This window comes from Euleptes europaea, chromosome 2 (genome assembly GCF_029931775.1).
Source record: "Euleptes europaea isolate rEulEur1 chromosome 2, rEulEur1.hap1, whole genome shotgun sequence".
In the NCBI taxonomy this organism is placed as follows: domain Eukaryota; kingdom Metazoa; phylum Chordata; class Lepidosauria; order Squamata; family Sphaerodactylidae; genus Euleptes; species Euleptes europaea.
In genome coordinates, this window is record NC_079313.1 from 119,913,659 (window position 1) to 119,985,747 (window position 72,089).

The following is a 72,089-nucleotide window of genomic DNA, read 5'->3' on the forward strand; positions in this document are numbered from 1 at the left end:
AATGTGAAGTTCATTAAAGTCTGGTCTTGTTCTATTTTTTTTTTGTGACCTGTCACAAACCTTTTAAAAGTGGGCTGCAGATCTATATAATGTTTTTTTAAAAAAACCTACTCACGTTAACATAAGGTGTCCATTCCAAATAACTGTTGAAATCAAGTCAGAGCAAACCTAGCTGTGTACAAGAAATGGCATCACGCTTTGTAAACGACAGCATATGCTGGCATATCCTTTTAAAACCATAATACATCAGCAATTCATTCCAGTGGTAAGTACGTTGTTTTAAGGTTGTGCAGATACATGCTCCATCCCACCACAAGTCGAAATTGCTTTCAAACTAATCAATTTCACCTAGCAACAATTGCAGGTCCTCACAAAAAAAAAGCATTCAACAACCAGTAAAGGAAACAGAAGATGTGTGTTTCACAGTCACACCATGCCAACAACTAACAATTCCTGTTTTCCCCCCTTACTTGTCCACAGGTGAACAGGTGAGGTGTCAGAAGTCTGGAGGGGGGCAAATGTCCCCATATTCAAGAAGGGGAAAAAGGAGGATCCGGGTAACTACTGACCCATCAGTTTGATGTCTATACAGGGAAAAGTTTTTGAACAAATCATCAGTCAGTCCTTGAGCATTTAGAAAGGATGGATCTGATTACTAAGAGCCAGCACGGGTTTCTCAAGAACAAGTCATGTCAGACTAACCTTTATCTCCATTTTTGAGAAAGTCACTACCTTGCTGGACCAGGGGGATGCAGTAGACATAGTTTATCTAGATTTCAGTAAGGCTTTTAATAAGCTTCCCCATAATATTCTTGTTGACAAATTGGGAAAATGTGATTTAGATCCTGTTACTGTTAGGTGGGTCTGTAACTGGTTGACAAATCACACCCAAAGAATGCTTATTAATGGTTCTTCATCCACTTGGAGAGGAGTGTCTAGTGGAGTGCCTCATGGATCTGTGCTGGGCCCTGTGTTGTTCAATATCTTTATAAATGATTTGGATGAAAGAATAGAGGGAATGCTTATTAAATTTGCAGATGATACTAAATTGGGAGGGGTAGCAAATATGTTAGAAGACAGAGCCGGATACAGGATGTCCTCGACAGGGTGGAGAATTGGGCTAAAACCAATAAAATGCATTTCAACAGAGATAGTTCTGCATTTAGGTAGGAAAAATCAAATGCATAATTTCAGGATGGAGGAGAATTGACTTAGTGGTAGTGTGTGTGAAATGGATCTTGGGGTCTTAGTAGACCAAACACTGAACATGAGTCAGCAGTGTGCTGCCGTAGCTAAAAAAGCAAATGCAATCTTGGGCTGCATCAACAGAGGTACAGTGTCCAGATCACACGAAGTGATGGTCTCACTTTACTCTACTCTGGTTAGACCTCACCTAGAGTATTGTGTGCAGTTTTGGGCACCACAAATTAAGAGGAATCTGGGTATGTTTAGGCTGAAGAGAAGACTGAGAGGGGATATAACTATCTTCAAGCGCTTATAGGCCTGTCATACAGAGGAGGGTGCAGAGTTGTTTTCTGTTGCCCCAGAAGGTCGGACCAGAACCAGCGGGTTGAAATTAAATCAAAAGAGTTTCCGTCTAGACATTAGGAAGAATTTTCTAACAGTTAGAGCGGTTCCTCAGTGGAACAGGCTTCCTTGGGAGGTGGTAAGCTCCCCTTCCCTGGAGGTTTTTAAGCAGAGGCTAGATGGCCATCTATCAGCAATGCTGATTTTGACCTTAGGCAGATCATGAGAGGGAGGGCATCTTTGCCATCTTCTGAGCATGGAGCAGGGGTCACTGGGGGTGTGGGGGAGGTAGTGAATTTCGTGCATTGTGCAGGGGGTTGGATTAGATGACCCCAGTGGTCCTTTCCATCTTTATGATTTTATGATTCTAAGTTTTCAGAAACACTAAGTACCCACAAAGTCAGTATATGAACCTCTTAGAATTGTGTAAAAATGAAATTATATTACTTTCAGCTTTGAAATTGCTCACACCATTTTGCTTTCATTCTTGGAAGGACAAAAGAATAAGCTTTGCTTCTATTTAGAGTGATCAACCATTAGTTAGCAAGTTGTCAGAGAAAGTGACAAAATAGTAGCACTACTCCTACACAAGTTTTCAGTGACAAGAAGAGTCCTCAAAGGGCTTAAATACTGGTAGAGCTCTGTGAGATAGGATGCTTTAAAAAAGAGAATTCCATCTACTGCCAAAAGGCTGCAACTTTCAAAGTACGGATTAATGTTGCGCATTCGGCCTTGTGTATGCACCTCTTAAAATTACTATTTACTTAATGTGCCAGGGGTTGTTTGTTAGAAAAGCTTTCTAAGAAGCCTGGGAAATAAAACTTGACAAGAGATTTTATTTTTAAAGCTCATTTGAAGATATCAGCCAGAGGTATCTTTGCTCGCAACTTGGAGCTTCTTCACTACCCAACCTCATGAAGCCATCCCTATCAATCTTACCGCAAAAGGGCAGAATCAAAGCTCCCTCTTAACACGGCCTGGCTGAGCGACAATTTTTTCAAAGCACAAACATCCTCTTCGCTTGGGGCCTGACACGTATCTACAGCACCGAGGATAATTTCACTTTTCTTTTGCATGTTCAATAGAGCAACATTAGATACACACTCATTGGTGCGTTACTTGACTGCCATGTTAAATAGGAAGAACTTCCATGAGGGCTGCTAGGAAGCCATGAGCTAAGACTACCTTCCTTTTTTGGTCTGAACACTGTTCTGCTGCCTAGCAAACACAGCCCTCGCGACTCACATACATTCCTCCCCCTCCGTGAGGTCTGGAATTTTCCACTGGCAGCTAACACGCCATCTAGTGGGCATGCACCTTACTGCATAACTGAAAAGGAACTGCAGCATCTATTTCCTCATGAAGCAGGGAACGGCAGAATAAGCTGCGTACATTGCATTCCTTTACCTGTAGCAATCGCTTAGTAAACTTTTGATTGGTATGGAAATCACAGCCTTATGTTCCCTTTCATAATGAAGTCTCACAGTTATTCTGACATGCACGTGGAGGAAAATAGAAAATAGAAAGCCTCTTCACAATGTTGACAACTATGGCATGACTCACACCAACCATTTTTCATCCATGTGAACAGTTCCAACCTTCCTCAAATATACATGTACTTGGGAAAATGTAATGAGCGAGCCAAAGAAAAATGCCACCATAAGGACTGAGAGATGTCTACCCATAATTGCATGGATCACACATCCTTACTACATAAGTGCATTCCAGAGACAGTTGAGGCTGCTTATCCACATTCAGGAAAAAAACAACACATGTAGCGTGTGAAGCAGACTTATCAGCTTTGAAATAACAACACAAGGGGAAAGCATTCTACAACACAGACCTTTCGCTACAGGTAAAGGAACAGCGATTCCACACTCAGAAAGCAGATGGTCAAATATGCTGATCTTTGAATGTGTACTGGTGAGATTCCGTTTTTAAGATTATACTTGCATGCAACTGCAGTAAGGTTAGGAACTATATACTACAGTGGACACTATTCTCACTTGTCCACATGCTTTTTGCGGACATAAACAAAGCCTACCTCATTTACTGCGATTTCAGCTATGACTTTACCAGGTAGCTTTAGCCAAACTATTTTCAGCTTTTGTCCCTCCATCAACCACATTACATATACACTGGCCTGTTTCAACAGGCTACTGGGAATGGCATGATTTATATGGAGCGCTTTGAGCACTCCTGAGACAGGCTATATAAATACTAACGACAAATCCAGACAAAGTTAAGCACCTTTAAGTCTCATTGGTTACAACAGGAGAGATTTAAGTACACGCTTAGCTCTTCTGTTCAAATCAACAGGACTTATAAGTACTTACCTGTTTGGATCATGCCCCAAGTATTTTTCTATTGGACCTCCATGCTTTGATAATTGGCTCTCTTAGTGCTTTATTGAAGTCACGTTCTAATAATATGCTAAAAATAGTTTGGCCTGTATAGAAAAAAATTTCAGCAGGCGATTTATAAGGCTTTTTTACTCTAAAAAAATCTTAACTTTAAAAAAATAGTTTGAGGAGAAAGAGGCACCTGGCTCACACTAATGCAGTCTACAGTTATGCGTTAGAATGAGGTTTAAGTATACAACATTTTATACAATTTTTCATTAAACAATAGGTAAATGGCACTACAACCTTTGGTCTATGGTGAAATAAAACCTGCCTTCATCCATACCTATCAAAACTTGGCACGATACACCTCAAACTCCAACATCTGGTGAAATTTAATGGCCGTTGATAGACCTATCCTGAGTTTTTCTTTTTGTTAAATTTGTTTTCAGGTCACCTAACCTTACAATGTACTGACAATTAAGATTAGCCTTCTGCATATCTCAATAGGACAGTCATTCCTAGTGATTTATGGTAGCACCAAAATATAGGATATAGGAACCTGCACAGGAAAAAAAATTGATTTCTCTCTTCCATATGAAAAAAGCTGTACAAAGGTAAAGGCTCCAGATTAGAACAGAAATGTCAGGCAGAAGATACCAACCTCATGATTCGAGATACAAAGACTGTGTGCTAGTTTCTATACTACAGCCTTTGGGAGCCAAGATAAACACACCATCCAGAAGGCACCTAAGGAAATTAATGCAGAACATTTAAGAGGAGTGTTCTACCAGTACTGTAGTGATCCATTCCAGAGGGATAGATGTAATAATCCGCTGCAGTCAAAATGACAAAGAGTTTTGTGGCACCTTAAAGATTAACACATTTATTGTAGCATGAACATCTGTGAGCCAGAACCCACTCTGTCATGATCAGCTGTGGCTCACAAAGCCTTATGCACAATGAATTTTCCTATCTTTAAGATGCCACAAGACTCTATGTCATTTCAGCGGTGATTCATGTTACTAAGATGGGGAAAAAATAAAACTTGAAAAAAGGCAGATAACTCATCAGCAGCCATATTCAAACCTTTAAAGTTGGGGCAGAGGAACATATGCATGAATGTGACTGTGCAGGGATGAGGTATATGTCTGTTGCTACCCCCCCCCCCAATCTCCATTTGCTTAAGGTAAGGTCTGAAAAGAGTCCTACATGCAGATCATGACTGTAGGCACTGTACAGGCCTCGTACATGTTATCAGGGATCCCATGTGCACCCAGTAGGTACAATCAGTGACCCCCACATCTGAAATTCTGAACTGGACTACTGTGAGTAAGCACACAGTAACATGCATGCTTCTGAGTACCCTGAATGTGATACCCTATGCCCTTTACTCAGGGCACCTGGAAGGGCAGAATGAAAGTATACTAGGTAGACATTCACACTTTCAGGGCCTGAAACACAGCAGCCCACTGTGAGTACTCAAGTAAGTAAACTCTCGGCACAAAGTCTCAGCCTTATTTTTTTTAACACTGATCATTTTGAAATTAATGTTACACTTGACAGCTTGACCTGGTTCATGAGAGATATCCAGATTTGGAACCTAAAAGCCAGTCATGTGAACACTCAGACAGATAGATGAAGATGTATATCTGAGCATACAAAATGATACACTGAAAAATGAATCACTGGAGGAAAGTGTGGACTTTAATCTAGTTATTTAAGTGTAATGTATAGTTTGAAATCAAGATCAAATGGAATCCTCTTATTTGGGGTTTAATTACTTTTATTAAACTGCAAGGATGCTGTTATTCTTTTCAGAGGACACAGATTTAGGTAAGCACACTCTAAACAGGTTGCCTTATTCTTGGTTCTGAACATCCTATGGCACATCAAGTTCATTTCAGTGGCCAGAAATGCCAACAGTGGGAAAAATCCAAGGGGGGGAAATTAAACCATTAGTGCCATGGGCCCCAAACTCACATAGTCAGATCCAGCCAATTTAGCACACTTTAATAAAGATGCCTGCATGCAATTATCAACATAGCACGGGAAAGATGTATAGGCCCTTCCAGCTCTTGTCTTGGCATACCACAAATCCCTGCCGTGCCACCTTTCAACAAGTTTGCCATCCATGATTTATACAAATAGCTGACCCAATTATTTGCTACTATTTCTATTTTGGCGCTCCAAGTATGCTGAGAGCGTTTTCATAACCTGAGCCCGATTTTCTCACCTCTAGTGTTAATGTTCTTCCCCAAGTAACATCTATCCAATCAATGATCAACATAGACACATAAAGTAAGGTCCATCCAGCTGAGCAACAACCACTCACCCTTGGCGGCAGCTCTCAAAGGTCTCAAGACAGCAGTCTTTCCCATTTCTGCTTTCTTTGGTTCCTTTACTGTGGATGCCAAGGATCGAATCTAAGATCTTAAAAAAGCATGCTCTCAATTACTTAACTAGGCTTCCTTCCTATGGTGACAAAGCTAATTCACCATGGCAGGCTGCAAGACCAGCCTCACTAAGAAGACAGCAAGTTTTTTAAATACCCCAAATTTTTTATTTCAACATTTTACTCTGTACTAACATACCCTAACACTATGTGTGCATTAACTTACACTGTGTTAGAACTTACAATATGCATTAAATATACTGAATATTATCATTATCTTCGTCAAGCTTGTAGAATTCTGAGGGAATTCAAATTGGCTGTGTCCTACCAGTCATTTCACCTAAGTCAGTATATTTCATTGGCATAGACACAGTCCACTGATGCAAGAAACCTCTCCGTTGGTGGGATGCACCTCGCACTGACTGAACAAAATGCCTTTAGCTGAGAAGCAGGGTAAGACCTATTGTGCTTCTGCCTACCTAGGGCACGTCATTCAACATTCTCCAGCATTACACTGTAGTACACTGCTGGCAAAGATGATCCCTATTCTTCTCTTCTCCCCCCCCCCCATTACAATCACAGCTGCACTTTCCCCACACCATTCCATGTGATTGATACTGCTGACTGCTAACAGAATACTTGCTTACTTTTTGCAGAAGTCTTTCTTGGATATACATTCCATGTCCCCCCTTCCCCTTAATTATGGAGCTTTATGCCCAAGACAGTTCATCTTTTGTTTTGTCTTTCTTACACTCTTGGAAGGCTCTAAATATTTGCTTTCAACTCAGGGAGGCCTGCTGTTGCAAATACTGACAATTTCTTCTAGACTACTGTACATACTTGTTATATGTATGACACATACGTGTACGTACACATACAGTTACCCCTTGAAGATATCCCGCAAGTAGCTGTAACCTTCTTTCCCCTACATTCACTCACATAGGTAACTCAGTCCAAAACTCTGTGCAGATGCTAACTTCCCATTCATTACAGCACATTTCCTACTGTTTGCTTTTGAAGCCTTTGGCTTCAAAATAGCTACAGCTAAACAGTCATCGGCATTTACAGTAGTGTTCAAGATACCACATGCCCAAACTGAAGTGAAACCGTTTTGATATTTGTTTTATTAGAAATCATAGTATCAGCATCCAATAAAAGAATCAGGCCATGTACTATTAATTATTCCTACTGGCAATGATCTGATTTACACATTTAAGTGTCTTGGCAAACAGGGTTAAGTCATATCAACTGGAAATGGTTTTCATAATCTACTTGCATGAGAATGAATTCTGGCCAATTTTCTGAGACACTGGAATAGAACACTACATTTTCAAAGGGATTCCAGCAAGAATAGGAGCAGAATCTTGTAGTTACTGGATATGCGATGGCTGAAACCTGTTAAATATTAAAAAGCCAAATAGAACAGAAATGTGAACACTTCTCAGCAAAATAAAAAGTAGCAAAAGTTGCCAATTCATAATACTCTGAATTCCCACAAAATCCTACAAGCTTGACGAATGGATGCTTGAATATGAAGTGCAAAGTATTTTTCTTTGTTGATGTTTATAGCGCTGTATAGTGAAACACTTGTGTCTCTGACCCAACCACATTACCAGGAGACAGCTTTAACTACCCATGCGTGGAATCTGTTTCTTCTTTCATTTCTCTAAGGCAATAAAGGTGTTTGATAGGAAGTGGAAGCAACTGGATGGCAACCAATCAAAACACTCTAGAATTCAAGTAAACCTTTTGTTTTGGTCTTGCTTTTTAAGAACTGGGATGAAGCAAGTCTCCGCCTCCTTCATTTGTCACTTCAGCAACTATGACTTGAGTGTCTGATAAATGTCACTCTTGTCCAGGTAAGGTGGTTGAGACTTGAGACGTTGAATTTAGCGCTATTACAACACAGAACTCTTGACATCAGGAAGCTGGATATTTCCATAAGTGCAGGCCACATCAAAGCACATATGGCATAGTTATTTATCTAACACATTGCCGTTACTAAAAATCAAAGTTAAGTGCTGCTGTGCGAGAAATTTCTAACAATCACTGCTGACATTATCTCAATAGGAGAGCAGCAGCCATGAAAACAAGTCAGATTCATTTATGACTTGGGATGCCACGTGTTGATGGGCTGCTCCTTTACTCATTGTGAAGTTTTTATCTTCAAACCTAGAATGAAGTTAATGTTCAAGGTCGGAGAAGGGATAAAGCATCCTCCCCTGCACTACAGTTATTTCACCTCCCTCCACTTAAATCCACCGCCTTCACGCTCAGAAGCAAGGACCGCATCAACTTCTAAACTAGCAGCAGGCACTTTCCAGTGGCTCAGGGGAGATCGATTCCCCCAAGGAATTTCAGCAAAAGCTTCAGGCAGGTGAAGAAGCGCATCAAGGGATGGCACCGCTTTTAGGTACCACGGCATGACGACACTTCTGGCCCCGTTTCCAGGGAAAAGGATGCAGTGGTCAGATTCCTTAAATCAATGCTCTGGCTCACTAAACCTTTGCCTGTGCTGCTTCAGCTCCTAAGAGCAACCGAGCCTGCAGTGATAGGCCCATTCTCCCAGGCCTATAGAAGGCGCTGTGTGGCAACTTCCATTCCATGCATCTGGGGCCCTTCCCCCCACTCTGCAGCAGCCTTACCCAGTGTAGAGAATGCGCCCCCTACTGACTTCCACGCTCATTTCTCCATTCCACCGACTTGGCTGCGGTGCATTTTGGGTGGGGGCTGGGGTTTTTTTTTTCCTCCTCCCTTCGATGGCCATAAAACCCCAAGCAACGGTAGTTTTAAACGTCAAGCCACAGGCTCGTTACCTGGACGCCTAAGCAAAACAGGCTGCAAAAATAAATTTGGAAAAAAAAAATACAAAAAAAAAAAGAGAGAGAGAAAAGAATGCCATATCCCAAAGCAGCAGCAGAGAGGCGTGCTGGAGGAAGGTGCAGTTTCCCGGAGAAAGAAGCAGAAGGCGGCCTCCTCTCCCTCCCCGTCTTTTGTCTAGAAATAGGTTAGAGCAACTACTGCCCGGGATGGATGCAGCAAAGAAGAGTTGCGTGGGCGGGTGGGCGCTTGTGACCCTCCCCTGGAGCTGCTGCTCTGGTTCTGCCACGAATCCCGCCTTTTCCAGCACCCACCCCGCGACTCCCTCTAGTTAAGGGAAGGGAGGAGGGGGGGGGTCGCAGGAGGCGGCGGCTTCCCATTCATTGTACCGCAGCCCGCTCGAAAGATTCCAGCGCCAAATCCGCAGCCATCGGGGGGCTCCCCTAACGCTGCTTCTCCCTAAACCGGCACATGCCAGAGGGGGGAAAGAAGCAACCTCCCTCTCTCTCCCCCACCCCGCCAAAGGATGCCGGAGAGGACGGATGCCATCGCCATCCCCTCTCCTCCTCCCACGATGCAGACCGTGCAATCACAGCCACACTGGTGGGGGGGGCGCAACATCCATGTGCCGCCTCCCTGCAAAAAAAAAATAATAATAATAGAAGGAAGGAGGGAGGTGGGAAGAAAAGATTGCAGGGAGACGCGGCTGCATCCCCCGGAGGAGGGGAAAGAACCGGCGTGTGCACGGATGGGGGAGAAGCGAGGCAAATAAAAAAAGAGGCTCCTGCGCGACCCGCGTGAAGGAGCAGCACGGGCCGCCGCCGGGCCCGGCTGCGCTAGAGGAGGAGGAGGAGGAGGAGAAAGGAGGCGACCGGCGGGGAGGGAGGGGAGAGAGGGAGAGGGCTGCGCCGGGCTCCCGCGCGCGCTCAGGCACTTACCTGGCTGGCTCCTCCGCCTCCTCCTCCTCCTCCGCGGCGGCGCTGCTGGCGGCTCCTAGCCTGGGCGGGGGCGAGGAGCGGTGCCGGGGAGACAAAGGGGGCTGGATGGCGGGCGGGTGGGGGGGGCAGAGGCGAGGGGGGAGGGGCGGGGGCTCGGCCTGTGAGGGGGGGGAGGTGTGAGGCGGCCTCCGCGGGGCTCGGTCCGAGCGGGGCCGTGAGGGGTGCCGCGTCCCGGGCCGCGGGGGCAGGGGAGGAGGAGGGGGGGGGCTCCCTGGGCGCCCTGCAGACAATACAGCCGGGTCCCTCCTGCCCAGAACCTGCCCTGGCCAAGATGGCGGCCGAGAAAGAGCGGAAGTGACGCGGGGCGCTCATTAGCATATGGGACTCATTGTCCGGCCGGGGAGGCGGGGGGGGAGGCGCCCCCTCGGGGAGGGGGGGCAGTGGGGGAGGCCGGCCCGGTCCCCTTGTTGCGGGAGCCGCCTTCCCGCGCCTACCCCCCCTCCCCTCCGGCCCTGACAGGAAGCGGGCCCTTTAACGGGAGGTGGAGGGGAGCGGGTTACATAACCCCGTCGGAGTGGGGGGATTCTCGCGAGAGGGAGGAAGCGGCGGCGGGATCTGCCCCGGCTCCGCTAGGAGGCGCCGCGCCCTGCGGCCGGAGCGAGGGACGCGGAGCCGCCCGCTTATCCCTCCGCCACCCCCAGCCGGGACTACATCCTTCCCCACAGGGGAGGGGGGAGGAGGATGAGGGGTCACCACCACGCCAGGGGAAGAGGAGCGCGCGGAAGGAGCCCGCCGCCGCCACGTGACCTGGTAGTGAGAGCACCACGTGACACACGCTCCCCCCCCCTCACCTGCGTGAGCATCATCACACCTCGTGCCGTTAGGCTGGAGATCACACCCGTTTTGCACTAGGGAGTGAAGGGGCCTGAGTGCAGGAAGGCATGCAGAAGCCTGGGTGACTTTGCACCAAGGAGGATCATTGTTGACACATCAGGGAGAGAAGTCTTTTGCACTGCTTTGACCAGGGTGCTGCACAGCTACAGCGCTTCCAAAGCCGCATCTGTCTGCAAAACAATGATCGCACCTCATTTATGCCAAGGGTAGTTTAGCAGTGAGCATGTTAAGTCACTAGCAACCAAAGGCCAACATGGCGCACACAGTACAATACGTAGCTTGCCAATGGTGAATGTTGTATGCTCAGCATGTAGGTTAGGTTACAAAAACAACCGTTGCTTGGTATGGCCGTGTTTTAGAGGTGTCAGTGATGCAATACACAATCTTCGAGATGCACCCCAACACCCTCTATAACATTACAAAGGATCCTATGGCGCACTTGTTGATTGTTAAATGCAGTCAGAGGAATTCATGCCAGAAACAATTCAGTGCCCCACCACAGAAGTAGTAAAGATAATCCATAAGTAACAAAACAGATGACCGTCACATAAGTAACTACTTGCAGTGAAACAAACAATTTTTGCAGGGCCTTAACAGTCCGCAGATTCGTTACAGCATAAGTAGCGTCCACTCAATAAAGTACATATAATGCAATGAATATGCAATCATATTACTGTTAGCATAATGATGACACATGGCCATAGCCGTCAATGGTAGCTTATTGGGTATGTGAAACAGCAGACACTCCCGTACTATGGGAGAGTAGGTACATGCAAATACACACCTATGGCAATCAAGCAATAGACTGTGAAATACTAACGAATCAGAATAGCAGCAGTGCCATGAGCACAGCAAGAATCCAAGGGACTATCTGCTGCTGTAGCATTTTCACCTAGCATATCAGAGACACTGCGGTACTTGATGAGTATCTTTGGTATTATTTATACCTCTTTTACCCTGACCTGGATGGCCCAGGCTAGTCTGATCTCTTCAGATCTCAGCCCTGGTTAGTATTTGGTTGGGAGACCACCAAGGAAGTCAATGGCAAACCACCTCTGTTAGTCTCTTGCCTTGAAAACCCCATAAGGAGTCGGCTGTGACTTGATGGCACTTTACACACACCTATACCTCTTTTAGAAGAAGAGCCCTGCTGGATCACTCCAGTGGTCCATCCAGTCCAGCATCCTGTCTCACACAATGACCGAGTCACTGGAGAACCAACAATAGGGCATAAAGGCCAAGACCTTCCCCTGCTGCTGCCTCCTGGCACTGGGATTTAGAGGTTTACTGCCTCTGAACATAGAGGTTCCCATTAGTCACCATGGCTAGTAGCCACTGATAGACCTATCCATGAATCTGTCGAATCCCCTTTTAAAGCTGTCTATGCCTGTGGCCATCACTACATCCTATGGCAGGGAATAAAATTATCAAAGCCAATTCCTAATATTCTGTTACAGTCAAATATAACCAAGAAGGTGAGCCTGTGCAGATATGGACTAGCTGTAATTTGGGAAACCTGTCACTTGGTCCAGACAATAGGGTCACTAGAGGGCAGGTTTCACACTTACCACCACAGAGTCCCTGAGGGCCAAAAGTCTGAGAAGACCCTGGGATAACTATGAATAAATCTTCTGAACTTTTTCAAAATTGTAAACAGCAAGTAGGGGGAGAGTGCTACTCAAATTTGGAAACTAACCCTTTCCCTTGTACACACCATTTTCTTGCCCTCAAAATCCCCTTCTCTCCACCAACTGCTGTTTGCCACAGTAAGGAAAACCACAACCTGCTTATTTTCTCCAGCAAGGCAAATAGCAGCTCCCACAGCCTATGTGAGGTTGTACAAATGATAGGCAAGGAAATCCCCTCTCCGAACTGCCCATATCTTATTCAGGAGCCTGGACTCACTATTTGCAACTTTAAAAACTTGTGAGATTCATTCACAAATCTCCGAGTCTCTTGATTAGTCCTCTAAAAATCATAGAATAGAATCATAGAGTTGGAAGGGACCACCAGGGCCATCTAGTCCAACCCCCAGCACAATGCAGGAAATTCAAAACTACCTCCCCCCACACCCACAGTGACCCCTACTCTGTCCAGAAGATGGCCAAGATGCCTTCCCTCTCATGATCTGCCTAAGATCATACAATCAGCATTGCTGACAGATGGCCATCTAGCCTCTGCATAAGGGATGGAGAGCTTACCACCTCCCGAGGAAACCTGTTCCACTGAGGAATTGCTCTGTTAGAAAGTTCTTCCTAATGTTTAGGTGAAAACTCTTGATCTAATTTCAACCCGTTGGTTCTGGTCCGACCTTCTGGGGGAACCAAAAATAACTCGGAACCCTCCTCTATATGACAGCCCTTCAAGTACTTGAAGATGGTTATCATATCACCTCTCAGTCTTCTCCTCTCCAGGCTAAACATACCCAGCTCCTTCAACCTTTCCACATAGGACTTGGTCTCCAGACCCCTCCCCATCTTCATTGCTCTCATCTGGAAAAGAATAGCTCCCATCCTCTTCGAGGGAAAATTAAAGCCCTGCCCTTGAAGTCTCTGTTGCAGTGGGGTATAAAACCTGTCCATTGCCTTTGACCCTGAGTATTCCTGGCTTCTACTAGGTGAGGACCTCACAAGACAATATGCACCACACAGCCCAGAATGCATGCAGTACCCTCACTGCTTTTCAGAACACATGGGTCTTTCCTCCAAAAACACCTGGCTCATCATAATGGTATTTTACTAGCAGCAGGAGGAATGAATAAGAGGAGCATTTATCTAGTGCATTTCCAGAATTCAAAGTGTTTCTGAACAATAATCCCTACAAAAACCCTATAAATTAGGTCAGTACTATTTTATCCAAGTATTGCAGATGCTGGGGTGGAGGGGGAAATGGATGCAGAGGGAATAATCATTCAACTAAGACGCTCTGTTGACTTCCAGATAAAGGGACCATGTTGAACACTTTCCTTTTTAAAATTCCTACCCCACTTTTTCAAGGCACAAAGCTGCTTACAAAATAATAATAAAACTGCTATATGTCATTCATGCATCAGATCATACTCACCCTAGAAGAAACAATACAGAAAAGTAACCTGCCCCTCATCAGTCTGAACACCTTAATTTATAAACCCCATCCAATTTCACCAGACCATGTAAGCTAAGCAGGGTCAGCCATGGAGACCCTGGATGGGAGACCACCAAGGAAGACCAGGGTTGCTGTGCAGAGGCAAACCACTTCTAGTCATCTCTTGCCTTGAAAACCCCATGATCCTGGGGTTGCTGTGGGTTGGCTGCGACTTGATGGCACACAACTATTACTATTATCAGAAAACCGCAGGTTAGATCCCAACAGCTCATTGATATAAAGCAGCATTTACATCATTTTCTACACACCTTCCCAGCAACCAGTCCAGAGGTTAAGGGCTACCATAGAGACTGCTGTACTCCTTCCAATAGAAGGATCTCTAAGAGAAGTACTGAGCCAAAGCACAGCTGGCAAACTTAGATGTTGACCCTTGCAAGAGAGCCTGGCATTAGTCAGGCCATGCTCATGTTCACTTAGAATGAACCATTTTACCTTCCCATGGGGGTTGCATATGTAGCTACTGCAATTTGCAGAAAGAATGCAAGCTCCAGACGCCCCAAAGATACAATTTTTAAGCGTGTGAGCGACCCATAGCCAGATGTCATGCTTAATTATTTTTGGAAGAAGAAGAGTTGGTTTTTATATGCAGACTTTCTCTACCACTTAAGAATCAAACCGGCTTACAATCACCTTCCCTTCCCCACAACAGACACCCTGTGAGGTAGGTGGGGGCTGAGAGAGCTCTGAAGAGCTGTGACTAGCTCTAAGTCACCCAGCTGGCTTCCTGTGTAGGAGTGGGGAAACCAACCAGGTTCACCAGATTAGCGACCTCAGCTCATGTGGAGGAGTGGGGAATCAAACCTGGATCTCCAAACCACCGCTCTTAACCACTATACCACACTGGAAGATAAGAAGTGTAATCTCTGAATTGGGGCAGCTGACTTGGAGACTTCAGGGGTTCAAATGAACCCTAGTTCAAGCTCAGCAACCACGATTTGCCCTCTATTTAGAGCATCACTCAGATAACCACCCAACCTCTTTTTAATAACTCCAAAGGAAGAAGGCTCCATGGGTCAGTTTGTTTCAGGACAGGTCTGCTGATTCTTGCAGCTGAGAAGCATTTCTTGACATCTAACTTATCTATACTTTTTTGTGACATTACTCCTGTGCTTCTTGCGGCCAAGATTAAAAAAAAAAATCTTGATGGCAGTCGTTTAAAATACTAATTATTTTATTAAAGGTCCGTGGATGCATGTGTGCATGTTTGGGGAAGGAGGATTCCAGCTCTTCTCGCATCCTTTCTCCTGCCCCTCCATCCTAGGCTACACAGCCAGTGCAGTATAGTGGTTAGAGGGTTGGTCTGGGATCTGGGAGACCCAGGCTTGAATCCGAACTCTACCATGGCCACTTGCTGGGTAACCTTATGCCAGTCATACACTGTTGTTGTAACCTACTTCACGGGGTGATTGTGAGGATAAAAGGAGGTGAGGGGAATTATGGAAGGCAGGTGTAAATGAAGTAAATAGATAATAAATAATAACTACCCCTTCTCCCTTCATGGCACCAATTTTTATCTCTAGAGATGTCGAGGGCTGGGGTAAGTAGAACAGAAAGATTTGGGGGAAGGGAGAAAGTTGTTTTCCAAGGACTATTCTTCAGTTCCATTGGAAATTTTAGGGAGTACTGAAACAAAAAAAAATCCTGTGAAATATTTTCTAATTTGGAATGAATGGAATGTACTTTTAAGATAAGATTGTGTGTGTATATAGTGCCGTCAAGTCACAGCCGACTTATGGCGACTCTGTAGGGCAAGAGACGCTCAGAGGGGTTTTTGCCATTGCCTTCCTCTGCACAGCAACCCTGGTATTTCTTGGAGGCCTCCCATCCAAATACTTGCCAGGGTCAAGGTTGAGAATGCGTGACTAGCCCAAGGTCACACAGCACGTTTCCATGGCAGAGCGGGGATTCGAACCTGGGTTTACCAGATCCTAGTTTGACACCTTAACTGCTACACCACGGTGGCTCTCAAGATAAGATTTACTCACTCAAAATGTAAAACTATCTACAGCATTAGATAGTAATTCATGCACATACATAGATATATACACTATATTAAATGTGACTAATTCTGTCCTCAATTTTCTGTAATGTGTATGATGATAACACACAATGGAAGAGGTCAGAATTTTCAGTGTGATAAAGTCTGGATATCCAAATATGCTGCTAGTCCTGTTGTGACTGTATGAGACTGTATGATCCAAATAACACCTTTCCTTTGCTTAATATGAAATTAGATTTTTTAACATTTTTCAACTATTTTTTCCCTATGTCTCAGATGGCAAACACTAAGATACGTGCTAAAACAGAGCTACTAACGGGCACACCCTAGGGCTGTCTCAGCTTTTGGGTATACAGGCATGTGTGTGTGTGTTAAGTGCCGTCAAATCGCTTCCGACTCATGGCGACCCTATGAATCAATGTCCTCCAAAATGTGCTATATTTGACAGCCTTGCTCAGATCTTGCAAATTGAGGGCTGTGGCTTCCTTTATTGAGTCAATCCATCTTTTGCTGGGTCTTCCTCTTTTCCTGCTGCCCTCAACGTTTCCTAGCATGACTGTCTTTTCTAGTGACTCTTGTCTTCTCATAATGTGACCAAAATACGATAGCCTCAGTTTAGTAATTTTAGCTTCTAGGGTCAGTTCAGGCTTGATTTGATCTATAACCCACTGATTTGTTGTTGTTTTTTGGCAGTCCATGGTATCCGTAACACTCTTCTCCAACACCACATTTCAAAGGAATCTACTTTCTTCCTATCAGCTTTCTTCAATGTCTAGCTTTCACACCCATACATAGTAACAGGGAATATGATGGCATGAATTAACTTGATCTTGGTGGCCAGTGACACATCCTTACACTTCAGAATCTTCTCTAGCTCCTTCACGGCTGCCCTTCCCAGTCTCAATCTCCTTCTGATTCCTTGGCTGCAGTCTCCCTTGTGGTTGATGATGGAGCCTAGGAATACAGGCATATCTCGGAGGTATTGCGGGTTCGGTTCCAGGCCGCCGCGATAAAGCGAATATCACGATAAAACAGGTCACTCAATATTTTTTGTTTTGTTTCCCAGTGCATATAAAAGTTATGTTTACACTATACTGTAGTCTATTAAGTGTGAAATAGCATTATGTCTAAAAAAAAGTATATACCTTAATTAAAAATACTTTATTGCTAAAAATGTGACACAGACATGAAGTGGGCACATGCTACTGGAAAAATGGGATTGATAGACTTGCTCTATGCAGGGTTGTCACAAACCTTCAATTTGTAAAAAAAAAAAAAAGAGCAATATCTGCAGAGCACAATAAAGCGAAGAGCAATAAAACGAGGTATGACTGTACTGATTCTGCTTGAAGAAAACTAAGGCATTTATAGTTTTGAATTTTATAAATATACCAAACAGTGCAATTTTATAGACTGACTATGTTATAAATTATATATTTTGCAAGTGGAGGGATGCTTTCCCCCTCGTAGCTTTAATCCCTGCTAGCATCGCTGCCAGCGGCCTGTCACGGCTCCTGTCCACCCAAGGTTGCAGCCATCACCAATGAGTCTGGCATGGCTCCCGGCCTCTGTTGCTGGGACTGCCACAGCTCCTGCCCCTCCACCGCCATCGATGCTGGCAACCCCAGCATGGCTATTGGCCTCCTCCGCTGGAGCCACTGCAGCTCCCAACCACTCCTATAGTCACTGCCAGCTAGACGTAACGGGGGGGGGGGGGCGAGGAGGAAGAAGATGACTTGGTTTTTATATGCCGACTTTCTCTACCACTTAAGGGAGACTCAAACCGGCTTACAATCACCTTCTTCCCCACAACAGACACCCTGTGAGGTATGTGGGGCTGAGAGAGCTCGAACAGAGCTGTAACTTGCCCAAGGACACCCAGCTGGCTTCGTGTGTAGGAGTGGGGGAACCAATCCAGTTCAGCAGATTAGCCTCCGCCGCTCATGTGGAGGAGTGGGGGAATCAAACCCAGTTCTCCAGATCAGAGTCCACTGCTCCAAACCACCGCTCTTAACCACTACACCACGCTGTGGCATGCAAAGAGGGCAGTAGAACTGCCTCTCCTATCCAGCTCACTACTCCTGTAGGACTTCTGTTGCCAGGCCCATTACCGGCCCCATCCCCACACCACCACCGCAGTTGGTTCTGGTGAGTCGAGTGCAGCTCCCAGCCTTCAGTTGGGCCAGCTGTGGCTCCCACCCCACCCAATGCCATTGATGCCAGCAAGCCCAGCGTGAATTTTGGCCTCTACCATCAGGCCCACCGTGGCTCCCTCTCTCTTAAGGCCTTCCCCCGGCAGCCTCTTCCTAGGAAAAACTATGAATGGGCCAGGTCCATTCGCATGGTAGGGAACCCTCAAGGACTTGTGTGGGGCACATCACTTTGCTGCAGCAAACTAAGCCCCCTACAATTTTGTCAGGGGAGAGGGGGGTCAGTAGACCATCAGGAACAGAACGGGAGTCTGTGGGGGGGGGGACATTCAGTGGAAATCATCATCCCCTAACATCTTCAGAACTACATGATTGGATGCAGGCCACTGATGGTTTAATTTAGCTTTTATATTCTTGTTCTATCCTTTAGAGGTTTGTTTGGTTGTTAATCTGGATGTATTTAATGAGAAATTGTTTACTGTGAACTATTGGGAGACTTATCACTATCTCTAATAGTAAACTGGTCAGTTCCTGCACCAGTTTAAAAAGCAAGGAAACCACAGACAAGTTAAGCTTCCTGACAGCTCCCAACCAAAGAAGTATAGGATCCATTTGTGAAGTTGCCTGTACTAGTGGCCATTAGTATATCCTGTGTAAGTTTCAATAGACTTAGACTGGATTGTAGGATTTTACTGTCATGCAATGTACTAGAAAGGAGCACTTGGTCTCAAGTGGAGCTCAGGACCTGACAGCAAATTTAAGTATTGTTGAACGTTTGGGAACAGTGATTATAGCACTATTAAGTTCAATGTTTTTTTAAAAAGGAACATTGCCCCAAAAGTTCAAACACAGACATCTTCGATTTAGAGAAACTTGAAAAATCAGGGTGCTAGCCAAAAGGAGAGGAAAAGGGAGAGAGTAAAGTATATCAAATCTCTTCTGGATGCAGGTTATATAAATCTATAATAATGGAAACTCAGATAATGATAACCAAACAGATCAAGAAACTAGGGTGCCTTCCCTGGTATGTTTGACAGTTTTCAGTTTAGAAAAGAAGATGAGTGTGAGGGGACATACCATTTTACGAAAGTATTCATGACATGAAAGAAATACTACAACTCGGGAGCACCCAATAAAATTGATGAGTCACAGGTTCACAATGCATAACTAACCAATGAGAATCACTGCTACAGGATATCTTAATGTCCAGTGGTACACGCAACTTTAAAAATGGAACCAGTAGGGTCATCAGAAGCTATTTGGCTACAATTAAGGGTGTTCATTCTGGAATTCCAGAACTGAAGATATACACGAAAATTGCTGTTTTGGGTGGTTATCATGATTTTCCTGAATAGTTACATAAATCTAGGATTCTTAGGCATTACTAAACAAAATCTCTCTGAAAAATCCATGTAGTTTTTCATGTTCGGTTGATTACCATCAGCAGCATTAAGTATTTTGTTTTTCTTTGATTCTCCAAATTTCCCCAGCAGTGGCTTGGGGAAGGCAGCTCCTGGCCAGTGCAAGCCAGGTGCAGGGCCCAGCAAAGCTGCAGTTCCCTCTCTCCTTTGTGGGGGCAGGGCCCTTTTCTCCTGTGGCAAGTAGGATGGCTGGGGGCACATTGTACCTGGCCTGGAGAACAGGACCCCTTGATCCAATTCACTTGAAATTTGGGGAAGGGGTCTTTAGTGGACAGCCAACACTAGCTCCCCTGCAATTTTGGTATAATTTGGTTGAAAAACAGCAACTCCAGCCCTCCCCCATATGGAATTACAGCAGAGCAACCAGCATGGTGTAGTGGTTAAGAGTAGTGAACTCTAATTTGGAGGTTTTTTGCCTTGAAAACCCTACGAGGTCATCATATATCCACTGTGACTTGATAGCACGTTCCAGCTCCATTCGTTCTGGTTGGCTCTTGCTTCTTAAAAACAGTTGCCCCAACCCTCAAATTGGTTCCACACTGAAAATAATTGTCCTGAAAATCCAGAACCCGAAAAACACATGGATTTGAAACCTGAATCAGTAATGTCCTACCCAAAAACCAGCAATCTCAGTAAAGGTTTTCCTCCGAATCCAGGATCTGAAATTACAACAAAATGTGTCTCTGAGCACACCCCTTGCTACGATGGCTAAATAGGACTTCAGAAGCATACCTCTGAATAGTGATTGCTGGGGAAAACTTTAGAATCTGTATTCCCACTTGGTTGCTTTCTGGGGCAACTGCTTGGCCTCTGTGAGAAACAAAATGATAAACTAGATGGACCACTGGTCTGATCCAGCAGGGGTGGTCTTATTGAATTAAATAATATTATTTAATTGAATTATTGAATTAAATAATAACATTATTTGTCAGTTGTTATAAAAACCTCAAGTAAATTATTAATGCAAAAATAGAATCAACTGCTTTCGGGGTTTTTTAATGCCATCATTCCCTTTTTCTTTTAATCTTAAGCTCCTGTAATTTTCACAGCTGAAACACTTCTGAAGTTACATACCCCCATATCAGGGGTCGGCAAACTCATTAGTCAAAAGAGCCAAATATCAACAGTACAACGATTGAGATTTCTTTTGAGAGCCAAATTTCTTAAACTTAAACTATATAGGTAGGTACACTGTTTATTAACTTAATAAACTTTAACTAAAGTTTTAAGTCTTAATTAAACTATAGGTACACTGAATAAAACTTGATATCATACTTAATAGTGATCTTATTTATTGATAAAAATTAAATTGTAAGTCCCTGCCATTTCCCCCTCCCCGTCTGGAGGCCTGGTCTACCGCTATAAAAGCCTATTGGTAGACCTGGCCTCTGGCTGAGTCCCATTGGGAGGCCAGGTCTACCCATTGGCTTTCTTGGCAGTAGACCTGGCCTCGGAGGCCCATAGAAGACAATAGGTTGACCTGGCCTCTGAAGGGGGACTTTTTCCCCTCCTCGGAGTCCAGGTCTACTGCCAAGAAAACCAGTGGGTAGACATGGCCTCCCAATGGGACTCAGCCGGAGGCCAGGTCTACCAAAGGAAGCCCGCCCTGCCCAACAGCTGATAGGCGGGCGGGGGGGCAGGAACCGCCAAGCCGCCCAGCAATCGCGCGGCTAGAGGGGGGGAGGCTTTAGCCTCCCAACCATTGAGGGCAAGGGAAAAGGGGACCTGGCCATTCTCCGCGGGGGGGGGGGGGAAGAGAGAGCGCGCCCGCTCGCCTGCTCTCTCGAGCTCTTTCTCTCTCAGGCGCGCCGGCTCCGCAGCCCGGCTGCCGGCGCGAGAGCAGGGGCTCCGAACCAAGTTCAGAGAGCCGCACTCAACGGGCCAAAGAGCCACATGCGGCTCAGGAGCTGCAGTTTGCAGACCCCTGCCCCATATGATAGGAAGAAACTTTATAACTTTACAATTTTATTCATGATATTTGAACAGGTGAAACTAGTTATATTGATTATGGCACTTTCTGGGGCAGCGGAGGGTCTGTATGCATACAAAACAAAGGTAATGAGTTGGATCCCTCCTTAAAATTTCTGTGTGCACAACGGTCCACAGTTTTCTTCTCCTACCTCCTCTTGTTGCATCACTCCAACCTCATCTGTCCCCACCCCTGTGCTATTCCTGAGGGTGTCCCACCCCCATGACCAGCATTTTGGGCTGCTACAGCAACAGATAGGCAGGGAAATCCTTCTTCAACAAACAAAAACCCTTCCATCTGTGGAAATTTTAGGCAGGATACAAGCCAGTAATTTTAAACAATGTTTTCAATTTTAAAAAAGTAAAGGTCCCCTGTGCAAGCACTGGATCATTCCTGACCCATGGGGTGACGTCACATCCCGATGTTTACTACCACTACACCACGCTGGTACACATAGCCCAGCCCGACCAAGTGACATTTATGTAATAATCTGGCCATCGTACCAAATGAGTTTAACACCCCTGCTGTACGGTCTTTCTTCCAAATTTTGTCCAAATATTCCTTTACAGACGTTTGGGTGTTTCAGTGCCAAGTCTGGGTGCATTTACCAAACAAGGTCTAAAACCCGAGACAGCAGCTCCAGCAGTGAGGGCTCAGGCTTTTGCTCAGTTTACCCTAGTTGGGACCAAATTAGAAAGCGAGCCCCATTCACACAGCCACATCTGAATGCACATCTTCCCCAATACAAACAGTAATACACAGCAGGCACCATCTTAGACAAGATGTTATTCAACAATTAAAATATTTGTTTAACCCAATGATTCTTAACCTTTACTCCACTGCTACTCTGCAGTTACACAATATTATTGATGCTGGCACCCCTACAAGTTAAAAAATCTCATAAATCTCTCCTCTGCTAGCTATCAAAAGCCGTTGAAGTGGGGAGAAGGTGCTGCCCCCATTTGCCCTTAAGGGTTCTGAATGCCACCCAAGATTTATATGTCACTTCTGGGGAGGGGTGGCATATGGCTCTAACTAAGAATCTGCTTTTGACTAATGTGCATTGCATGGAGAACAGAGTTGCACTTACCTGTAACTGCTGTTCATCGAGTGGTCTTCTGTGCAGGCACACATGGGAACTGCGCTTGCGTAGGCCAGCCGCAGAGATTTTTAGCAAGCTTCTAGCAAGGTATATTTCTAAGAGTGCTTATCCCCCCTCCCCTCGCTCCGTGTCCGAGCCCAACGGCTCTTCCCACCCAAAAGGACACGTGACAAGGGGGGAGGGGGAGCGCTCTTCCCTCAGTTCTCCTCTCGCCGCCGTGGAGAAGTTAGAATACAAGAATCCAAGCAGCCCACAGCGGGGAAAGGAGGGAGGGATGTGTGCCTGCACAGAAGACCACTCGATGAATAGCAGTTACAGGTAAGTGCAACTCTGTTTTCATCTTCATGGCTTCTGTGCAGTCCCACATGGGAAGAATAGCAAGCTCACTTACCATGGAGGCAGGTGTGAGGCTGTTTAATGTAAAGCTAATTGCAATACTGCTCTTCCCACAGATGCTTTGGCTGCTGTCTCAACGTCCATCAAGTAGCGTTTGACGAATGTGGAAGCAGAGGATCAGGTGGAGGCTCCTCAGACGTCCCCGATGTCAACACCGGCTCCCACTGCTGTAGAGGTTGCCTGCGTCCTAGTGGAATGTGCTTTGACAGAGAGAGGGCAATCCCTCTCAGTGGCCAAATATGCCATCTTTATGGCATTAACAACCCACCTGGACAATGATTGTGTGGACACTATTTTGCCCTGATTATTTCCTCTAAAACAAATAAAGAGGTTCTTATCTTTCCTAAACTCCTGCGTCCTGTTTAAATAAAACAGGAGAGCCCTCCTGACATCCAGGGTGTGCCAAGTCCTTTCCACATCCAATTGAGGGGAGGGAAAAAAGACAGGCAGCACCAAATCCTGCTTTAGGTGAAACTCTGAAACCACTTTGGGAAGGAAGGCAACACAGGGTCGCAAGACCACCCTGTTGTTGTTAAAATTAAGGAAAGGGGGGTCGTGTCTGAGTGCTCTCAGCTCGCTCACTCTACGAGCTGACGTTATAGCGACTAGAAATGCTGCTTGGCCGAGAGAGTTGCCAAACTGCAGGAAGCCATAGGTTCGAAAGGGCTGCCCATAAAACCTTTAAGTACAACATGCAGCCTCCATTGAGGGACCGGGGGGCTGACGGGAGGGTAAAGGTTATTCAAGCCTTTAAGGAATTTTTTACAAAGTTTGTCGGAAAAAAGGGAACCTTTATCTACACCCTGATGGAAGGCCGAAATAGCGGCCATATGTACCTTCACAGAGGAGTTGGCTAAACCTCCTTGCTTAAGGGATAAAACTTGTAAAACTTGCGGGAGTGGACAACTATCTGGGCAAAGACCCTTGCTCTCAGCCCAGAGTGAAAACCTCCTCCACTTATAACCATACGGTTTTCTAGAGGATGGCTTGCGAGAGGCCACCAGGACCTCTGCAACTTCCTGGGCCCATTGAGTTAGGGCCCCACTAACCACGCAGTCAGGTGCAGCGAAGCTACATCGTGGTGGAGCATGTGACCGACTGAGAGCAGATCTGTCTGACAGGGGAGACGGATGAACCGACCTTTTGCCAGAGCCCACAGTATCGGGAACCAAGGCCTGGCATGCCAATAAGGGGCTACTAGTATCGCTGAAGCCTGTTCCCCCTTCAGCTTCCCTACCACCCTGTTGAGGAGGGGGAAAGGAGGGAAGGCATATATCCTCAGGCCCTGCCAGTGCATCTGGAAGGCGTCCCCGAGTGAATTCTTGTCCATTCCTGCTCATGAGCAGAAAGACTGGCATTTCGTGTTCTGCCGGGAGGCAAACAGGTCTATAAGTGGCCAACCCCAGGTTTGAAAAATTGGCCAAATGTACCGGTCCCTGAGGGACCATTCGTGATGGATGGAAAGTTCCCTGCTGAGGGCATCCGCTTCTACATTGGACGTACCCGCAATATGAATGGCCGAAAGGGAGACGTTGAGAGATCGCCCATTCCCATATGGCCATAGCCTCTTGACAAAGGGTCGAGGATCCTGTGCCCCCATTTGTTTATATAATATTTTGCTGAAGTGTTGTCGGTGGCCACCAGTATCTTCTTTCCTGACATGACTTCTGCAAAAGAAGGGCATACTTGATGGCACGAAGCTCCAATAGGTTAATGTGCAGTGAAGCTTCATGAACAGACCAAAACCCATGGACCCTTTTATCATCACAATGCGCCCCCCAACCCGTAAGGGAAGCATCGGAAAACAGCTGGACATCATGGGGGTAGACTCCAAAGGGGATACCTTCCCTGAGGTTGGTTTCCACTCCCCACCACAACAAGGACCGGAGAACCGACCTTGGAATGGAGAGTTTTTTTAATTGAGGGTCCACATTAGTTGTGAAGTTCCTCAGGAACCATGCCTGTAGGGGTCTCATGCATAGCCTAGCATGGGCTATAACCAATGTAGTCGAAGCCATCAGGCCCAACACTTTCTGGATTTTCACTGCCTTTTGGTGCCTACATCTTGTGAATGCATGTAGTAACGATCTAATGGAGAAAAATCTGGAGAGATGGAGGAAGGCCTTCCCTAATGAGGTGTACTCTGCTCCAATAAAGTCAATTCTTCGTATGAGGTCCAACCTAGATTTCTGATGGTTGATGACCAGTCCCAGGGAAGTCAACGTGTGTAGCACTGTGTGCACTGTGTCCCTAAGGTTCTCCAGGATATCAGCCACCAGGAGCCAATCATCCAAGTATGGGAATATGGTACAGCCCCTTTCAGCCAAATATGCCACGACCACTGCCATGCAATTGGTGAAGACCCTGGGTGCCGTGGCCAAGCCAAAAGGGAGCACGGTGTATTGATAGAACTTCCCATTACATTGGAATCTGAGGTACTTCCTGCATGCCACGTGAATGGCCACATGGAAGTAAGCATCCTTTAAACCAAGCACCCCAAACCAGGAACCCATATGGAGCAGGGGTAAAATGTCATGTAACAACATACGAAAAGAGTGAACTCTGAGGTGTTTATTGAGCTCTCTCAGATCTAAGATTGGGCGCTTTCCTCCTCTTTTTTTTATCTACTAAGAAGTATCTGGAATAAAAACCAGATGCGAATTCAGCAGACGGGACCTCTGTGACCGCACCCTTCTGCAACAACTGGGTGACCTCCTCAGTAAGAAGGGCCAGGGTATGAGGCTGGGGACCAGATAGTGGCCCACAGGGCGGGAATGAACGAAACTCCAGATAGTAACCAAACTTTATTAACGATAAAATCCAGGAGTCAGAAGTAACAGAATACCAATTGTGCCAGAAAACAGACAACCTATTCAAAAACTGCAGTAATGGGCAGTGAGCCACCTGAACCAGTCAGGAAGCGGACTTCTTTCCAGAGGACCTGTCAGGGGAGGATTGAGCTCCCCTCCTACCCCTGAGTTTATAATGAAACCGCTTATTCTGAGTAGGCAGATAATATGGTTTAGATTGGCCCTGTTGCCCATAATTGTATGGCTGGTATCTGGACTGTCTGCCTGAATAGGAAGACTGTCCCTCTCTGGGGTAGTATCGGGGCTTGAAACCCGATTGGAAACCCTGCTGTGTGACCCCCAGATACTTGGCGTTGACCCTATTTTTCCTCATTTTGTCCAAGGTCTCATTTGTCTGGTCATTGAAAAGACCTTGCTTGTCAAAAGGCATATCTTCCACCTTTGCCTTGGCATCTGGTGCCAGGCTGGAAGAATGCAGCCATGAATGGCGCCGAAGCGCTATCGCTGAGGCCATAGCCCTGCTGGCCGCATCCACTACATGCCTTGCGGCATTAAGCTGGTGCCTACCCAGCCTATAACCTTCAGTCTGCAGGGCCTTCCCCACAGACTTCTTCTCATCAGGTAAGAGGTTGACCAATTGCTGGAACCCCTCCCACAGAAACATTTGGTATCTGCCCATCATAGCAGAAAAACTGGCCACCCTTAAGGGCACTGCCCCCGAGGAATACACTTTCCTTCCAAGAGTTGCAAGGGGAGGACTGGGATGGGGAGGACTGGGATCCAGATTTGTTCTTAGAAGCACAAGCTTCTGTTAACTAAGGAAATCACAGGAGGGTGGTGATAAAGCAATTCTGCCCCCGTTTCCCTCACCCGATATAAATTTTCAATTTTCTTAATAGAGGGAGCAACTGAAGCAGGTCTCTCCCAGATTGCTTGGGTGATGTCTAAAAGCCCCTTAACCATAGGAAGGTGAATTGGGGAGGATTTGGCTGCATAAAGCACATCCATGATTGGGCTGGAAGGCCTAGGCTTGGCCACCCCTACCTCCACACCCAAGGACTTTGCCATACGGACCATTTGGTCATTATACAACTTAAAGTCCTCTGTGGGAGACACTGGGGAGGGGTCACCCATGGCTTCATCGGGGGAAGGCATCGAAGCAGATTCAGAGTCCTTGTCTGAGTCCACAGCCTTGTCCCCTTCATCTTCCCAATTGGAAGCATACCCATGACCAATGTCCGGAGCTGACCTCTGCACAGCCGAGGTGGATGGTCTGGGTGACGTCTCATGCTGGTGGTTGCGGGACAGTCCGGCCGAAGGCGAACGTATCCCGTAATCATAACTTGGTTGCGGAGGGCAACACGACCAATACTGCTGGTGGTGGGCCCATGGACCATATGGAGCGGGACCGGGTGCATCCCCCATGGCAAGTCCCATATCTAGCACCGGAACATCCAATGCTTTGTCCTCCGACGAAGAAAAACAAGCTGTTTCTCATTGCAACGAGTGAGCGGCGCCCGGGTCCGACTAACGGCACCGAGGGGACCTCGGAGGCGAACAAACCCTTGAATCTGACATACGACGTTGTGGAGACAATTCCCGGCATCGACTCTCGGCGGCAGGGCGACTTTGAACGATCCCGTCGTTCGCCTTTCGTGGGCGACCTGGACGGGGATCGGCTCTGATGAGGTGGGGAGGTCGATACAGCCTTCACGACTTCACTCCCCCGGGCCAACGGTGATTTATCGCCCTTATCCCTTTTCGGTGCCGAAAGGTGTTTTCTCTTTTTCTTTGATTTTTTCCACAGACGGCTCAGACGTCACCCACTTCTCAGAAGGCTTGTCCTTAGCGGGGCCGGGTTCTGTCCTTGGGATGGAAACCACAGACGGAGCCCTGGACTTGGTAGGTTGGGTCGATTTATCAAGCGCCTTAAGCGTCTTTTCCCAGAGGGAGGCCTTCAGACGGGCTGCCCGCTCCTACCTAGCCTTGGGGGTGAATAAGCTACAGGCCTTACATGACAAGGGGATATGGCCCTCACCGAGGCAGAATAGGCAATCATCATGCTCATAACTTTTAGCCATTTTGGAGCCGCACACGCGGCACTTTTTGAAAAGAGCCATGAATAAGTTTACCTCACCGAGTTCCCTCAGGAAAACTCACGAAGCTCACAACTCCAGGGCGGCAGAGAAAGAACTGAGGGAAAAACGCTCCCCCTCCCCCCTAATCACATGTCCTTTTGGGCGGGAGGAGCCGTTGGGCTCGGACACGGAGCGAGGGGAGGGGTATAAGCACTCTTAAAGAGCTACACCTCACTAGAAGCTTGCTAAAAATCTCCTCGGCTGGCCTGAGCAAGCGCAGTTCTCACGTGGGACTGCACAGAAGCCACAAAGATGAACATAGATGAGCTAGATCCGAGTCCAGTGGCACATTAGAGACCAACAAGGTTTTCTGGGTACAAGCTTTCAAGAGTCAAAGCTCCCTTTAACAGATACTGATAGATGCATCCTCTATAAATTTGTCCAGTCCCCCTTTAAAACCATCGCAACCCAATCATTTCTCTGCTTCACATTACTACTTGGAAAACAGAAAGAGGTGGTTTCATGTATGCATTGTTGAGTAATGCCTAGTTCAGCCCTCAAGATTAAGATACAAAACTGCTATCAGAAGTGTGTGTGTGAGGGGCCACGATGGGGAATCTTCTAAGAGCTAGATTAGGCTTCTGGCTACAGAATCCTAACACAGAATTGTCTCATTTTAGGACAAGGAGTTGTACTCAATGAACTGGATCCATTCAAACTTGCAAAATCACTGATCATCCCCAGTGTGAAAAGTCAGGATTCTCTTTGTTCATCATATACTAGATGTCCTCTCTTCTAGCTGTTGTTACTGTGGTTATTTATACCATGGAGGGTCCTGAATTCAGCCTCAGAACCCAATATGGAATTTCTACCTTTTATTAACATTTTTCATAATAGCAATAAATACAAAGAGATGACAAAGCCTGTAACCCACAATTCATTTACTTTGGACTAATCCCAGCAAAGTAATTAGAACGTAGCCAAAGTGATCCCATTTGAGGAGAGTGTAAAGACGGTTTGGAGAAAATACTTCGTCACTTTGACAATCTGTGGATTGCAATCCCACACACGTATTTCATGCAGGTTAACAGCATATTCAGAAAAAGTACTCTTTGAATGCACAACTTTAAAGTGTTGGTCATTATTGCAGCTTTTCACTTTCAACAATGTAAAAGGGTGTTGGGCTGGCAACAATGACCCCAGTTTCTTGGAAGCAGGTTTTATCCTTGTCTCAACACTGTTCCCAAATAAAGTCATTTACTTTATTTCACAGAACACAATTGGATCCTGCATCTAGATACATTCATACCCTTGCACTGGGTTTCATTTCTTGACATTAAAATGTGACAATGATAAAACTGCAGCACTGAAGACACTTCGATCCACTTGAATGAAATCCCAGAGCCAGCTTGCTGGGGAGGACGGGTTATAAGTCTAATAAATAAATAAAACTTAGGAACTGGGTATTTTGCTAGTGTATATAAAAGATTGACAGTTTTGATGGACATGGAGGAAGGGCAGGATCCTGAATTCAAGTCCTTTCCTCAGTTTGATTAATTACACGTACCCCCAAACTCTCCCACACAGAGAAGCCAACTGGACTCAACCACTTACTAGGCAAAATTAAACAGAAATCCAGGGGCACCTTCAAGGCTACAGAATGTATTCCAGCATAAGCTTTCATGAGTCAGAGCTGACTTCATCAGATGCAAGAATTATCATCTACCCACAACAGTAAGCTCTAGTCACAACAAAACACAGGAGGGCAACCAGCCAACCTTCCCATTGCCCCTAGCAAGCCAGGAGTGGAACATAGTACACTTCTGCACACCTAAGTCAGCTCTCAAACTAACTGAGGCGTTCAGGGACTAAGAAGGGAAGACCCACATATCTCATCCTCAGTTCATTGGACAGAGGGTAAGATAAAAACTGATATGTTAAAAGAAACCCCACTGGAGGGGCGGGGACAATGTTCAGGAAGGGTGAACATTGCACCTTTCCTTAGAAACTTACGTTGGTGGTTAGTGTAGCACTGAAGACACTTCGATCCACTTGAATGAAATCCCAGAATGCTGTCTTAATCCTCAGATCCAGAAAGAAGAAACAAAAATATCAAGCTTCATCTGTAGTTATGTACTTGTGGTTTGCCACGAAAGACCACTTTATTCCCATGCACAGAAATTCCTGAATGGCAGAATGCATTGGGCAGTACCATGAGACCATGGAAAAGGTGAACAGCCCAAGAATTTATTTTTTGGTAAAGCTTAGTTAAGGGTCCTGACTTTAAAATTCATTCCATTTTCACATGCTTTCACCATTAACTGCGAACATTACATACTTGGATGTGTAGCTTGTTTCCCTCCTTCCACCCCATATTACACAGCTATACTAAAATCTGAGTGTACATGTGTGCCTGATATATCCCCCCCAAAAAACCCAGAGCTCATAGGTGAATACTTTGAAATTCTACTAAAACTCCCTTTTTGTGCTTATGTTCTATGCTCCTTTGATGTATGAATTCAAAATGACCAAGCTTATGCAGAGAACAAATGCATATTCTGCAGGTAAGTACAACCAGGTATGGGGGGGAGGTGTCCTTACCAGTCTGCAGTGGAATTCTAATATCAGTGTTGTCTAAATATGGGGGTAGATAATACACTTTTTAATGTGCTTTAGCAATCGTTTGCAAGTGGGTTTTGCATTTCACACAGTAAAATCCAGTTGCAAAGTGCATTGAAAGTGGATTGAAAGTTCTTTATTCAGCGTGTGTGAAAATGCCCTAAGAAACCTATCATTGTACTAGGCAAAGTGAAGTATGAAGTGCTGTATTTAGTTACAAAAACATGTACAGATATGCCCATATAAATGGACTGCTTTGTACACAAGTTCGTAACAAAATGCTTCCAGTGTCTTGCCCTAGAGACTTCGAGATGAGCATTATTCTAATACTGTCATTATGCAATTCCTGAAAGACAAATTACCGGTATATTTCAAAACCAGTGTTTAACAAGGGTGGATCTAGGACAAAATTTCCCCTTTCACTCTTGTGCAAGGGGAAATGCAAGAAAAAGACCATGGTAGCTGCTTGTGTGAAGCCAAACTTATTGCATCCCCACTTGAATTTTTTGTACAAGAGATTTCTGGGCACTTCACTATACAGGAAGGAAAACACTAGGTGTTGCTCAAGATCTTGCACAAGCAGAAATGTGCTAAGCCCGTTTCCGTTTGTGCCTCACTGGATCCAAGCCAAACACTCCACCATTACAGGGCCATAAACCTAGATGTTTTACTATTACTACTGTTAAGACACAGTATTGCCAGGTTTTACACTCAGGGTGACAGCCGAGGATAGAAAACATAAAAACAACCCAAAGGATGTTGCCAGAAGAAACCAAATTTTGAACCCACTGTGTTGTTGCCTGCAACTCAGCTAACAGCAACACTGTTTTACTGGAGGAGTACACAGCTGTCAGCAGAACAGAATGGCAGGATACAAACCAATGCATCTTTCTACACATGATGGAAATCTGATTTATGCAAATAACCTTCCCCATGCAGAAGCGAAGGGCCATATTAAAAAAAATATATTTAATACACCATATAATTGAAGTGAGCCTCATTTATTTAAACACAAAACATACATGGTGATGTTTTTTCCCACAGTTAATAAATAATGCTTACTGGACTATCTGTGTGGTCCTTGTTTTTCTTCAAATTAGAATGGCTTTCCTAAAAACTAGAAAGCTTAGCACGGTTCTCCTGGGCGATGCAAAAAAAAAATTCAGTCCAAAGTTCGTTGAATGCAGGGAAGACTCTCTTATGTAGTTGCAAATAAAGTCAACAGGCCTTTTAGAAAGGAAACTATTTCATTGCCTCCTAATTTAGATTCTCCATAGACTCGGTCCACAAATGATATAGGAACCTACGGAAAGCAAACACATCATAAAATTATTGCAGTGTTAACATTCAAAGAACTGGCTTAATGAAGTAATAGAAGGGAAACAAGCAAACAAACAAAACCCCAAAACACCTGGAGTTAACTCAGCTCAGAATTTAAAGTCAATCTCCCATACTACACAATGTGTTTCGATGGAGAATATACAACTGCATTAGTTCCAACAATCAAATGTTGTGGTGCGGTTGTGTAGTCATATTTAATCCACAAAGCATTTTAGCAAAATCCTTTACAACTCATCACAGCATCCCAAAAAAACAATTCAGCTATTATTTCTTGTAAAACAATGTTTTGTGTTCTTATGCAAAACCAAGATTGGAAAGCATGCCATAATAGAACAGCAGCTCAGAACAGACGACTTTTGGGATTTTCCCATCCACCTGTGGTTACAGGTGTCCTGATAATAACTTTCCAAACAACTACTGTGGATCTTCTGGTCATGTGAATCCACTTTTAAGATTATAGCTGGCCAGGACAATAATGCAAGGTGTTTGTTGACATGCCTTCAGGCACGCATCTGGATAACATGAGTATATTCAAAGGATGTGTTCAGACGTCAGGTTACTGTGCCAGAAAATAAATTATTTAAGCGCACTGGAATGTTTATGGCAGTGGTAGGTATACCATATTGTATCAAAGCATTCGTTACATTTTTATTCTGTCCTTCAGCCAATGAGCGCAGGGTGGCATACATTTTTCTCCCCCTATGCATTTTATGCTCATAACAACGCTGCATGGTAAGTTAGCCTAAGAGTGCAACTACTCAAGGGTCACAACAGTGAACTTCATGGCCTAGCAGAGATTTAAACGTGGGTCTCCCCATTCCTAGCCCAATATACTAAACACTGCGCCACACTGATATTTGGTGCAACAAAAGTATTGTGGTACTAGATGACAAAAAAGACTCAGTAAAAACAGAAGTAGAGAAGGCATCTAACTCATTCTTCAGGTCTTACTTGCATAACGCAAGCAATAGTGGTTTACCACACAAGGCTGCTGGCAAGGACCAACAAGGCAAATCATTGTAAAGCGTTATTTACATCCATGGTCCCAACTAAAAGATTACTAACAAAGAGTAACTTTCCTTTTAATGTATCACCTATTTATAACACTCCAATATTTAAGTATTGCCATTTTAATTATTACCACACGTTTCCCCAGTTCGCTTAGTTATAGGGTGAGAAACAGGTCTGCAATTCTTCGGACTTTCAGTTATTTTCAGAACACCAATTCAAGAACTGTAAATGTTTTGGTATGTAAGACTACATATTAAATAATTCCCAAGGGCCCAAATTCAGCCTGTGGAATCCACAGATAATTTGGACGGGTACTTTCAACTGGCACATTCAACCCAAAATCAGCTGGCTAAAAGAAATGGAAAAGATGCTTCCCACACCTGTGCTTCTCTGCCAAAAATAAGAAGCTGTTGCGACTCAAAACAATTATTTATTCTGCCAGTGCAGTGCCCAAGGCAGATTTCCTGATATATCATCTGTTGCCTCACAGACAAGGATACGGAGTCAGGGGAAAAAACAGCGCCAAGACATCCAGAACTCCTGAGGGAGCTTCTTTTCAATATTGACAAGAAACACCTGTGCTAGAGGTGCTGGGATTTAAAAAATAAAATAAAATTCTAATGCTAAAGGGGCTAGTAAGAAATAAATTATAAGAGGTTCCATAACCAAGCCAAGGAAATCATTTTCAGAACGTCTTTGTGATGTGGAACCAAGAAAGGTTTTTTCCCCTGGCAGAATCATTCTGATCTGCTGCCGTTTGAGCTTCTTAAAACAAACCATATAGATTTAAAGAATTATGGACATATTTATTCCAGCACAAAAAAGTCCACCCCAAATCTTACATCGCCAGTTAAGATGTTTCAAGGTGGACTGGCACGTGCAGTGAATGCACTAACCTTTATCTCTAAGTGCATGAATAGCAGTGATGAAGTAACCTAAGCCGAAGCTGGAGGGCCAAACTTTTTTTTGTGTTTAAAGTGACGTCAAGTCGCAGCCGACTTATGGCGGCCCCTTTTGGGGTTTTCATTGTAAGAGACTAACAGAGGTGGTTTGCCAGTGCCTTCCTCTGCACAGCAACCCTGGTATTCCTTGGTGGTCTCCCATCCAAATACTAACCAGGGCTGACCCTGCTTAGCTTCTGAGATCTGACGAGATCAGGCTAGCCTGGGCCATCCAGGTCAGGGCGGAGGGCCAAACTACACACTTTTTAATCGGTTGGGTCTGGGTTTCCTGGATCCAACTCGTGGTCCCCACAGCCATACAGCGGCCGCAGGGAATGGCTTCCAAAAAAATAAAGGAGAGCCAAAACGGGCTTGGAAAGCCACAGCAAGGGGGGGGGAAGGGCTCCTGCCTTCCCTCCCCCAGCCACCTCTCGTGCTGAAACTGTACTGAAATAACTCCCTTCCAGTGCTGTTTTGGCATGGGAAAATGGCTTAGAGGGGAAGGCAGGGGCCCTTTCTCCTCCCGTGACTGCATTCTGAGCCCGTTTAGGGTCTCCTTTATTCTTCAAAAGCCATTCCTCACACCTGTGGTCTGACTGTAGCGAACCAGAGTTTAAAATACCCAAATGACCCTAAACTGATATTGGAAGATGGACAAAAACAAGAAGGGATGTCCTTTCCTGTATACCTCCTCTGACTCAGCAGCTGTAATAGAAAAGAAGGCAGCAGGCTGTGTCAAACAGACCAAATTCAGTACCACCATTTTTGTGAATACAGACCTACTGTGGGGAAAAGTTTCAAATGCAGCACTAAGGGCCACATAACTAAGGATGAAATTGTTTACGCATTTTAGCAATTGGCTGCTACATTTGTAGGTCATTAACTATCGGGCTCTCCATTATGCCCATGACACAATTTATGCAATTCCTGATGTGATACAAGATAGAGTCGTTCTCAGGCTGATTATCAGCAATCAAGATGTCAATTTACTCTCATTAACCTGAAGCTACCCCCAGATGGCATTATGCTTCCTAAGCATTCTTACCTGGCAGTCCATTAGGACTCTAGGAACTACTTAACAACACAAAAGTGAAAAGTGATGCTTTGCTTATTTGTAAGATCGGTACTGCACCTCTCCAACAGAGTATCCCAGTTGTCTAGCCCGAACAATCATTTCCATCTGGAAAACATATCCTTTCGAAACACACTTCTCGATTAGCTTCTGTAGAACCTCTTTTCTGTATAACCTGTAAGTATGCATTACATTGAAAAGCCTTTTTGTAAAATTTCAGTTACACACACACACACAAACAAAACACTTTGAAACTGTAACTAAAGATAAAAGCTGATATGTAACGGCCACTCCTGCCATTGGCTTACAGGATAGATTTAAGTTGTATCAATGAGGAGCTACAGCTTAAAGTGTAGTTCCTTGATTCCTGCAGATGGCTTCCGATTGAGCTGAGGAACTTTCCCAGCTATCCCCTACCCTGAGACACGTCCCTGTATATAGGTCAGGGAGAAAAGGAGCCTGGTAATGGGCTGCCAGAGCTGTTTTACCAGATAAAAGCCTTAGCGGAGAGGAGAGATGAATAGCTTAGAGTAGCTCCATTAGTTTGAAATATTCTTGCTCATCTTAAAATGCCATCATAAGCACAGTTCTAAATCCATGGAAGTCAATGGGCTTATAAGGGGTTGGAGCTAGACTAACAACCCATTCCTGAGGGGGAGGGCTGCGCTGGTGACTGGAGGCAGCGAAGCTGCGCTGCCTCCAAAGGAGGTTCCCCCCCAACACTGAGGCCAAAACCTTCCCCTTCCCTGGAAAACCCATGCAACCGCTCCATAGGGTTGCATGGGGATGTGTGTGTGTGTGTGTGAAGTGTCGTCAAGTCGCAGCCGACTTATGGCGATCCCTTTTTGGGGTTTTCATGGCAACAGACGAACAGAGGTGGTTTGCCAGTGCCTTCCTCTGCACAGCAACCCTGGACTGATGCACCACCTCAAAAGGTAGCATACCTCCAGGAAAGGGCAAGGGGGTATTCCTGGGCCGAAAGGGCTTAGGGGGCTGCCTAAACGCAGCTCCTCCCCTGGCTGGGCGCGGGAACACCCCTGGAACGCCCCCGGGAGGACACCAGATGCCGGCTCAAGGCTGTGCCAGTGTCCTTGGTGGTGCTGCCATGGCAGCACTGGGAGGATGGTGTCCAGGCCCCCCTGTTGGCGTCTCTGCCCCCCTAGGAGGTGTAAGTGGCATGGGCGCTAGATCAGAGTTCCCAAACACCAACGCAGCCCCTTTCTGGCCTCCTAAGGATTTTCGTCCTTTAGGCTCAGGAATGGGCTGTGAATTTTCTGCCATCAGAAGGCACTTCCATCAGCAAAACAGAACTCTTCTGCCTCCCCCTGCTTACTGCAGCCCACCCATCTCCCCGAAATGCTGCTCCTTGGGAACTGGAGACCTTCAGGAATGGTGTGGGGGGCAAATTGGGGACTACAGCAGGAAAGGAGAATTGGCAGAATTTACACTTCCCATTCTGTTAGCAGAAAATTTAGTCTGGATCCGTAAGAACATAAGTACAGCATACGGGATTGGATCAGCGGTCCATCTGTTACAGCATCCTGTTTCACCGGCTAACCGGTTGCCCCAGAAAGCCAAACAAACAGGGCTCAGAGGCTGAGGACTTCTCCTGATGCTGCCTCCCAGAACTGGCATTCAGAAGTTTGCTGCCTCTGTATAAGGTTCCCATTGTTCACCATAGCTAATAGCCTTCCATGAAGACTTCTCTTCCATGAAGCTGTCTCACCTCCTTTTAAAGTCATCTGTGCTCATGGCCATCACTACCTCCACTGACTGCGAATTCCAAAGTTAAATTACTCACTAAGTACAAAAGTATTTTTTTTTGTCCATCCTGAACCTGTTTCTCCAACAACTTCACTGGGTGCCCTCAAGTTCTAGTATTAGCCAATCCAACTTTTCAACTGCACCGTTAGACATTTAAATACTATAATTAAGCCAGCATACCTGAAACTTCCGGTTAAGTCTGATGCACCTGGCCGCAGAAGAACCTGAGTTAAGAAATTGGCACCACGGCTACCAAGGAAGACACACAATGTTGTTAAGCATTTAAAAACTGTAGTTTAAAAAAGAAAATCAGTGGGTGCTTTTCATAATTCTAAAAAAATATGTGATATGTGAAGAATAAGATTAGGAAGCATTTGTTAACATAGCTCATCAAGGCTAAACCAGGTGAGGAGGTGAAGTCTATAGAAACCAGAAGATTTTCCTTTAATTTCTGTTATTATACAGCACTTAGAATGGCTACGTGCTGCACAATTATGATGACGATTTCCTGCCCACAGATTTACAGTAAACAGAAATGGGACAAAAAAAAGAAACAAAGAATGTTAAAACGATAGGACCCAGCACAAATAAAAGGCAAATCTGAGAAAGTACAAAGAGAAATGAAAAACTCCAACATTCTGATCTCTAATTGCTTTTAACACCTTTGAAGACAGGTGCACCATCCTAACACTTCACTTGACTCGTGCTGCCAAATCTTTATCAGATATTCATTATCAGACTAAGTATGGAGTCTAGGATCTGGCATTTTGGATTTTGTCTTTTAGTACACTGAACATTTCAACATGTGGCTTATCCCTTCGCAGAGTTGCAACAAAGGAACGAGTCACAGTTTGGGGAATTTTCCCTTCAGTGAAAACCTGTACAGGGGTACGGTCCTCTTATGGTTTGGTCTTGGTTAACTACAGGGTGCAAACTCTGTGTCTGGTGCTTCCGAGTCTTCTTCTTTTAAACCATCAAGGCAGCTCTCCGATTAAAAAAAACAAAACAAAAATAGCCTCATTCAAGAGTTTTAATATCAAGCAGGGCCACAATATTTTATTCCTGGCTACCAACTCTGTATTGCAGGTGCAAGCTGCATGCAGATAGCTGTTTGTAGGAATAAGGCTTTGTTGTAATGAGGTTTTGGTTTTCACACGCACAATGCACAGAATGTGGCTAAGCTCTTGGTGATCGTTATGACAGTTTATTCTTCAAACCAGTTTCCTCTGGAAAAAAAGGACACTGAAAATATTTTCAAACATATACACACTTGGGTAAAACTACTAACCTGATTAATTTCCGTTTCACATCCCACCCATGAACACCTCCATTTCCTTTATACCGAGTTCCAGACACAATGTCAAAGTTACCTTCTTTCTGTTTTCTGTAGATATAAACAGCAGGAAGGAGGGAGGAAAGCAATTGGCAAAAACCTAGGTTAATAGTGTTGTGATAATTACGTAAGGCTGCCATCCCATTGAGTGCACCTTAGTTCTAGCACTAAAAATATGACAATGATGGCATAAAACCAAAGCCAGCTACTCAGCTCAGTCTGGGCTTAAGACTTTGCTATGCAGAGTACACTCACTGACTTATGGGTACAGAACATTATACAAAATTCAATATTTGACATGCCTGATGCAATATAGAAGACAAAAAGTTACCATGTTTCAGACTAAACTATATTACAAGATTATTATGAGGCTGTAACATTGGATTAACTCCATATATGTTACATCGAGCTCCTTGGGAAAAGGGTGGCATACCAGCGACTGGTTCAAATACCACGTACTCTTGGAATTTACAATCTTGGGGAAAGGAAAACCTGTACGTAGTCAGACATATAGGTTGGACTTTAAAAGAGCAAATTTTAACAAACGTAACCTTATGCTAGGTCAGTGGTTCCCAACCTTTTTCGAGTCGCGACCCCCTTTTACAATTGCCAAGTAACCTGCGACCCCCGCCACATTTGTCATCCTCAACATTTAGTCTGTTTCTTGCCAAGAGGTCATAGAATCAGCATTGCTGACAAATGGCCATCTAGCCTCTGCTTTAAAACCTCCAGCAGTTTTTATTTATCGCATGAGGAAGTGTGTGTGTACAGACTCAGTATATACATTTCTCCTGCGTGTATTAAAATACACCACACACACATTCCCAGCCAGCGCCAGCCAGCTGCCTACCCAGACAGTGGGCGGGGACTGTCGCGCGGAGAGCTTGACCGGGCGTGTGCTTCTGTTGGGTTCGTGCCCGCGCGCCGCCACGATTGCTGCCGCCGCCGCCGCCTCAGTCGCGGTGGTTTTTTCCCTCCTCCTCTGCCGGTGCCTCCTCTGTCTCTGCAGTGAGGTCACGGGTGGGCAGTGCATCAGCGGCGGCTTGTGCTTGCTCCAGCGCTGGGGACAGCTGGAGCGCCCGATGGTAGGTGGGGAAGGACGTTTCCCGTAGACAACTCACAAAATGGGGGCGGGGGGGCGGGGAGAGGCAGGCGAAAATAAAGCGGCGACCTGACCCCCCAAAAACCCTTGGGGGTCGCGACCCACAGTTTGGGAACCACTGTGCTAGATAGAATCCCATGGTCGGAAATACTTAAGGAGAAGGGAGTTCAAGAAGGGTGGGCATTTCTTAAAAATGAAATACTGAAGGTGCAATCCCAAACCATTCCTATGAGAAAGAAAAATGGGAGGAGCCTAAAGAGGCCAGGGTGGCTCCATAAACAGCTTTTTAAAGAGTTGAGAAATAAAAAAGACTCATTTAGGAAGTGGAAGGAGGGCCTTATAACCAAAGAGGAATATAAGCAAATAACTAGTGCTTGTAGGGAGAGTGTTAGGAAAGCTAAAGCTCAGTATGAACTTAGGCTAGCGAGAGATGCTAAACACAACAAAAAAGGGTTCTTTTCCTATGTACAGAGTAAGAGTAAGAACAAGATAAGCCCATTGCATGGACCGGAAAGTGAAATTGTAACAGGAGATGAAGAGAGGGCAGAACTCCTCAATTCCTACTTTTCCTCAGTCTTTTCTCATGAGGGAAGTGGTGCTCAACATGGCACAAACAGAACATGTGATGAGGGAAGGGATTTGCAGCCTAGAATTGGCATTGGGGTAGTGCACAAACACCTGGTTTCTTTAAATGAAACAAAATCCTCTGGGCCAGATGAATTGCACCCAAGGGTACTCAAAGAACTTGCAGATGTAATTTCGGAACCTCTGTCCATTATTTTCGAAACGTCTTGGCAAACAGGTGAGGTGCCAGAAGATTGGAGGCGGGCAAATGCTGTCCCCATCTTCAAGAAGGGGAAAAAGGAGGATCCGGGTAACTACCGACCCATCAGCTTGACTTCTGTACCAGGAAAAGTGTTCCAACAAATCATCAAACAGTCCGCCCTTGAGCATTTAGAAAGGATGGATCTGATCACTAAGAGCCAGCACGGATTTCTCAAGAATAAGTCATGTCAGACTAATCTTATCTCCTTTTCTGAGAAAGTTACTACCTTGCTGGACCAGGGGAATGCTGTAGACATAGTTTATCTAGATATGCCAGAGATTGATCCTGAAACCTTCTGCCATGCAAAGAAGATGCTCTGCAACATGGGTCCCCAGCCTTTTTGAGCCTGTGGGGCACCCTTGGAATTCTGACACAGTGTGGTCGGCGTAGCCACAAAATGGCTAGAGCAAAATAGCTGCTGCAGAAGGCAGAGCCAGCCACTAAGTGGCTGTCACAGCTTACCTTCAGCCACACAGTGGGTGGGGTTCGTTGTGCTGTAGTGGAAGCAAAGACAGCAAAATCTCCAGTGGCCAATCAGAAGTCTTGCTGGGTGAAAGCCCCACCTGGCCATACACCCTATTCTAAAAACTATTGGCAGACACCAGAATAAGGTGTTGGGAGGCACCCAGGACACCATGTTGGGAACTCTTGCTCTTCACTAAGCCACAGCCCCACCCATCCAAGTGGTCCATGCTGATCTTCATATTTAAAATGCACACAGCTTGAGAATGCAGCTTTTGAACTGAAGGTGTTTGCAACATGGTTCCTATGGCATCGAATACGAATGCCTTTATTGGCATTAAAAGGGAAATCATACAGTGACGTTTGCAGTAAAATCATGATATAAAGGCATGCCGATATCATATGATAAAATGTTCCTATGGCATACAAGTGTTTGGTGATCTCTGAGGTACACAATTCAGCTGAATACAATACATAAAGGAAATTGTTTTGAAAGACTTCAGATATTAGAAAGGCTACGCACCTGATAAATTCTGGAATGAATTTTGGCTGAAACACAAAAATACTCGAAATCAATGCAAGCTGAATAAATCAAACTTTTAGAAACATATATGCACGTGCACAAGGCAAACTTACATGATGGGAGAGGTCAGCATCCATAATAATAATGAAGTTCCCTGTAGCATGCTTCATTCCATGAATATAAGCAGTCCCTGATACAAACAGCACAAAAGCCATTCAAGTCATCCACATACAGAATAATGTACATAAATGGATTTAAAAGTTTCTGAGGTTTATATGCAATCGCCTGTGTATTTTTTAACTTGGTTACCAGGATGACAGTCCAGTCCTAAGCAGTGTTACGCCCACTGAAATCAATGGGCTTCAAAGGGGTAACTCTGCTTAGGATTGCTTGGTCAGTATAGTATAACACTCCTTTGCCCTTAATAACCATAAAGAGAGGATTTTAGAAAGCACTACTTCTCTCACTACAAATACAGCATCTTTCATAATTGTTTCCAGCCTAGTTGCGCACTGAGAGATGCTTTGACTTTAGTTTCAGAGGGTGGCTGTGTTAGTCTGCAGTAGAACAGCTAAATTTGAATTCAGTAGGAAGTTAGAGACCAACAAGATTTTTAGGTCATGAGCTTTTGAGAATCAAAGCTCCCTTTGTCAGATGGTTTTCTTGCCTTTCTTTAGATGTTATAACATCTATTTTTATTTATTTCACAGTGCATAATCATTAAAGCAGTCTTCCAGAAATCTAGCTGGCTCTTCCCTAAATGATTTTCAGTTCTTAATGAAAGCCTGAGATTTAAAACAATTTTTTTTTAAAAAAATCCTATATAATTTATAGCATATACTTTCCACCTAAGAAACGTGTTTGTGGCTAATCAACCTTCTCATTATGCAGGATTTACTTTGCACAGGAAACTTTTAAAAATCATCTGCCCTTTTTCTTTGCCAAAATTACAGCAAAATTAACACACAGTATTCCCTTTTCATTATTGACTCATGATTAATTTCATCTAGGACACAAAGATGTATGTGATGGACAACACAAATATCACATGTCTATCCACTTGTGGGAATGAGAGAAGTAGATTGAGAAAGAGGCAAGTGTTGAGTTTCTTAACTCAAAAACAAGTTTTAAGGAGCACAGGCTCTATCACTAAAAATACAAAGACAGAAAAGCAACTTCCATGGATGAAGCTGAAGTTAAGACAGAGGAGAACTGTGAAATTTTACATGTTTATCTGACCCAGCCTTGCAAATAAATATTAAAAAATTTACCAGCCCTCTAATAACATCTTACCCACCCTCAGCAGGGTTTAGCCTAGGTAACTGTTTGCAGGCAAGGAATTGTTACTACTATTGAGTGAATCGTCAACAACATGGCAGATTCAGTCTCTCTTTAAAGTCACCATATAGGAGACAGAAATGGCCTGCATTTTTATTGAATTGTTCTCCTGTCAATCAGCAAACCTATAGCCAACCACTGGTTAGAAATACACATGCAGCAATTTCATGCAACCACTAAAAGCTAATGATTGTGCTAATCAGCCCTAAATCCAACAGATTTCAAGGAAATAAAGTTAAGCTTGCAGCCGGATTACCTGTTCAAACTGTATAGGAACTGCTTGTAATTTAAGTTTGTTGAAATGCACTATTGAAAAGTTTACACACTTTCTTCTACACTTCAATTTAAAAAAGCTTCCTCAAGTTCTCCAAACTAACACAAAACATACACAACTATAAAAAACAGTAAAACTTATAATTAGAACTGCTGCATCATCAACTTAATGATCACATACCCAATCCCAGTTTTTCTGCTCTGGGCCTTAAAAGCTGTAAAATAGCAGTAGACAAAACGGATAATACATTAACTGTGTAGCATGACTCATGACTATATACAGTTCCTTTATTTAAATAAAATGTCAACATTATCACAGTTTGTTCTGGTCTTAAACAGAATGGTTAAATATTTGCACATCATCCGTCTTCAAACTATGAATTATACAGACTTTAAAAAAACTATCAGTAAAAAAGGGGTCTAGGCCAAATTTAGAAGATACAGTTCGTTTCGGCTAAAAAAATCTGTTCAGTTAAGTGAATTTCTCAATCAGAATACACCAACAGGTTCCACATAATAGAGTATCCATGCTACCAGCCGGCATGTAAAAGTGTTAATTTCATGAAACTGCTGTTTCTCTGACCACTGCAGCGCTACAATAGGGAAAATGTGACATCACTCTGTCTCATCCTCACAACAACCCTATGAGGCAGGTTAGGCTGAGAGTATGTGACTGGCCCAAGGTCACCCAGTCAGCTTCCATGGCATGAGTGGGGATTTGAATCTGGATTTTCCAACACTTTAACCACTACACCATGCTGTCTTCCCCTTCTTCTGGGTAGAGGGGCCTAATCCATGGATTTAGGTATCCACAGATCGGCCTGCCCCTCACTCTTAGATATAAGATATATTTTAAATACCTTTCTAACCCACTTCAAGCCTTTCTGTCCCCCATATATGTGAATATAGTAACAAAGAAGAGCTGCTAGCACCTGACTAGAGTCATTCCTTTCAGTGCTGCAGATGTCAGAGTACATGCTGCAAAGATGGGAAAAGCCACACCTGCTAGACTTCCCTCTGACAACCAGCTATTAAAGCATTTTCTGACACCAAGGTGAAAGCAACCCTAAAATCAAGTTTAACTTTCAACCATGAGATGCCAAATTGCAGCAAAAGATATTTATTAATGACATCTAAAATACGCCCTCTGAGATAAGTATCGCCTCCCTTATTATGAAAATGGAGAGGAAAGGTTAGTTTGTTCAGTTAGTTTGTTTAAAACCAAGAATCCCAATACCATTCCTAAGAATAATAATAGCTTAGCAGCTAGGACCAAAAAAAAAGAAGAAGAAGAAGAAGAAAGAAAAGAAAGAGACACAACTTACAATTTTGTCTGATCCATAAATCTTTATCAATTGTTCAGCAATTTCCTGTGTCCCATCTGGGCTTCCATCATCTATGACTATAATTTCAAAGTCATTACCACTGAAAAAGAGAATGAGCTTGTAAAGCTAGTTTCAAAAATCATATCTTTTCAAGAGTTGGTTGTGAAAGGGATATGGGGAGGGGGAATGCCCGTTCCCCATCAAAGGTAAATGCTGTCATTAATGCTATCACCTTTCACTCACACCTCAGAAATAAATAGAACCGCTTCATAGCATAGGTTCCAAATTGTTAGGAGACCAGATGATTGTCAGTCACTTTCTCTTCCTATTCCAGGATCTGAAAATAATGTATCTCACCAGAGTCCTATTTTAGCAGTCCTATTACAAGCACTAGTGATCATAGTCAGCATCAGGTAGACTAATAGCTTTGTTTTCTGAAGACACCAGCCTTAAAAGATTCCAAGACCACTGGAAAGGGCTGCAGTTCTGAGTCCATGCACATATTCAGTTATACCCGACTGAATTTGGTATTTGTTGTTTGGTAAGCAAATTCAAAAACCATTGCTCCCTGGCTTTATGATACCCCCATTCTACTTACACAGAGCTCTTTTTTACTTTTTGGTGTATTGCTTATTTACTGTTTTAAATTCAGGATTTATGGTTAATTTTATTTTCAAGTATGTTGATGTATTTTAAATGATGTTAACCGCCCTGAGCCTGGCTTCGGCTGGGGAGGGCAGGTTATAAATCAAAATAAATAAATTATGAAAGCACTAACGTGCTCCACGATGTGAGAACCCAGGCAGTCCATGTGTACCAAAAAATAAATTTAATATGTAGCTGTTGAAGTTATTAAACTACTAGAACAGTTACTGAGGTTTGAAATTAGCTATAAAGCTGTGAAGGGATATACAGAACCCTTATAACCTTTTTGAAATCACAAAATGTGAGCTCCATTCCCAAGATATATGATCCCCTGAACCTACCACTGTTCCCTTTGTAGGGAAACATTTATGAAATAATGGGGAATAAAAGAGCCCTAGGGCAGAAGTTACTGCAGTAAGATAGTGAGAGTTGTCTGATCACTTTTATCATAAGGGACTCTTTCTCCAAGCCAGAACTTCAGAAAATTAGACTTGCGATTGGGTTTTGGACAGCTTTCTGTGGGCCACTGATGTAAGGATGCCACCCCCCAGAATTACAGTTTATCTCCAGACTACAGAGATCAGTTCCCTTGGAGAAAATGTATGCTTTGGAGGGTGGACTCTATGGCATTGTACCCCACTGAAGTCTCTGTTCTCCCCAGGCTCCATCCCTCAATCTCCAGGAGTTTCCCAACCTGGATCTGGCAACCTTAACCCCCATTCCCCCTGCCCAGTGGCCAGGGGGGACCTACAGTGGTGCCAAACCCATTCTCTGGGTCAGGCTGTTTCCCCAGGAGCTGACTTCATTTATATGATAGTATCTAATGGCAATTTAGCACACATTGCAGAGTCCACAAATGTTGCCAGCTTACATATATCCACGTTAGTCTGTGAGTCTATAAACACTTATTTGGAAGCAAGTTCCACCAAATACAGTGAGATTTACTCCAGTGTAAATATCTTTAGGGTTGTGCTTGCAGTCACTGTGGTTTGAAAGACATAATCTCCGAATTTTTCTCTTCCTGTGGGCAATTCTTGACACAAGAAACCTTACGAAGGGCTACAGACAAGCTTAATATAACGTGCAAAAGCCAAAACTACAGAAGAGACTGAGGAATTACTGGGAACTTAAAAAAAATTCTCATTGGAACCTCCTCCCCACCCCCCATGATCATGTGAACTGGTCTAACAAGCCTAGCAAATAAGCACACAAATGTTTTTACTAATCTACCAGATCTGATTTCCCCCCCATCAGTAGTAAGCACATCTTTCTGAGTGACTGTGATCAAGTGCCAAAATCATCTCTCTGATTGCCAAGTGGGTGCACTGAAGCTATCATACACAATCATGTGAATGTTGACAGAGGGTGAAACCATAATTTCCATGGCCTCAGAGAATCATAAGAATTGGTCCTGAGAAATCAAAGGCTATATCATCATCATAATAAAAAATCTACCCAACCCAGTTCTGTAGTTTATCCATTTATTCCTGATCTATACAGGTTAGACTGAACTGTTTAAAAATAATTACTAGGTTTAAATTATGAACACAGAAAACACAAGAAGGGCCATGTTTAATTCATTCATGCATCTGATGAAGTGGACACTAGGCTACAAAACTTTACACCAAAATAAAGCTTTAAAGTGTCACACCACAACTCCTTTTTTCTGTAAAAAAATTTAGTTTCTCCTTTGGAGTTTTAAACGGTCTGACAATATGGGCTCTAACCCTTACAATTTTATGCTAGAAGAAAAGCCAGTTAATAAATTGCCTTTAAAGTGCTAAAAGACTCCTGCTTATTTTTATCATGAGGTATGTCTATAAATCACAGTGGGTAGCCGTATTAGTCTGCCTGCAGTAGTAGAAAAGGGCAAGAGTCCAGTAGCACCTTAAAGACTAACAAAAATATTTTCTGGTGGGGTATGAGCTTTCGTGAGCCACAGCTCACTTCTTCAGATACAGCTAGAATGTGAATCCATCTGTCTTTAAGTAGAGGAGAGTGAATTCAGACAAGCATTAGTATGTTACAAGGTTGATGGATTTCCATTCTGTACAGCTAAATGTGGTGCCTTCCATGAAGATAATTCACAGTGGGTAGCCGTGTTAGTCTGTCTGCAGAAAAGGGCAAGAGTCCAGTAGCACCTTAAAGACTAACAAAAATATTTTCTGGTAGGGTATGAGCTTTCATGAGTTTTATATGTCTATAAAGCTTATAAAGGCATAGAATGATCGAGCATAAGAAACTTTAAGACAGACACCTAAGTAACTATTTGGTGTACTTTATTCCATCATTCCTCCAAGAAGCTCTGGCAGGACAACATACATCCGACCTCACAACCACCCTGCAGGATAGTTTTGACCGCTCTGACTGTTAGAAAAATCAAGGAGTTGATCCTTCCTTCCTTCTCTGGCCATTTGTGCATGGGAGGTTTTGCCCCTCTCTAGATGCCCATTTCCCCCCACCCAAATTCTCAAGACTCATCAACAAGCCCCCCATGCAGAGTTTTGAGAATTCAGATTGGGCGGGGGGGGGGGAACGGGCATCCAGAGAGGGGCAAATCCCAGGCAAAAACCTCCCGTTCACAAATGGCCTCTCTCCTTCCCTTATGCGCTGCCAAGGGCAAGAGTCCAGTAGCACCTTAAAGACTAACAAGAATATTTTCTGGTAGGGTATGAGCTTTCGTGAGCCATCGGTATCTGAAGAAGTGGCTCACGAAAGCTCATACCCTACCAGAAAATATTCTTGTTAAGTCTTTTTTTTAAAAAAATATTTTTTTATAATAAAAAAAGAGGAAAAATTATAATATACATAAAACAAATCACGGGAAAAACACATATAAAATACAAAAAAGAGCACTTATAAAACCATCACAGTTACCTTGTATAATATAAATTGCAAAATATACAGTTAGTCTTTAAGGTGCGACTGGACTCTTGACCTTTTCTACTACTGCAGACAGACTAACACGGCTACCCACTGTGAACACAGGTGAAGCGCGGGAGAAACCGGATTAACTAACCCGGAGTAGAACATTCGTCCGAGTCCAGCTATTAACTGGGGGGGGGGGGGCCAGGAGAAAGGAACGGAAACCAGGCCCCAAACCCCGGCCTTTCCTTCCTTCCCGGCCCCAGCCAGTCACCTCTCCTTGAAGCTCCGCACCAGCAGCCACACGATGAGCGGCAGGTTCTCGCGCTCGTTGTAGGTGGGCAGCAGCACCGAGTACCGGTCGCGGGAGGCGGCCATGACGGCGGCCCGGCCTGAGGCGGAGGCGGCGCTCGCGCGTCCTTCCCCCTCAGCGCCTCCGACGGAAGAGGCGGGGCCTCCCTCTCGAAACCTGTTTCGGACCCGTCAGTCATATATCTTCACGTCCTCTCGGCGTGAGGGAAGAAGCGGCCGTTGAGGCGATAACGGAAGAGGCGGGGCCTCCCTCGCGAAACCTATTTCGGACCCGTCAGTCATATTTCGTCGCGTCCTCCCGGCGTGAGGGAAGAAGCGGCCGTTGAGGCGATGACGGAAACGGAAGAGGCGGGGCCTCCCTCGCGAAACCTATTTCGGACCCGTCAGTCATATACCTTCACGTCCTCCCGGCGTGAGGGAAGAAGCGGCCGTTGAGGCGATGACGGAAACGGAAGAGGCGGGGCCTCCCTCGCGAAACCTATCTCGGACCCGTCAGTCATATATCTTCACGACCTCCCGGCGTGAGGGAAGAAGCGGCCGTTGAGGCGATGACGGAAACGGAAGAGGCGGGGCCTCCCTCGCGAACCCTATTTCGGACCCGTCAGTCATATTTCGTCACGTCCTCCCGGCGTGAGGGAAGAAGCGGCCGTTGAGGCGATGTCGGCGGGAGAGGCGGCGCGGCCCTCGCCGGCCGCTGAGGAGATCCGCGCCCCGCCTCCCCTCCCTCCGCGGGCCGGGCTGAGCCGGCCGGAGATCGCGCGCTACTCGCGGCAGCTGGTGCTGCCGGAGCTGGGCGTCGCCGGGCAGCTGCGGCTGTCGGCCTGCTCGGTGCTGGTGGTGGGCTGCGGCGGCCTGGGCTGCCCGCTGGCCCAGTACCTGGCGGCGGCCGGCGTGGGCCGCCTGGGCCTGGTGGACCACGACGCGGTGGAGCTGAGCAACCTCCCGCGGCAGGTGCTGCACGGCGAGAGCCGCCTGGGCCGCCCCAAGGCCCGCTCGGCGGCCGCCGCCTTGCGGGAGCTCAACTCGGCCGTGCAGTGCGTGCCTTACGAGCTGGCCCTGGGCCGCGACACGGCCCTGCCGCTGGTGCGGGCCTACGACGTGGTGGCCGACTGCTCCGACAACGTGGCCACCCGCTACCTGGTCAACGACGCCTGCGTGCTGGCCGGGAAGCCCCTGGTGTCGGCCAGCGCCCTGCGGCTGGAGGGGCAGCTGGCGGTGTACGGCTACCAGGGGGGGCCTTGCTACCGCTGCCTCTTCCCCAAGCCCCCTCCTCCGGAGACCGTTACCAACTGCGCGGACGGCGGGGTCCTGGGGGTCGTGCCCGGCATCCTGGGGTCCCTGCAGGCCCTGGAGGTGCTCAAGATCGCTGCCGGGATGGGGGCCTCTTCCGGCCCGGCCATGCTGGTCTTCGACGCCTTGGCAGGACGGTTTCGGCACATCAAGCTGAGGCCCAGGGACCCGAATTGCGCCGTGTGCGGCGACAACCCTTCGGTGACGGCCTTGCAGGATTACGAACTTTTCTGTGGGTCGTCGGCGACGGACAAGTGTCGGAGGTTATGCCTCTTGGGGAAGGACGAACGGGTGTCTGTGGAAGAGTACAAAAATATACTGGACGGCGAGGTCCATCATGTGTTGGTGGACGTCCGTCCCCAGGCTGAGGTGGACATATGTCGCTTGGCGCAGGCTGTCTTCGTGCCTTTGAGGAAGCTGCAGGAAAAAGATGAAGGCTGCCTGCAGGTTCTGGTCCAAAGGATATGTGAAGCGAGGCGGACGTCAGATGAAAATGCAGCGTTCCCAGTTTACGTCGTCTGCAAGTTAGGAAACGACTCTCAAAAGGCAGTAAAAATATTGCAGGGATTGTCTTATCCTGGGCTCGGTTTGATTTCTGTTAAGGACATCAAAGGGGGACTTATGGCTTGGGCTGCAAAAATCAATCCCGAGTTTCCTCAATATTGATTTTATACTGTGAGAATCATATTTTTATAACTTGAAGTTGCCCTGATCGTTGTCCTAAAGAAGATTTGTTTAAGAACCTCTTGAAAAGGTCTACAGTGGCATATTAGAGTATTCACAATTTCTCTTCGGGAACTTTTTAAAAATAAAAGCCGAAGGATGTGTGTTTGTTTCAATCTGTTAAAGCTTATATGATGTTTCAGAAAGGGTTGCATGCTAAGGAAATGAGTTGCTGTTTACATCTTCACAAAACCAGTAGTTCAGTGGCATGCTAAAGACAAAGGCTGCAATTCTGAAAGGGGGGGGAGCTCCATAGGAGCTAGCGTGATTCTGCACCAGCACCAGCGTAAGGGCCCCTTTATCCCAGGATAATGGGCTTTCCTGGGGGCAAAAACAGCTGCACTGGGGAGCCGCCAGCACAGCCATGCCAGCAGATAATTCCCAGAAGGGAAAGCTTGTGCTGGTGTGGGGTGTGTGTGTTAGGGGGGCTGCCTTTCCTAACTCCTTTTGCCCAGGGAACGCCCCCTAACGCAGCAGTTTCCTAATTCCTTTTGCCCAGGGAATGCCCCCTCTCACAGTGATGTAGCTATGCCATCTTTTGGGGGGACATAGCCCCATTGCTTTCAATGGGGTCATTTTATTTTTAATTTCTCTTGTAACCAGTTTATTTTTCTTTTCAGCAGCTGGGAAGTCTCTGAGGTGGTTTGGGTGTGCTGCTCCCAGCCACTGCGGATATACCCTCCCCCCTTCAGGAATGGGCTGTAACAACATTTGTTGCAGCATAAAACTCCTTTCCTGTTCCAGACTCTATTAATGGGATTCCTTGCCTCCCTGTGTACCAGGGCTTCCATCTTTCTTTTTTGGTGATTTTGAGATTGTGTGCAAAAGATCATGAGCCATGAGACAATTTCCAACTAACGTGAAAACCAGCATAACCAGTAGTTTGCACAGAATTTTCTTCTAATCTCCTTGTACCAGCCTTGGAGGAGGGATTAGGGAAGAGCTATTCCCCACAGTAAGGTCAGCACAAAGATGAGTTAGGGTCTGTTGCCTTGTGCTGCCATAGCATGTAGTTTAGAATACAAGGTATCTCTGTTCTTATCAGGACTCTTGCCCTTTTGTACAGATTCTGTCAAGCACATTTTTTAAAAAAATAAAAGATTCTGAGCTTGGATAGGGAACTTGCAGGCGTGTTGAGCACATGCAGCCTTAATTTTTAACTTTTTAAAGTACTGACTCTACGTACAAATGACTATGTCCTCCCTGTTGTCCTCCTATTTCAGACATTCTACTACTGGATGTGATTATATTTAATAGGCTGGGCCTTTTTGTTTCTAAATGAAACAGGATTATTACTGTGTGCGCATGTTTTTAATTGTACTATTCCAGCACAATCTTTGGGGTGAGGTTGTGCCCTTCAAAGAGTTGGCCTTGGTTAGTACTTGGATAGAAGACTGCCAAGGAAATCCAGGGTTGCTGTGTAGAGGCAGACAATGGCAAGCTACCTCTGAACATCTCTTGCCTTGAAAACCTTATGGGGTTGTCATAAGGCAGCTGTAATTTGGCAGTACTTTCAACCACTGTTCTTACAATTGCAGAGTCCTTATCCACTGTTTTGCTGATTAAAGGCCAACAGATTGGTATATGATACAGCCATAACACTGAAGTTAAGCAGGTGCGATTTCCCCCCCCCCCCACACACACACACACTCAAGCTGCCTGGATATAAGATTGCTTGGGAATGGGAATTGCTTGGGAACTATGTCATTGGCAGACTGACCCAGTAAAGGATGGCATTAGATGGGGTGATGTAAATATCTCTCGGTGGGAAGTTTCACAAGCAGGATGCAACTAAAGAAAAAGCTTTCTGTGGAAGGCACCTGCCTAATTTCTGAAGGTGGGAAAACCCATGGAAGGGTCTCAAATGACAATCTCAGTTGATGGCCAGGTTCAATGGAGAAAGGACAACCCTTTAGTCTGGTTTCAGATTGTTTAGGGCCTTAAACATCATTACTAGCACTTCGAATTGTGGCTGAAAAGAAACTGAAAGCTAGTGTCAACTTTTGAGCAAAAGAGTCTTGTGCTTCTTAGGGCAAGTCTGTTAACCCACTGCTGTGAACTTCTGGATCTGAAAAACACAACATTTTATAATAATCTAGCCTAAGAATGCATGGATAACTGGGTCAAGGACATTCCTTTCCAGGAGGAGCTATAATGACTGTACTAACCAAAAAGTACTCCAAGAGATCATTCTAAAGAATATCTGTTCAGCATCTTAGTAGTCTGTTCAGTGGGGTTTACTCTATAGAAAAGTGTTCTTAGGATTGTGCTGCAAGCCATGCGCACCATTTACACATCTACAATACAAGTCAAGAATCTAGCTACTGCCATGTTGCAAACCAGGGTTGTTTTTCAGGGGGAGTTCAACCCCGTTTAGTATCTGTTGAATATCACTTCCGTGGTCAGTAAATGACCTACCTCCAGTGCCTCTATCTTCTCTGGACTTCAGTTCCAGTTTATCAGCTCCCATCCATATATTCCTAACTTCAAGGACTAAATCAGAATCTCTGTTAGTTCACCTGAATTAGATGGAAAAAGTAAAACAGGCTTGTGTGATATCAATGGACTGATGGCACCTCAACATAGATCTCCATGAAACCTCACCTGAGGGTTTCGTATACGGTAAATGTGAAACAGCATGGGTGAAAAACACTTAACCTTGAGGCACTTCATAGCATAAGAACATAAGAAGAGCCCTGCTGGATCAGACCAGTGATCCATCTAATCCAGCATCGTATAAGAGCCATAGAGGCTGAGGCTTTTCCCTGATGTTGTCTCCTGATTTACTGCCTCTGAATGTGGAGGTTCCCTTTAGTCACCATGGCAAATAGCTACTGATAGACCTACCCTACATGAATCTGTTTAATTCCCTTTTAAAGCTGTCTGTGCCTGTGGCCATCACTACATCCTCTGGCAGCAAATCCCCCATTTTAATCGCTCTCTGCGTAAAGGGAGTTTTTCCTTTTGTACGTCCTGAATCTGCCTGTCAGCTACATTGGATGCCGTTGAGTTCTAGTATTTTGGGAGAAAAAGTTCTCTTTGTCAACTCTCTCCACTCCATGCATAATTTTATAAACCTTTATCATGTCTCCCCTTAGTTGTCTCTTTTCTAAACTGAAAAGTCCCAGACTCTTCAACCTTTCCTCATAGGGAAGGTGCTCCACCCCCATAATCACCTTGGTTGTCCTCTACTTTTTCCAACTCTGCAATGTCCTTTTTGAGATAACAGTAACCAGAACTGCACATGGTATTCCAAATAAGGCCACACCATGGATCTATACAGGGACGTTATAATATCAGCCATCTTATTTTCAGTCCTTTTCCTATTAATCCATTGACAACACAGTACATAGCAATAGTCTCCCAGCACCATCTGGGATTGACCTGTTAGGTAGTACTAGAACCACTGGAGCACAGTGCCCCAAACTCCCAATCATGCAGCACAGTCTAGAACGGGGGTGTGGAACTCAATTACAAGGGCTGGATATGACATAAATGTCACTTGGTCGGGCTGGGCCATGCCTCACCAGCGCATATTGAGAGTGGTAGGGGGTGGCTGGCTCGCGGGCCCAATAAGAGGTCTTGAGGCCAGATCCGGCCTGCAGACTCTGACACCCCTGGTCTAGAAGAATACCACAACTGATGGTGTAACCATGGAGAGGTCCAGGAGAATAATCAAAGTTGCCCTCCCCATCTATTTCTTAACGCGGTTAATCCACCAGGGTGACCAAGTTGATTTTAGTACCAAAACTGCACTAGAGCCAGCCTGAAATAGATCTAGTTTAACCTGCGTGTGTGTGTTAAGAGCTGTCAGGTCACTTTGGACTCATGGTGACCCTATGAGCCAGTGTCCTCCAAAATGTCCTATTATTAACAGTCTTGCAAACTGAAGGCCATGGCTTCTTTTATAGAGTCAATACATCTCATGTTGGGTCTTCCTCTTTTCCTACTGCCTTCAACTTTCTCTAGCATTATTTTCTTTTCCAGTGACGAGTAACTGAATTAATTGGTTCTTGTAGGTTATCCGGGCTGTGTAACCGTGGTCTTGGAATTTTCTTTCCTGACGTTTCGCCAGCAACCGTGGCAGGCATCTTCAGAGGATTAACACTGAAGGACAGTGTCTCTGAAGACACTGTTAATCCTCTGAAGATGCCTGCCACAGTTGCTGGCGAAACGTCAGGAAAGAAAATTCCAAGACCACGGTTACACAGCCCGGATAACCTACAAGAACCAATGAACTCTGACCGTGAAAGCCTTCGACAATAACTGAATTAAGATTGTAATTTTAGGTTTGCAGTACTTGGAATTACATTCCTCTGAAACCAATGTATCTTATGGCTGATTTGTATATATATCCTTTTCTTTTCTGCCTTCACTTTCCGCATGGTTATTTCCATGTAACTTTGGTGTGCTCATAGATCCACTTTCACATATTTTGTAGTGTGGTGATAGTTGTGCTATTTCACAAATTGTGTGGGCGTGTCCAAAAGGGTGAACATCTGTGTAGGAAAGTGCAAATTATATCTCTGAAGGCAGTTTCTCCCAACACTGATCATAACTTATGCAGTCATTTAAAAATGTAGATTGCCCGCATCATGTAGAAAGTCTGCATTCCTTGAAGGTGCCTGCTGAAGATATGAACACTTGTCAGCTTGATTTAGCCTCTTCGTATGGTGAATGACTCTACCGATTATAGCTACTGTTGAAATCCCCCCCCCAAAACACACACACACACACACACACACACTTGCAGGCTTAATGTGTAAAACAGCACTGAATGCTGTTTATGGCTGAGGCTAACTCATTAAGCCTGCAAGTGTGTTTTTTTTTGGGGGGGGGGATTTCAACAGTAGCTATAATCGGTAGAGTCATTCACCGCTCAAGTGAGTGGTGGCTCACTAAAGCTCATACCCTGCCAGAAATGTGTGCTAGGTGGCGCTACAGGTTAATATACAATTCATTTTGCACTGCTCTACTGGCTGACATTGACTACAAGGGACTGAAAATGAATTTTTTTTTCTTTTTGAAACCGTTCCACTTGGGAGCGGTGGAGCTTTAGGGAAATGATGTCAAATCAGATGCAGAAGTCTAACTTGCAATACAGTACTGCAAAAGTAATATATAATAACAGAGAACAAAAATCTTTGTTTTAAGGGTGGGGAATAAAGGACAGCCTTGCGATATCTGTTCACTTCAAGGACGGTCCTGGAGACACCCACACAACTCTCATTGACACGAATGGAGAATGCACATTAGCAGCACATGGATCATAATCAGTGTGCTTAGCTTTCAATATGACTGCTTGTTGGATTTTCAGAGGGCTTCTGCAGAATATGTCCCATTGGAGGGAAAAAAGGGTTTGTATTGGAAGAGCAATTATGCAGATCAGAAAGATGGTAACCTTACTAAATTTCGCAAGGTATCATATCAATGAATCTATGAGTGCAACAGTACTGCATTATACATTTAGCAGGGGTGGGGAACGTCAGGCCCGGGGGCCGTATAAGGCCCGTGAAATCATTTGGTCTGGCCCTTTGTGGGTCCTGGCAGATCTCTAGCTCAGAAGGATCTAAGACTGGCAATCCGCCTCCTCCCGCGGACAGGAATAGCCTCTGTTCAAGGTGGATGTGAGTTGTTTTGCCTAGAAAAGGAACCTGTTTCCCCCTTGCAGAAGAGTCGTTATCTATGGAGCTGCTAGGACCTCCCAAGAAACTGTGTTAACCCTTTCCCACCAGGGCCATGGAAAAACTACGTGGCAGACACTCAGAGCTGGCTCTGGTCGTGCCTATTGGCTAACTGTTTGACCAAATATAGCAGGCTAATTTTTAAGTTGATAATTTTGTATGGCCCGCGAATGATGGTATAAATAGCCAAATGGCCCTTGGCAGAAAAAAGGTTCCCCACCCCTGCATTATAGGGAATCATCATACTCCCCCCCCCAGGTTTGTATTTCTCTCCCCATTTCCCCATCCCATGTAGTTATTTTTATAATGCTGTCTAGCCTGAGTATAAGATTGAACTGGCATTCTGTATTGGTTGCTGCCTAACTTGTTCTATCTTGTGCTATTTGTTTTCTGTACATTTAATTGTATATTATTGCTGGTTTTCATGCTTTTCTGATTTTTTGGGTTTTTTTTAGTGATGCTTCTGTTCAGTCACAGTGCAATCTTTTCAGTGTAATCCTAAACAAAGTTACGTCCTTCTAAGTCCACTGAAATCAATTGATTTAAAAGGGTGTAACTATGATTAAGGCCACACTGTTTGTGTGTACTTTATTGTTCTTATTGGATTATATAATAAACTACCTTAAGAATCAAGAGCTGCATAGAAATACTCTAAACAAATACATAATAAAACTATCCAAACATGGTGTTTTGGGAGTTTAACTATTAAATACAACTGGAGATGCTTCTTAAAGACTGCTGTATTTTCCTGCACCAATAACCTGTACCATGAAATCTGAAGAATTCAAGAGATTGTCATTTTAGGAGTCCTTTGGATGTCACAAATGCCATTCTTGGTTATAGTACATTTTTTACCATCTAGAAAGTTAGAATTTCAGTTGGCTGTGCTTACCAGTACTCCAGGCTATCTGGAAGACTAGGAGAAATATTGAAAAAGCAGAATCCACCCTCCTGAACCAGATTCTAATCATCCTACTTTACTCACCGAAACTCATTTCCTACCAACTTTGCATGGGTTAAATCTCATCTTCCCTTGTCTACCAAAATGGTGATAATACAGTTGGCTAGGAATGCTAGCTAGGCTCATGTAAAACTACAAATATATATTTTAATTCAACACCGCTTCACACAAAGTAATAAAACAAAATATTCTGTGTCCTCACATTGCAACGTAACTTTGCAGTGATAACTCGTGTCAGAATAAAGGATGATTTGCACTGCCCCTCCTCTTGCTGGATCTCTTTGACAGCTGAAATTCACTTTGCTTGGGCTCAGATTTTAATTCACTCCTCTGTGCCTTGGAACCCTGGTGTTGTTCCTCACTCACACTAGTCTAACGAATGTTTTACCTTCCTTTTGTCCCTCTCTTCATTTAATCTAAATCATAATCTAAATTCATCTCCTGCTTTGTCAATATAAGGACTATCATGTTTTCCTGCAGCCTTTGACCTTTTAAAGGACCCGGATGTTGCTTATCCTAACAAAAGGTATTACACAGTGTTTGTCTTTGAATAAATATGCAAATGGAGGGCATGCTTTCCCGTGTTTGTGTAAAGTATTCAAATGAGCCTCTTGTGCTTGTCTTATTTTTTTCCTGTTTTTCAAAGCAAGGATGCAGGTGCCACGTTCAGCTTTCAAAGTGTCATTAAAAGAAGAATTAATTTTGTTATGGGAACGACTTTTGACAGTTCATTGCACTCTTCAGGTAATTAGTAGAATGAACAGGTACTTCTGCCAAGTTTTGAAAGGCTCATTAGAACTCTGATTAATTAACTGCATTTCATTATTTGTTATGCACAGAGCCTGATTAATCTCTGATTGATTTAGGTGAAAGTTGGTGTTTGAGGTGGAACTTCTTGCAGCTCTATTTACTCTTCCTCAAATGCAGTAGTGGGGAGACTTCCTGCTTTCCCTCCTAATATTTTCTACTAGTTATTCTACACCATCTAAGGCTGTGTGTACACGGGGGCACAAAAATGCACCCCCACTACGGCAGCACAGCAAGCAGGGTAGGAAAAGTGTCTACGCTCGCCTGTTTCTGCTCCACTTGCTGCCGTCACTAGCTTTTACCCCACCAAAATAAATCACAAAATCACACAAGGTTGGAAGAGACCACAAGGGCCATCCAGTCCAACCCCCTGCCATGCAGGATCCCACAATCAAGGTGCTCCCGACAGATGGCCATCCAACTTCTGCTCAAAGACCTCCAAAGATGGGGACTCCACCCCCCCCCACCCTGAGGCAGGGCATTCCACCATTAAACCGCCCTCACTGTCAGAAAGTTCTTCCTAATGTTTAGGTGGAATCGCTTTTCTCTTAGTTTAAATCCATTACTCCGTGTCCTAGTCTCTGAAGCAACAGAGAACAAGCTAGTTCCCTCATTAACATGGCATCCCTTCAAATACTTAAACATGGCTATCATGTCACCCGTTAACCTTCTCTTCTCCAGACTAAACAAACCCAGCTCCTTAAGTCTCTCCTCACAGGGCATAGATTCCAGACCTTTGACCATTCTGGTCGCTCTCCTCTGGACACACTCCAACTTGTCAACATCCTTCTTAAATTATGGAGCCCAAAACTGGACACAGTATTCCAAGTGAGGTCCGACCAATGCAGAATACAGTGGTAGTATTATTTCCCTAATGCTTTTTTTGATGCAGCCCAGAATTGCATTGGCCTTCTTAGCCACAATATCACACTGTTGACTAATATTCAGTTTGTGGTCCACTAAGACTCCCAGATCTCTTTCACATGTCAAGCCAACTATCTCCCATCCTGTACCTGTGCCTTAATTTTTTTCTGCCTAGGTGAAGTACCTTACACTTCTCCCTATTGAAATCCATTTTATTGTTTATGGCCCAGCTCTCCAGTCTATCAAGGTCATTCTGAACTCTGACCCTCTCCTCTGGGGTATTAGCTATCCCTCCCAACTTTGTCAATATAAATATACCACATCCCCTTTTGTTTGCAGCTCCTGTGTAATAGCATAGACATGATTATAGTTAGGGTTGCCAAGTGCCAGGTGGTGGCGGGCAAACCCCCGCCAATCCACCTGGCCGCCCGCTGACCAGCTGAGGGTCGGTGGGCAATCTGTGCAGGCAGGGACAGGTCACTTCCGGTTCACATCCGGAAGTGCTGCATTGCAAAGGGCCAGTTTCCGCTCAAACTCCCAGTTTGAGTGGTAAAGGCCTGTTGCGATGTGGCACTTCCGGGTGTAAAACGCATCACAAGGGGCCATTTGAGTGGAAAATGGCCCCTTGTGCGTTTTACACCCGGAAGTGCCACATCGCAACAGGCCTTTACCACTCAAACTGGGAGTTTGAGTGGAAACCGGCCCTTTGCAATGCAGCACTTCCGGGAGCGCGTGACCCCCCCCACCTCTACTCCAAAAACCTCCCACCGAAGAAGAAGAGGGACCTGGTAAGCCTAATTATAATCCTCCCTCACATCCTGGAGCCCCCTTTCTCCACTGAGCTTTGCTATTACACTACGGCAGGGGTGGGGAACCTTTTTCCTGCCAAGGGCCATTTGCACATTTATGACATCATTCAGGGGCCATACCAGGTGTAGATCTCCCGGTGGGGGGGGGGGAAGAGGCGAGGGTTGCCAGGTCTCCAGCCACCACCATCAGACCCTACCAAGAAAGTCCAGAATATTATTAAGACCACTGTCTTTGAAGCTTCTGCGCTCAACTACATTGACAAAAGCACTGCAGATTTTTTGCTGGTGGATTTTCCTCGCGTGCCAATTTTTTACACGCTTCCAAAAATCCACAAATCTCTATCCCAACCACCCGGGAGACCTATTATCAGTTTAGTAGGTTCCCTAATGGAACCCATTTCTAGGTATCTTGATTTCTATTTACAAGTCTATGCTAAAGATACCCCTTCATTTCTTTTTGACACTAAACACCTTATCAGAGCTTCCTTCTGAAGCTTCTCTTACCACCTTCGATGTGGCTGCATTGTATACAAATATACCACTGGACGAGGCACGTTTAATCACTGAAGATTTGTTGTTGACTAGATCTGATCAATCTCCACCCACACATTTCCTCATGAGTCTACTGGACATTCTTTTTGAAAACAATTTTTTCCGTTATCAAGACACCTTTTTTTTGCAGATACAAGGAGTGTCGATGGGTGCAGCATGCGCCCCTTCGATTGCCAATATTTTTATGGCTCATTTTGAAAAGATACACATTTTTCCTTCTACACAATTTTCTCTCCAGGTGCTGTGGTATAAGAGGTATATAGATGACATCTGTCTGATCTTATCTAATCATGATTTATTTCCAACCTTTTCAGCCTGGCTCAATTCTCTGCATGACTCTTTATCCTTCACAGGTTCCACCAATTGCACAGAGATCTCATTTTTGGATGTTACTATATTTCGGTGTGCAGACAACAGGCTAGCTGTCAGACCCTATACTAAACCTACGGATGCAGGTTTCAATCTTCATTTTTCTTCTTTTCATCCTTTACATTTACGTTCCAACTTACCTTTTAGTCAATTTTTGCGCATCAAAAGAAACTCAACTCAACAACAAGATTTCTTGTCTGCAGCTGAGAAACTAGCTTTCAATTTCCGTAGAAGGGGATACCCTCAAGATGTGATTCAGCGATCTTATGATAAAACCCAGTTCAGAAGTCGTGCCACACTTTTGAAGGATAACACTGTACAATCTGGCTCCTCCCCATCAATTTCTCAATCTACAAACAGAGTGGTGGCATCATTTCAATATTCACATCTCACTCATGATATTAAACGCATCTTATTTCGACATTGGCACCTCTTAGAAAACATTCCCGGATGTCAGTCTCCACCCATCTTGGGCATGAGAAAAACAACTTCGTTCAGAGACAGACTGATCAAAACAGACTTATTGCAATCCAAGGAACGACCACGCGTCATTGGACACTACAAATGCGGGCACTGTTCGATGTGCCCCTTCAGTTTACCCATCAAAAAAGTCCATTCTGATGCTTCTAAGTTTTCTTATACCTTAAGACAATTCAGCAATTGTAGCACAGCCATGTCTGTTTACGGGGTCCTTTGTCCGTGCCGTCTTATGTATATTGGGTGCTCGGTGCACCCTATCCGTCTTAGGATAGGTGAGCACAGGGCCAGGATACGTGCCCGGAATTTAGAAGCTCCCCTCGTGCAACATTACATTAATGCACACCACTCTGACACTGACTTACTACTCTTTGTTCTTTGGCAGTTTGAGTCAAAACCATTTCATATACAAGACGCTAAAAGAATTTTACTTCAACAAGAATCTAGACTGATCTATGCCTTTCAAACTTTGATCCCTAAAGGGCTCAATAATGAACTTGATCTTTCCTGTTTCATATGATTTCTGCTTATTAGAGTCCGTCTCTTTAAATCTGTCACTTCTCCCGTGATTTCTGCCATGCCATTGGCTGTACAGAGCTTAAAACCCCTTCCCCTCCCTTTTCCCTTACCGCTGCCAGAAAAGATTTTGCGCTACAGAATTTCTTTCAGACGCAACTCCTCTTCTTTTCCTTATTACTTCATGGACTTTGTACCATTGGGACCATTTTTTGATTTATTTCATGGACTTCTATACAACAAAGGATTACTAGGGGGATTGTTATGGGTGAACTGTAACCCTCTTCCTCCCCCCCCCCATTTGTTTATATGTCATTTGTTGGTTGGTAGTCGGGTTGGACTACAAATTTCTTGATGTTTTATTACTGCATGACTTAATGCTGATATATTATAATTATTTAGGCTTCATTTCAGTGTGGTTTTTCATTTGTTGAGCCCACGTGCCGCCATTTTCTCCAACGCAGTTATTTCTGGCACAGGTGTTTCTCATTATTGTACCACCTGGAGGTTGGCAACCCCAGGGGAGGCCACACAGAGAAGGCCTGCAGGGTGCCCCCACTCCCCCCCAGGCGGAAGGGCAGCCAGCAGTGGGCCCGAGCAAACGATGTGCCAGGGGGGCGCAGCCCACAGTTGATCAGCAAGGGAGGAAGGAAAACAGAGGAAAAGGGAGGGAGGGAGAAAGGGAGAGAAAGGGAGAAATAAATGGAGAGAGAGGGAGAAAGAAAGAAAAGGACGGAGGGAGACAAAGAAAAGGACGGAGGGAGACAAAGACAGAGACAGAAAAAGAGGGAGAGAAAGGAGAAAGAGTGACAGAAAAAGAGGAAGAAAAGAGAGAAAAGCCTTCCCCACACACACACACACATCCCGCACATGCTGGCCCCAGCCTCCCCTGCCCACACACACACCCGGCGGCGCACAGAGCCCCGCGCGACCGGGCCCCAGTCTCCATGCCTTCTCCTTTCCAGAGTCCACAAAAGCCCCCCCTGAAGCCCAATCGGCTCCTGCATGCATGCTCTGCCACCGGGAACCGCCAGCCTCTTTCCCCCTCCCTCTCGCTGCTCAACAGCCGACAGTCGGCGAGGAGGTCCAAAGGGCGCCACAGCGCCGCTGTAAGCCGTGGCGCCAGGAACACCCTCTGGGAGGGCCGGCCTGCGCCCCACCTCTGCAGCAGGGCCCCGGAGCTCCCGAGGGCCACAAAAAATGTCCTCGGGGGCCGCATACAGCCCCCGGGCCTGAGGTTCCCCACCCCTGCACTACCGCATGGCTCAGCTGGGAATGGTGGGGGAGTCCTTGAAAGGGCAGCGGGTAGAATGCATCAGTGAACTGTCCTATGCCATTCCAGAAGCAGATCTTAGCTCTGCCCCCCCTCCCTGTGGTTGCTCTGGATAGAAAAGCCATCTGGATTTTCCACCCTTCAATTTTTCATTTCAATAGTTTTCCCTCCTTCCAGATTAAGGGTGGTGGTGGGGAACCGGAACCAAATGAGTCATGCCCAGATTGAGTATGATGTTGTCTGGTCATTTCTGTTTACTGAGGAGGCTTCCAACGCCCAAGTGGGAAAAATGGATACTAGTCATGATTAGGGTTGCCAACTGCCAGGTAGTAGCAGGAGATCTGCTAATTCAACTGATCTCCAGCCGATAGAGATCAGTTCATCTAGGGACCTGGCAACCCTAGTCATGATGCATACCTATTCTCTCCAGGATCAGAGGAGCATGCCTATTATCTTAGGTGCTGTGGAACACAGGCAGGATAATGCTGCAGTCGTCTTGTTTGTGGGCTTCCTAGAGGCACCTGGTTGGCCACTGTGTGAACAGACTGCTGGACTTGATGGGCCTTGGTCTGATCCAGCATGGCTTTTCTTATGTTCTATGGGAGCCAGCATGGTGTAGTGGTTAAGAGCGGTGGTTTGGAGCGGTGGACTCTGATCTGGAGAACCGGGTTTGATTCCCCACTCATCCACACGAGCAGCGGAGGCTAATCCGGTGAACTAGATTTGTTTCCCCACCCCTACACACAAAGCCAGCTGGGTGACCTTGGGCAAGTCACATTCTCTCAGCCTCACCTACCTCACAGGGGAGGGGAAGGGAAGGCGATTGTAAGTTGGTTTGAGTCTCCCTTAAGTGGTAGAGAAAGTCAGCATATAAAAACCAACTCCTCTTCTTCTTCTTCTTCCTCTTCCTCCTCCTCCTCCTAATATATATGTGTGGAAGCAGTCTAGAAGTCATTGAAACTACACTCCAACAGAAGTACCCACCCTAATGACGGGCATTTTGCTAACAGATTACAATTTCGAACAATAGACTGTTCTTATATGTGAAACTACTTGCCAGTAGCTTAGTTGACTGGGCGTTTTATTCCTCAAACCAAACCATTCTGTCAGAAAAGATGATAGGCTCACATCACTCTCTCCCCTCAACCCCAACCCCCAAAACTGAATCGTTTTAATGTCAGCAGGAACATCATCACTACCACCTAATTTATAAATGACTATGATTAACTATCCCAGTCTGCTCTGAGACGAACTGTGAATGGCCCCTGAAAGAAGCCTTTTATGAAAGTTCCCAGCAGGCACCAGAAAGCCACGGCAATTATTCAGCACAAAGCAGATTATTTCTGGGCTGCAAAACCAGAAAAGCTCCACCTTTGCTTTACTGGTGTTCTGCGGTTACAGCCATACAGCAGAAGTAGTTGCCATCACTTGGGAGACAAAAGCTCTCAGTCCTAGGGCACATGATGTAAAGGCAGCAGGACTCACCCAGGGAGAAGAAAAAAAAGGTTGAAGGAAAGAGGAAAGCGCAGGGCCACTGATAGTGATATAGCAAGATTTCAGGAGCTGGATTTCAAACACAAAGACCCAAAGCCAGTTTTCTGGAAGAAGAGGTCTTTTATTTCAAACAGCTATTTGAGTCTCCAAGCTTTCAAAATGGTGTTAGGAGCCCCGGACCAAAGTGAGTTTAGACTTTTAACTAGCTCATTATAATATTTTAACTATGGATATTACATAATAACTTGTCATTGGCTCAGAGTTCTAGGGGATGATTTCATTGGTTTATAATAAAAATCAGAATAATTGTATTGGGTTACAGCATAAGGAAAATCATTGGTTTACAGAAATATAAAATAATTTCATTGGTCTAGATAATACTTGTTTAGAGTTATTGTTAGTGCACCTGGTAATTCTATCTAGTTACAATTAATCTTTCCCTCCCTTAACATCCCAGACATCTTGTCTGCTTTGAATAACTTTTCTCTGTTTTTCAACCTTGGGCAGACTTAAATAACAACTTCTTCTTTTCCTTGCCTTCTTTGTTTGTTCATAAACTAAATATATTTCCCTGGCCCCCTCCTTTGGAGTCTAGTAATTTTCCAAAAGGCCTACTGATTTTCTAAAAGCCTGCCACCTCATTAGGACAACCAATGCAACCATCTCATGGGCTTAGAGTTAGGGAAATAATCATCTAGTGATCCATTATTCCTTTCCTTTTTCCCTTAGAAGTGCCTTCATCCATTGATCTTAAGCAGCGTAATTTTAAACCTAATGCTTGAGGGACATGATCCAAACTCAAGATCCGAGGAAGTTTTGGCGTATGGTTTCCTGTGGCATGCGGCGCGATCAAATTGTCCCCCAGTCCCCAATTTCAGTTTCAACTTGGATAAGCCATTTCACAGCGCTATTATATGACCCAAATAGTCTGGAGTCTCCCCCTGGCGATCTGACCTCATTAGGACTTCCTTTGTGGCCCCCGGTCGAAATTGATGAAATTAGATCTCTGATAGCCAAGCTGAAACCCAGGAAGGCCCCGGGCCCCGACGGCCTCCCAGGCGAAATATTCTCTGTATTCCCAGAGACATGGGCCCCAGTTTTGGCCGCTCTTTTTTTACCAAAATCGACAAATGCGGCCAAATACCAGTGGCATGGACCACGGCCATTGTGACCCCAATTTTTAAAAAAGGGGATCCAATGAATCCTTCAAACATCCGCCCTATCAGTTTGCTCTCAGTGGCTGGCAAGTTATATGCCAGCCATTTATTGTCTAAGTTGCTAATCTGGTCTCCTTCCCAGATAGGCCGGGAAAAAATAGGCTTCTCCAAGGGGAAATCCACGCTTGACCACTGTGCTGTTCTCTCTCATTTGGCTAATAAGTATAGCCGCCACAAAGGGGGGGGGGTATTGTATGCAGCCTTTTTAGACCTAAGAAGCGCGTTTGACTCAGTCCCCAGAGAGCGCCTCTGGCGCAAGTTGGTTGGTATGAATTGATCCTCGCCTACTCATTCTGATTCGAAACCTGTACTTCTCTAACAGCTGCCAAATTCGGTACAATAGATCCGACCAACTTACTCCCTATATAAACTCTAATAAGGGAGTCAAGCAGGGCTACATTTTGGCTCCCCATCTTTTTAATTTATATTTAGCCGACCTTGTCTCTTATCTGGAGAAAGTTGATGGTTACCCCCATATTTTAAATGCCCAAGCTATCCCTATGCTTCTCTATGCAGATGATGCAGTACTTTTATCCCGCGCTAGAGTAGGCCTGAATCGCCTTTTGCAGGCGTTTGTAGATTTCTGCAAAGAAAACTCCTTAATTATTAATTTTGATAAATCAAAATTTTTGGTGTTCTCTAAGTCCCGTAAGATGTGGACCTGGGCGCTGATAGGAAATAGTATTGAGCAGGTTAAAGTGTTCAAGTACCTAGGTGTCATAAGAACATAACATAAGAAAGGCCCTGCTGGATCAGACCAAGGCCCATCAAGTCCAGCAGTCTGTTCACACAGTGGCCAACCAGGTGCCTCTAGGAAGCCACTAACAAGACGAGTAGAGCAGCATTATCCTGTCTGTCTTCCACCGCACCCAAAATAATAGGCATGCTCCTCTGATACTAGAGAGAATAGGTATGCAGCATGACTAATATCCATTCTAACTAACAGCCATGAATACCCCTCTCCTCCATGAATATGTCCACTCCCCTCTTAAAGCCCTCCAGGCTGGCAGCCATCACCACATCCTGGGGAAGGGAGTTCCACAATTTAACTATGCGTTGTGTGAAAAAAGACTTCCTTTTATCTGTTTTGAATCTCTCACCCTCCAGCTTTAGCAGATGACCCCGTTCTAGTATTATGGGAGAGGGAGAAAAACATCTCCCTGTCCACTCTCTGCAAACCATCCATAATTTTATAGACCTCTATCATGTCTCCCCTCATCCGCCTTCTTTCCAAGCTAAACAGCCCTAAGCGTCTTAACCGTTCCCTATAGGACAGTTGCTCTAGTCCCCTAATCATTTTTGTTGCATTAGTCCCCTAATCATTTTGGTGTCAACTTCCAAAGCAATTTAAAATGGAACAGCTAGTCCAACCAGGCTATTAATGCCATGAGACTCCGATCTTGTGCTGTCACGAAAATTTTTTATTCCAGGGGTGGTCAATACATGCCAGCCGCTCTTAGAATCTATAAAGCGAAGCTGCTCCCCTTGCTACTCTATGGAATCCCTATTTGGGGGGCAATCCACAACCAAAAGCTAGTCAGCCTAGTTTTCTTTCCTGCGACGACTACTGGGAATTCCCAACTGTGTCTTGTACCCCGCTCTTTGTTTAGAGACAGGGCTAGATCTTTTAGAAACCAGGGCCTGGCTGCTTATTTTTAAGTTCTGGTTGAGGCTACACTATAGAGCCACCCTGTCCAGTTTGACGTGGCACATGCTATCAGACCATTTTGTCTCACCCTGGAGCAAGACCCTCAGTGATAAAATTAAATTCATAGGGGTGTCCTTTGAGGCGCTACTCCCCTTAAATGAGGCGCAAGCCTTCAGAATTTTAGAACTAAGGATCACCGACATTGGGAAACAAATGCTCCTTGCTAGAGCTACAAGCTCTTGCTCACCTTTACCCTATGGTATCCATATGACTCCGAGCTCTTTACCTGGCTACTTTTACACTCTGACCTCCCATTTCTTGAGACGCCTTTTTATGCAAGCTTGCCTAAATTTACTCCCCACGGCTTGGACCACGGGCAGATATGCCAAGTTCCCCTACGAGAAAAGGCTATGTTCCTGTGCCGCTGGACAAGTCAAAACCGTGGCTCGTGTATTGCTACACTGTGAGCTTGGCTCACCCTTACGGGAACAGATCATTGAACCCCTCTTGAAAGATTGCCCTGGTGGCACCGATAAGGAGCTAGTCAGGTTTCTTTTAAATGACAGCAATCCTCAGGTTACTGCAGGGGTTGCTAACTTCTTGGGACTTATTTTAAAAAAATTTTAAACCTCGTAAATGATCTAAGGAAGAGACTTGTTCCAAATTTTAAAATCTCCTTTTAACCTCAATATTTTTTTTATGCCAATAAAGGTCTGATTTGATTTGATTTGCTTGAGGGATATAAGGACTGAAATAAACCTTGCAGTGATCCATTATTGTAATTTTTGTATGTGTGTGTAGATTTTTTAAAATGTCTGCTCAGCATGCAGAAATAAACACAGGTGATGCTGACAAGGTGCATCCTCACATCATCTGCTGTAAGGAGCAAATGGCTAACAAGGATGTTGAAGCGCATAATCAGAAACGGGGCTGGTAGTTGGAGTCCTCTGTGAGTGTGCCTCATCCCCTCTTAATCTCAGGGCATGTGTAAACGGTACTTATTTTGGATGGACTTTATGCTAGTCTGGATCTGGTCAATGCTTGGATGAGAGTGTGCCAGAGCTGCTTTAAGTGTGTGGAAGAAAGCAGGGAAACACAGGAACTTTATAGTATAAAGATATGAAGAGAAAGTATGCAGAACCTGGTGAGTGGCGCATAATGGTAACAAGTGATTTGGAATCAGTTGGTATGATTCCTGCATTTCATGTATACAAGAGCTTCACACAACACTGGTTTCTTAAACAGAGCTGTATAGTGTTGAAGGTCTTGTCCCCATTGTTAGCACATGTGTGTGTGACTCCGTTTTGTGGGAATCATGTTTCAGGAAAACTGCCCACCCTTAAAAAAAAAGTTTTAAAACATGTTGTACACATTCATCCTTCACCTTACACAAGCTGCAATATTATAATATGTCCTTCAAATATTGGTCATATATTAACAGCTATACTTGCATGACATTATATATGGTGTTGCTAAGTCTCTTAAACCTCTATGTTGTTGGCTTCTCTTTACTTCTCTGATAGTTTTGGTACTGGATATCATTGATATGCTGATGAGAATGGGATCTGTGCAGAAACAACCTGATTATTCAGTGAAAGTTTGTCACGTGTGTTTGAATTCTGTAAATAATTGTCACATTAATTGAAAGGGTCAGGATAAGGAATAAGATATGTTGTAATTTCTGAGGTCAAAGTTGTGTTGTTTAACTCCCAGCAGAATTTTTATAAGGCTATAATGTACTGTAGGCCTGTCTTGGCAACCTGCCAAACAGCAGGGCCGATCCTAATTACTATAACTAATGGTAACTCTGTAAGGTTTGCAGCATTGTCCAAAAAAGACCTTACATCTACAGAAGGACAGAGGCGTCCATAAGGTCCAAAACTGATCAGTCAGTAAGTGGATATTCAACTCTACCTCCTTGTTCTATAATTAAGACCCAATGAGCCAGTTGCCTGAGATGTGATGGATGTTATTTGGCTGAAGGGATGGTGGCCAGAAAATATATAAGGTCTGACACTGCCTAGTGATGATCTAACGTTTTGACTGACAGAAAGACAGAGGTTGGGAAAGATGAAGAGGGCCAGCTGAGGAAGCAGCAAAAACTTCTGGAAGTTGGGTTGCCAGGTCCCTCTTTGCCACCACTGGGAGGTTTTTGGGGCGGAGCCTGGGCGGGGTTGGGGGAGGGACTTCAATGCCATAGAGTCCAATTGCCAAAGCGGCCATTTTCTCCAGGTGAACGGATCTCTATTGGCTGGAGATCAGTTGTAATAGCAGGAGATCTTGAGCTAGTACCTGGAGGTTACCATGAAAAGAAACACCTCTGTACTGTTACCATAGGTTTAGAAATTAGTACAGGAAAATACTGATATCAACAATGCAAAACATTTTGTATTGAAATGCTGCAAGATAAATAACAATAAAGTGCTATATACAATAGGTGACTAGTCAATTTCAATATATACAAAAATTAATGGTAGTCCATATTATATGTAACCTGGATGTCAAATGATGTCCAAAATGGTAATCATCATGCTGAAGAATGAGATGGAAAGATGGGATACGATCATTTCGGAGTCTTCTTCAGTCCAACTTATATCACCAAAAGTGTATGCACCATTGCACTCACTTCAATCACGACTCACTGTCCTTACCCACAAAGGGAAATAAGAAGTTCATCATATTGATACAAGTTGTTGCCGCACAATAATTCTTTGCAATAATCAGTGGTTCCAAAGGATTCAAATATTGCAATGCGAGCTAAATACACAGCATCTTACAACTGTTGGTGATATCAATGGGACTGAAGAAGACTCCGAAACGATCATATCCCATCTTTCCATCTCAGTCTTCAGCATGATGATTACCATTCTGGACATCATTTGACATCCAGGTTACATATAATATGGACTACCATTAATTTTTGTATATATTGAAATTGACTAGTCACCTATTGTATATAGCACTTTATTGTTATTTGTCTTGCAGCAGTTCAATACAAAATGTTTTGCATTGTTGATATCAGTATTTTCCAGTATCTGGAGGTTGGCAACCCTATCCGGAAGTGCACCTCGGTGTCCTAGTTCCAGCGTCTTTGGACAGTGGAATTTATTATGGCTTCAGAAACTGTGACAGTTACTTCAGTTATCAAGAGCAGCCAAGGAAAGAAGCTGACCAGAAAGAAGGCTTCAGAAAAAAAGTAAGTTGATGCTGTGTAAGTGCTAATTTGGGTGGCAGCAAGACTGAGGGGAAACTAACAGTTTACATTTAATGATGGAAGTGAATAGGGGTTTCCACCTCCCTTAACTACAGTGTGCTATAAGTGAATTACATGGTGTAACCACACAATGCGCCTGCCACATGTTGGGTCAAGGGCACGCAACTGGACTTGCAGTCGGATGTACAATAGGGGAACTCACCTTTAAAAGCGCTTGCTGAGAGGGGGTGCTACAAGTGGGGAAGAAGGGACTTCCAGTTTCCTTCTCATCCAGGAGAACAAGCGCTTTTAAAAGTGAATTCCCCCAAAGTATGTCTGACTGTGATTCCATGACCCAACAAGTGTCAGGTATTGTTAGGGTTGCCAACCTCCAGGCAATAGCTGGAGATCTCCTACTATTACAACTGATCTCCAGCCGATGAGATCAGTTCCCCTGGAGAAAATGGCCGCTTTGGCAATTGGACTCTATGGCATGGAAGTCCCTCCCCTCCCCAACCCCCACCCTCCTTAGGCTCCACCCCAAACCTCCCACTGGTGGGGAAGAGGGACCTGGCAATCCTAGGTATTGTGTAGTTTGGGTCACAATTCCTTGAAGAAAGTAACCCTTAAGCATACCAATCTCTGCTGCTGAAGAAGTAGTTTGGTGTAGTAGCTAGGAGTGCTTTCTTTCAATTGCATCTTCCACTCATGCGTACTCCTATACATACACTGAATCAATGTGTGTACATTATGGAAATTATTTAAGACACATATTATTATTTTAGATGTCCCAATAGGGACCAAAGTGGCTTACAAAATCACCCCCCCATTTTATCCTCACAAAACAGCAACCAAAGCTCCAAGATCTCTCTAACTGTTCTGCTACAGACCAACACAGCTACCCACTGAGACTATCTTCACGGAGGTAGCACAGCGGACTATATTTGTGTACCTTTCAATTAAGAAGCCCTGAGGACCGAAGTAGATGTGATTGCAGCCACAGGACCAACCCATGGCCACCAATGCCATTTCAGAGGAGAATGTAACTATTTAAAAGTTTTTATGAGGGCCCATGGCACAGCAGCAAGAGGTGATATTGTTCTCCACACCTTTTAAAGTGCTGAAACAGGCAGAGTTGTATTTTTTTTGTTTGAAATAAATGTATGCTTACTGATTATCCCATTACACACAAGAATTTTACATTTTTGGTACCTCAGCATTTCTCTCCGTAGAAGCTTCATTTCTTTTTTGAGAAAGTGTACAACATATCTATAAAAGGCCTGTAGGCGGCAGCATAAGATGCACAAATGAACAACTTTGTTCCAGTGTTCTGTTCTCGTTGCTTTGAGGGCAGAACTGAGCAAGAAGGGAAGAACATAAGAACATAGGAAAGGCCCTGCTGGATCAGACCCAGGCCCATCAAGTCCAGCAGTCTGTTCACACAGTGGCCAACCAGGTGCCTCTAGGAAGCCCACAAACAAGACAAGAAGACTCTTGCTAACTTATAGCTGGGTCTCCAGGAAGAAATGGGCTTCAGGAATCTTAAAGCACATTCCTGAAATGCGCTGGTGGAACTTACCATAGTCCTTGGGAGGCCGACGAAGGCCTCCACTGGCGCTGGAGCCCACATCACCGGCGCCCGGAAGGCGCACACTGGCGTTAGTGGCCCCAGTGCCGGCATGCAGGCCTGGCCACAAGTCTCCGGCCATCACTGCAGCCTCCTGCCGGCCTCTGGCTGTTGGCACAGGCTGCGGTGGTGAGCCGGGCAGCGTTCCGGCGCTCCAGGAGGCGTTCTCGGGGCATTCCGGTGCCGGTCGGGGGTTGGGGCTGACGTTAGTTGGCCTCCTGAGCCGTTTCGGCCATACCTATGAGGGTTGAATGGGTTTTTTGCGCCAGGTGGAGGTTTCAGCGGTGCCGAAACCACCTCAGGAGGCAACGCCATTGGGTTGCCTCCTAAGTCCAGCGTGGGCATTCCTTTCAGGAATGCACTGTTACCCACCCAGTTACATGCTCTGCATTGCCTTCATGGAATCTCTCAGATGACATGGGTCTGATGGAATTTCACTGTACAAAAATAGCGACCCTCAAGGCACACTGGGGGAAATGGGGCTGGAATATGAAGTAGGCCTCCCCAAGAAAACATGGGAACGTTGTACAAGAGATGATAAGCCAAGAGAGGTAGACCCACTCTGTCCCTTGCAAAACTTGTAGTCCGTTCAGTTTCTGACTCCCAGCTATGTCCAATATGTGCAGAATTCAGCATCCTGAACATTTCAGCCGGCTGCGTCTTGAAAGACTATGGGCAGCTCCTGCTGACAAATGCAGAAAGTGGGTAGGTAGCACAGCAGTGTTCCTTGTGTTCTAGTAGCATCGGGGAGGGTCCATAGCTCAGTGGCAGAGCACCTGCTTTGCACACAGAAGGTCCTGGGTTCAATCCCCAGCAACTCCACTTAAACGGATCAGGTAGTAAGTGAT

General features: G+C 45.0%; 3 protein-coding genes across 3 annotated transcripts in view; 1 reads left to right on the forward strand and 2 right to left on the reverse strand.

The window, feature by feature from the left end:
* ADNP (activity dependent neuroprotector homeobox) overlaps positions 1-8,928 on the reverse strand; it is a 43,677-nt gene extending 34,749 nt beyond the window's left edge. Inside the window, exon 1 of the mRNA XM_056845646.1 lies at positions 8,910-8,928. The gene's annotated coding sequence lies outside the window, so the exon portion shown is untranslated. The remainder of the gene's footprint in view (positions 1-8,909) is intronic.
* Positions 8,929-31,771: 22,843 nt separating this feature from the next.
* Positions 31,772-47,833, reverse strand: DPM1 (dolichyl-phosphate mannosyltransferase subunit 1, catalytic). The gene is made up of 9 exons (XM_056844451.1): positions 47,700-47,833; positions 43,916-44,015; positions 42,772-42,805; positions 41,093-41,169; positions 40,980-41,005; positions 38,022-38,117; positions 36,914-36,982; positions 35,030-35,144; positions 31,772-31,907 (listed from the first exon to the last, which is right to left on the reverse strand). The coding sequence occupies exons 1-9, from the start codon at positions 47,801-47,803 to the stop codon at positions 31,803-31,805; spliced, it is 726 nt and encodes a 241-aa protein (XP_056700429.1). The 5' UTR covers positions 47,804-47,833; the 3' UTR covers positions 31,772-31,802.
* Positions 47,834-48,394: 561 nt separating this feature from the next.
* On the forward strand, positions 48,395-49,711 carry MOCS3 (molybdenum cofactor synthesis 3). The gene has a single exon (XM_056845342.1). It carries the CDS (start codon positions 48,395-48,397, stop codon positions 49,691-49,693), a length of 1,299 nt encoding a protein of 432 aa, XP_056701320.1. The 3' UTR covers positions 49,694-49,711.
* Positions 49,712-72,089: the final 22,378 nt, after the last annotated feature.

Coding starts and splice junctions, on each gene's coding strand:
- DPM1 (XM_056844451.1), bottom strand. CDS start 47,803: ATGGCCGCCTCCCGCGACCGGTACTCGGTGCTGCTGCCCACCTACAAC. Junction 42,806..43,915: donor TTTATGGATCAGACAAAATT/GTAAGTTGTGTC, acceptor GCTATTTTACAG/CTTTTAAGGCCCAGAGCAGA. Junction 36,983..38,021: donor GTGAAACGGAAATTAATCAG/GTTAGTAGTTTT, acceptor CTTCCTTGGTAG/CCGTGGTGCCAATTTCTTAA.
- MOCS3 (XM_056845342.1), top strand. CDS start 48,395: ATGTCGGCGGGAGAGGCGGCGCGGCCCTCGCCGGCCGCTGAGGAGATC.